This window comes from Gossypium hirsutum, chromosome A12 (assembly GCF_007990345.1).
Source record: "Gossypium hirsutum isolate 1008001.06 chromosome A12, Gossypium_hirsutum_v2.1, whole genome shotgun sequence".
NCBI lineage: Eukaryota > Viridiplantae > Streptophyta > Magnoliopsida > Malvales > Malvaceae > Gossypium > Gossypium hirsutum.
Window position 1 is genome coordinate 23,695,038 of NC_053435.1, and position 71,509 is coordinate 23,766,546.

Below are 71,509 nucleotides of genomic sequence, written 5' to 3' on the forward strand. Positions count from 1 at the left end.
AACTTAAGCCAACATATCATGCATATTCAAGCATTATTCCAAATAATTATTCAACCACAAACCAGTAATAAATATCCTTTAAATAGTCTTTAAAAGTCATTTTTACAAACCAACAAAAACATGAAGTCTAATCCTTCAATTATGGTCCCACATTGCTTTCTTTATTGTAGTCGAAAACACAACACATATTCAAAGGGAGCACATGTGAATAAGATTATGTTTTCTGAAATATTATGTTTTACTGATTTAAGCTAACTGACAGTATGTACCCTCGAACCAGGTTTCATGTAAGTATGGCCAACCCTGTTCGTAGTTCTGTGACCTTGCCAAAGTTTTTATTTAACTTATGTTTTGTGCATGCTATGTGGTTATTCTTTCCTATATGTTCGTTGAGTTTGCAAGAGCTCACACACTCCTTTCTAAACACTGCAGATAGTTAGTTTACACGATGAGCAGCAGCGAGATGAGTGATCTTGACAAAACATATATATTGAAAAGGTGATACAAGCGAACTCTAGATTAAAAGCAATATGGGTTTCTACTTGGGCTTAGAATTAACTTTTTATTGACTTCGCCAATTGTTCTAGGACATAGTTATTTTTATGATTTCTTATGTTTTCCTTGTGTTTTTGCAAATCGATAATACTTCATAAACACATCTGAATTTTAAGTATATGGATAGAGTCCAAGTCTGATTGATGTTTTCTTCATTTACAATTTCCTACTTAAGTAATTAATTTCTAAGCATAGTGTTCGCCATAAGCAATAGCATGAAATATTCAAAACTGAACAAACTCATATAGGGTTCGCCAAATCTACTGTGAAGTAACAGAGTTGACAAACTGTGCTAAGTTCGAACCCCTACATTGGTGAACTGCTATCTGCGAATCCTTAATAACCTTTTTGATAAAATCTAATCCGTGGAATAGAAGAGACCTAACGAACCGTATTCGTGGAAACTAAACACATAGAGGTAATTCGCGATACCTGCCTTGTAAAAAGAAACTTACCCCATGAAAGACTTAGAATGTGCGAGCTATGCAAGGGTGCGAACCCCAATTTCAGATAGATAAACAACTGTGATTCCGCGAGGTACATTATTTTGCAAAACTTAGGGTTCACATGTTCTTAATTCCTTTCTTCAAATATTTATGACTTCAAGAAAAAAGTAAGATAAGTCATTGCAAGTGAAGTAGGTTCGCATGTTATTGTCGTTGCATATCATGAAGCAAGCAAACTGATTTCGGGAGCTTGTGCTTCCTTAAACCTATACATGTTTTATTTGTTTTAACTAGTGGTGTGATAAAGGGTAGGCTGGGTGTTAATAGAGAGTCACTTATGTGGTTAATGTGGCGTTCCATAGCTCGGGTTCGGCGACTGGATCGGATATTGGGTGTTACATTCTATAATTTTTTAAATATTAAATCAGAATCTACTATGTGTCACCAACTGATTGGTCCAACATTTGATTTTAATTGTCAACATGGCCAAAGACAAAAATCGTTAATAGAGGAGCTTGGACTCAATTGGGTGCAAAATTATTACAATGACTTAATTATTTTTTTTTCATTTTTCTTTTTCAAAGATTTGTTTTTTTTAAGTATAAGCCTAAAATTGATAAATAGTATAATGATGTAGGATTGGAAATTTTAAAATGAAAGCAGTACAAAGTGTTACATTGGCAAACAATAAGAATATGCCCCCATTGGATACACCAGCCGACCGAACATGCTACTTGGTAGAGTCTTGTTCGTTTAGGCAGAACACACACAGACACACACATATATATATATATACGCACTTGTTTTATCTGCCTTCCTTGTCCCAAACTAACCTTTGTTTGGATTCACTCATTTGTTTTCTTATAAACACTAACATGTCTGTTCTAATTAATATAGTTCTATTGGTGATGTTATTTCTTATAATTAAATATGATGTGATTAGGCAATGTCGCTTTGCATTTGTTCGATAAACGCGGAGAAAAGTTGGTGGACGGATAGCAAGTCCAACCCAATGCCAAGCTCTCTGACAAATTTTAGATTAGAAAATTGAATTTACGTGTCCAACTCGACGGCACCCACAAATTTCTAATTATATGACACGACGAAAAGACAAGGTTGAAACAAGCTTATTGGCTTACTTTCTCATTATCTTGATTTCTTAAATCTGATACATGATAATGTGGCATCTAATTTGTTTGTTTTGTTCTATCCACGATTTTCAATTCCCGTAACAAATCAAGACCATACATTAGAAACATTACCAGCTACCTGACATGGCTTATAGATTATTTTAGTTACCTAATTTCGTACATGAAGAAAACAATTACTCAATAAAAAGGGGAAAAGAAAACAAAAGGTTTAATTCAAACAAATGTTTTAACAGGTAGTTCAAGAGTACCATTTGAACATTTATACCATTTTAACCAAGTTCATGTAATTTGTCTTTACCTGAAAGGGTCCATGGGCCTGGATTGGTTCCAAAATTCCAGTCCCACCGATGTATTTGAGGAAATCATGTTTGGCAGGTCGAGCACCAATTCAGGGTTTGAGGAACTGCATTGGTTTGGTATGTCAAAAACCATCTGCGCCTGGGTTTCTTGAGTTGCTGGCACCGTGAATGATGCATTCGTGTCGATTCTTGTTTGGGAAAACTGGACTGGTTGCGGAACTCCAGGCAAGCACATGGGATGCATGCTTAATCCATTTCTCATTGATAGTATCTGAGATTTCAAACACAAAGGTGAAATAAATCACAAGTGAACTTTTAGCCCATCTGTTATCAGCCTACGCAACAACTATCCTGCAGCAGATAGAACTTAAGTCCACAGTGTTCATGTAATCCGGACCTTAAATGCAGGCATATTCCTTTGTTTATTTTGAAGTAGCAGTACCGTTTTTATTTCAATGTCATCAGTGGATTAATTAGGAGGTAGGTCTTAAATGCCAATGAATATACTACATGCCTATACCTCTGTTACAAAGATACCGGCGTGACTGCCTGATATAAATATGCTTCTTTTTTTTTTTTAAGTTACACAATTTATTTAGAAGATCCTCGAGTCATCTTCGAATATGTGTTGAACAGATGTTGAATATGGGTTTACTTCAAGAAAGATATATATAACAGAGATAACACAACATAGCATATGGTTGTGGATGTCAAATTTCTCTACAATCAATCAATTCATGATCTTAACTTTCATATGACTCAAAGATTTGCTCAAGAAAGAGGGTTAGAAGGGTTCCCTTAGATGGCCTGGCAAAATGCCATTGCATACATTCGAAACAAGGCATTAATAGCATATGGACTTGATAATGTGTTTTGAAATGTTTTAGTTTCTTTCAATATCTTCAAAATTCTCATTACTTTGGATGGTGGGTTCACCCAGAAAAGGAAAAGAAAGTAAAGTTGTTAGCATACCCGAACTTGAAGCTGAAGGTGCTTCAAGTATTCAATAACTTCATCGAGCATCGAAGCTTTATCTGTCTGCCAATCCCTCATTTATTACCCAAATTAGTAATGCCACAAGGTAGAACACAAAGTAAGCAATAGAAGACAAGATAAAGTTTTCGAACATTATTATAGGAACGTCTCAAAATTCGTATAAATACATAATGTAAATATGGCTATACAAATACAAAGATGAATAAATGGAACGAAATGGGCAGATGAGAAGTAGAAAATGTATACCTTGTTGGCATTTGGAACAAGGTTTTGCAATGCTTTCATTTTCTCATTAATCCTACTCCTCCTCCTCTGCGTCATTCAAAAATCAAAACCCATAAATCAATAAAATCCATGAAGAAACCAACCCAATGAACCAAGAAATCCCATTATTATAGATTTAGTACAAAAACACCATAGATCAAACTAGTAACCTTTTCAGACAAATTATGAACCTCGGCTGCTCTGTTTCTTTTTGAGGAACTACGAGATGGTGCTGACTTTGGCGGTGCCTGATCAACCAATGCTTCAGGACCCTCTTGCCTAGGACAAATTTCAAACTATCGAGAACAAAATTTTAATCTTTGCTCAATTTGAATTCTAAAAATGGCCAGAAATATCCCGTTGAAATAGAAAACTTGATTTTGCAAATGAATCTTGTAATGGTCACTACTGTTTACTTCATGTAATCAAATTTAAGCACTGCATGTATGATGTATACTATCTTTCTTAAGATCTTAATTTTCTAAACCAAAATGACCCAAATTCTCTCCTTTTTCTTCAACATTTTCTTGGCAAAAGAATCATAATAATAATAATGATAATGAAACAGCAAAACCAGAAACTTACCTCACTTTCACAATCTTGATCATCAGTGGTACCATTCTCACCAGCTGCTCTGATCATATTACCCGACCCTCCGCTCTCTCTCTCACAATAATCAATCATCCCTTTCTTTACTGCTCCGCCACCAGGCGGTGCCTCTGACCGTGAGAACCGCCGTGGATTCTCAGTTAGACCCCCAAAATAGGCCATCCCAGAAGCCGAAGAAAAAGAAGAAGAATGAACTAGAATTTGATGAAGAAGATTGCATATATAAACAAGTTCGGGTATAAAATTCTAATCACATTAATTATCCTTCTTATAATGAAACATGTTAAGGTTAATGTTATCATCTCCCCTTTTTAGCTCTGGTTTTTCTCTAAGCAGTTTAAAATATTTCTTCTTTTCATGTGGTTCGGTTACTGTCTTCTTTTGCCCTTTTCCTTTTTTTTCTTTTGAAACAAACCGAGTTGCATTAATAGGTTTTTCTATTTCAATATTTGGAGTAATGATTAAAATTATTATATTGTATTTACATGGATATGTGTCAAGTTGTGATCTTTATTTTTTTGTTAATGATGAAATCATAATACTATCACTTCCATATCTTCACTATTGAGGTTGGTCTGATTTTTTTTCACAATTTCTTAACATATTTTGTACTTTGATTAAGTCAACCTATTGAATTCAATATTTATAGGTGTTAAAAAGTCATATTATCTTAATTTATTTGTCTTTCAAAATCAAAATTTATCAATAATAATTTAAACATTAGAGGGATTTTGTTGTGTATTTTAAATTTAAACTTATCAAAATTTAGTCTTATAACCGATGAGAAAGAATTATATTAAACTGTGATTCCACGTTATTTATATCTCTTTCTAATATAAGAATAAAAAATTAATTTTTTTTTAATTTTCAGCTTTTTCTTCCAAAAAAATTTAAATTCAACTAAAAATGCTAAAAATTAAGAGAGAAAAATATTATTTATCATTCTCCTATTAAAAATAAATAAAAATGATGTGAAATCACAAATTCATATAATCTTTTATCATAACAATCAACTATGCATTTCATTATGGTATAAGTTTTGCCATACACGATCTTAATACTTTTGTTTTTTTGTTTTTTTTATCCTTCCCATGGCTTCTCAATTAGTATTGTCAAAGGCGTCAAGCGCAACACATGTAATTAATAAATAATTAGTAAAATAAGATGGATTTTAATATAGTTTGTTTTTATAAATTCAAATCATTGTTTAGTAGTTTAAGTCAAATATTTTACTTAATTTATTCTAAATTTAAAAAAAAATAGGTATAAAATACCTTTAGTGTCGTGACATTGATTAGTAGTATCACGATATTAAAGCTACATTTATCTAGTGTTGTCACCTTATTAGCTATTCAATGTTGCAACATCAGGGGTAGTTATCTCGAGCATGCTTGAAACATCTAAAACCAATTCTAAACTATCATCAATCATTCCATAACACTTCTAAACATTATAAAACATAAAACTCTTTCAAAATAACATGTAACTCAATCAAAGCTCAACTAAATTCTTAGAACTAACAAAATATTCAAGATTCACAAAGTGTTTTCACTAATAATTTTAAACATTTAATCTATGTACATGTCATAATCTAATACCAAAAGATCAAAATTATATTCTCTTCCAAGCTAATAAATTTGATCCAATTTCAAAAACAAAGATAATAACTCATGCATAAAGAAAAGACACCCGTGGAAGGTACCTATCTATTGCTTTTAGTCATCGAACATATAGAAGTAAAATTTGTGTTAATTAATCTCAAAATAAATTCTTATACATTTAGACACCTTGTAAAAGGGAATGAATTGTATGAAATTGTGATTCCACGTCATCCATATCCTTTTCTTTCTATTAGGAGAATGACAAATCAAATTTTTCCTCTTAATTTTTAACATTTTCAGTTAAATTTAAATTGTTTTAAGAGAAAAAAAATTTAAAAATTAAAAAAAAAATCTCATTCGCCTTAGAAAAGAATATTGATGAAATAAAATTACAATCTTATACATTTTTTTCCCTTTTTAGGCAAATTTTATTTGTTATTTTGGGTGTCACCTGCAATCCGTCCCTTTATTACTGTCATAGTGGGACCAAACGTCACCTTACATGTCTCTACTTACGTGCCCTATTGTGATTCGCGAAATAGATCTCGTATCCAACCCACTTCAGTCTACCCTACATGCGGAACCACCGCAGTATCTGCGTCTTTATCATCAAACATCACACATTGAAGGATTACAGAAAACATCCAGACACGGCAAGCTAATATACGCTCATTATGCCTATGACTTTGGTTGGTGGATGGTGTGATGATGCAATGATATGTGAATTGATCGGACGGTGGGGGATTTCGTTTTTTCCAAAGGAATAAACCAGAAACATGTGTGGAAACCTTGGCATTTTCCAACTCAAATGAAATATAAAACTGGAGTTTATTGAAAACTAAAATTTAATCTTAAAAGATCTGTTGCTAAATAACATCAAACGAAAAAGTAAATAAAACAACAACTGAAATGATACTGAGCTGATAATCCTCCTATTCCTTAAGCATGCAGGCACGCAAACATCATTAACCATGGTGGATCCAACTCTCAAATAGCCAAAGCTGTCTTCTTGCAGACGGGGCACGAATTCTTCTGCAGGAGCCATTGCTTAATGCAATTGAAGTGAAAGTCATGACCACAGTCCAGCTTACCAAGCTCTTCTCCATTAACATAGTCCTCCTGTCAACAGTTCCCAAACATATATACAAATATAGTTAGATTCCATTTTTATCTTAGATTTAATTTGTATTAGTAGACGAATTTATTTGTTTTTGTATCATTTGTGGTGAATATGTATGAGTGGACAATTGCAACCGTAACATTATAACCTGACAGATACAGCATGGTTCAGCTTCAGCAGGCGGTTGGACTGTGATGGGCTGATATTTTCGTCTCCTCAGATTCGCCATAATAGTTTCCTCGCTTAGCCCAGTGCTAACATCCCCAATTTGCTCTTCCAGGTCCAGTAGTTCCTAAACCCAACAAATGATCTTCAGGATTTAACAAAATCTGAAATCAATGCCACTGAATTACAACCATTTAAATGTTACCTCATAAGACATATTATCAACATCAACCCGCATCTCATCATTATTGTCGTCCAAGTCACGCATGCTATTCAAATATGAACGACCGAGCAGCATTGCATCCTGCAGGCAAAAGCATAATATGGCGGCAATTTCCTTTATGTTGATAGATAAAGGATTGGTCTAAACTCCAACGTGTCTTAGGATACCTTAGCTTTACACCAAATAATAATAAAGTTTATATCATACCTCAAGTCGTAAGTTACCAGCCCTACGTAAAAGTCGCAAGTAATTGCGTAGCTGTTATGGCAAAGTCTTATTTAGTTCCCAAATTAATCCCAATTTTCAAAGCCAACTAAATGGAGGAAAATAGTCTGTTGAGCAAACCTGATATAGCAGCCTTCTTCTCCTTTGTGCGGCAAATTGGGATAATGGTATAGGCGAGAGTGAGACTCGAGAATGATGACCAGCTTGTCTCTCAGCAATGGCTCCCAACCTTTGAGGAAATTGAGCAGGCCTAGGATTACCGCCTCTCATTAAGGCGTCCATGTCTCGAACAGTAGGAGAAGGAGCACCATAATGATCATAATGTATTGGGCCATAATTCGCCATCCTCCAGGCCTCAGAGCGGTCGGCCAAGTGTTGCTGTCTCTGTCCATATTGTTCAGCCACATTTAGTTGAGGGTACCCCATGGACGAAAATGGTGTATGCATGCCTGAACCTGCTTGGGTTCTCGAAGAAGCACCAATGTTCCCAGGAAAGCCTGCATTCCCATTGAGCAAGTTCATGTTTGCTTGCAGTTGCATGTTTGCAGGGGGGACCATCACAGGTGAAGGAGAAAATGGCGACATGGTTGCCCCATTCCAATATTGGGAAGGCTGATGAGGAGCTTGCAACGGATTAGTGTTAGAGGCTCCTACAGTAGGCTGCTGCAACATGGTTTGATTTACCATAACTGGAAGTTGTGGTGAGCTAAAGTGACCATACGATGAAAATGCTGGTCGTTGATGACCAGTTGGTTGTTGTAGATTGGAATAGTTTGAGTTCCACTGCCACAAGTTCACTGGCCCAGGGTTTTGTTGATTCACAGTTGGTCTGAAACGAGTATTTCTTTGAAAGTGGTCGATTTGTCCAACCTGCACTGTCAGGGGAGCAGCCACAGGTGCAGCTGAATGAGTGCCAGTATGGACGGAATTGGCTCCATTTAGGGTGTTGACGATGACATTGTTTTCGGGTGGTGGTACTTCAGGCGTCCTTCTTTTGCATAAAAGCCTTCTTTGAGCATCAGTTGGAAGACCAACTCGGCTGATGTTCTCTTCTACAACATATCCCGCACTTCCTGAATGAATCATGACTGGGCTGGAGGAACCTCCACCAGAGGTTGGGATTTGATCATCACCCGAGGCATTTAATGTTCTAAGAAGGTCCAATGATAGGAACTGTACCAAATTCTCCTCACTGTCTTCAACATTCAGGTCTATGTTACGGTGGAGAGGACCAGAACCGGTCACTTGGCCTGGACCCGTTGGACCAACGGCGATATGACCATTATTGGGGTTCATCCCAATGTTCTGTGCGGAATGTCTAAAGGTGGGGTGTTGTCTAGTGCCAAGACAGCCATTGAAGCCAGAGTTCCCTGGGGTAGAATTTGAGCTACTGCCTTGACCTTGGTTTTGCATTATGCCCAACTAATATTTCCTTCAACCTTAACCAATCTGAAAACGCAACACCCAAAATTAACTTACAAACTAGTACATAAAATGATAATCCTATATAAATATGCTTGCTATAATTATTTAAAAAACAACACATGTATTAATAAAGTTGTATGTTTTTCACATTATTAAGAACAGGATTTGCTTATATTTTTCTTTTTTTTCCTCTTCAAACTTGCTCTAGTCTAAGAAACAAAGTTGCTAGAAATTGATAACAAAATCTTATAAACTGGTAAGGCTTATAAAGAAGGCATCCTAAACAGGTATGTATATAACAAAAGCTTATAAAGTTATCTCCATTTACAAGCATTCTATACTATCCTACTTCAATTTTTCATTTATTTTTAAACATTTGTATTCAACTGACACTTTAGCATATACATTGAACATGCTTGAGTTTAATAAAAGATATAACCGTGTTAAATGAAATTTTAATTGACCAAAAAATTAAAACATATAAGAAGATGATACCAATTAACATAAAGCAAATTAAAAAGGCTACAGAATAAATTAACTATGAAAAAAAATCAAATTAACCATATAGCAACATACTCAACCTTTCTCAACATAAAAAAAGAATAAATTGAAAGCCCCATCAAAGAAAATGAATGAAGTTCGATTCTGTGCGTATAGCATAAATATAATTAAAATATGAAGGATTTTTGTAGAATTATTACTGAACTAGGTAGAGATATAAGAGAAGTAAAGCAAAAAAATGGAAGAGTTAGACATGAATAGAAAAAATCAGCATAATTAAAAAAAAATTGAATAAGAAGAAAAAGAAGAAATCACCAAAGCATCCATTTTTTGTTTTGAAGAGTTGGACATTAAAATAAAATAAAAAATCATAATTGATTTAAAAAATATACTTTTTGCTAGTTAATAAAAAATATATTTCAAGTTGCACTAGAATGTAACTCCACAAAATTAAAAATGAATCCAAGTTTAATAACAGTATGAAAAGGCAGATTAAAGAAGCAAAATCTGGACTACATATATGTTGTGCGGAAGCGTGTAAAAGAGTAAAATTATTGTACTAAAAAATCACACTAAGTTCAATTCCCAGGAAAGAGAGGTGGATCGCAAGGATCGCTTAAGTACCAGGTCTTTCCTAGCCAAAATATCCCTCAATCGTAATTTAATAGCACAATAAATCACTACAATCACACACACAATTCATGCAGAATAATACAATAAAGAACACAAGAATTTAACGAGGTTCAGCAAATTTTGCCTACGTCCTCGGGCACTACCAAATATATTTCACTCCAAAATACAAGTGAGAATTTACAAAGAGAGAGAGAGAAAACAATGCCTTAAGTAGAGAATGGCAAGTTTGAGATACAGAACGAGAGATGGTTATGCCTATTTATAGTTGAGGTTCAGGGATCAACTTGCAAAGTCACTTTACAATTAGGGACCATATATTGCAAATATCTCAGATTTTATTATGCCAATATCTCGATACCCATATCTTTGACTTTCCAATATTTGATACCCATATCTTTGACTTTCCAATATTTGATACCCATATCTTTGACTTTCTATTATTTGATACCCATATCTTTGATTTTCCATAAATATGGATAATTCCCAATAATCTCCACCTTGAAGATTTGATTCGAGTAATCTTATCTTCACACAATTCTCTCTGCCTTTGTCAACAACACTTGATAGTGCCTTCTTCAACTGTTAAACATGCAGAATATTGATCAAGTTCAAACAATGTTCGAACTTGATTGTTGTTACCACCTTGGTCATCATATCTGCGGGATTATCTGCAGTCTTAATCTTCTGAAGGTGAATTTTCCCCTCATCAATAATTTCCCGCACAAAGTGGAAACGTACATCGATATGCTTTGTACGTGCATGATAGACTTGATTCTTTGCTAAATGAATAGCATTTTGACTATCACAATACACATTAATATGCTCCTGGACCAATCCCAAGGTTTTAACCATACCTTGTAACCAAATAGCTTCCTTTACAGCCTCTGTTACAGCCATGTATTCAGCTTCTGTGGTTGACAACGCAACTGTAGACTGCAGTGTAGACTTCCAACTTATTGGTCCTCCAGCAAGAGTAAACACATAACTAGTGGTTGATCTTCGTTTGTCCAAATCACCGACATAATCAGAATCAACGTACCCAACAACACCTTTACCAAGTGCAGTATCCTGCTTGAACAGTAATCCAATATCCATGGTCTTATGAATATACCGTAGAATCCATTTCACAGCTTGCCAATGTCCTTTTCCAGGATTATGCATATACCTGCTCATTATACTAACTGCCTGTGAAATGTCGGGTCTTGTACACACCATTGCATACATCAAGCTACCTACTGCATTAGAATACGGAACTTGTAACATGTATTCTTGTTCCGTATTTGTCGAAGGAGATAGTTGTGCAGAAAGCTTGAAATGAGAAGCCAACGGGGTACTTACAGCTTTAGTCTGCTCGTTCATGCCAAACTTCTGTAGTATCTTCTTTAAATATTGCTTCTGAGATAAACTAACTCTGCCATGAGCTCTATCCCTACATATTTCCATGCCAAGGATCTTCTTAGCTTCACCTAGATCTTTCATCTCAAACTCAAGGTTGAGTTGAGTCTTCAATCTCTCAATTTCAACTTTACTCTTAGATGCTATCAACATATCATCAACATATAAAGCAAGTATACGAAAAATCCTTCTTGTAGCTTCTGAAAATACACGCAATGATCAAATTTACTTCTTGTATACCTTTGCCCTTTCATGAACTGATCAAATCGCTTGTACCACTGCCTTGGAGATTGTTTCAATCCATAAAGCGACTTTGTCAGTTTGCAAACCCAATTTTCTTTATCAGCAACCTTGAATCCATCTGGCTGAGTCATATAGATTTCCTCTTCCAAATCACCGTGTAAAAATGCGGTCTTCACATCGAGCTGAACTAGTTCAAGATCATATTGCACAACCAAGGCTAGCAAAATCCGAATAGACGAATGCTTCACAACTGGAGAAAATACTTCATTGTAGTCTATTCCTTCTTTCTGAGCGTAACCCTTTGCTACCAATGTAGCCTTGTATCGAACTTCATTTTTATCAGGAAATCCTTCCTTCTTTGCATATACCCATTTGCATCCAATTGCCTTCTTTCCTTTAGGTAGTGTCACCAACTCCCAAGTCCTATTTTTATGAAGAGACTGCATTTCTCCATTCATAGCTTGCTTCCACTTTACACTATCAGAGTTACTTCTTGCTTCTGTGTAAGTAGAAGGAACATCATCATCTGCAATTGGAAGTGCATAGGCCACCATATCATCAAAGCGAGCAGGCATACGAATCTCTCTTCTTGGCCTTCTATATGCAATTGAATCATGTTGTTGTAGAAGTTCTTGGGTCGAAACTTCTTCATCATTTGTTCCTTCAATATTAGCTGGATCATCATTAACCTTTTCAAGCTCCACCTGCTGCAAAGTGCCACTGGTTGTGTTATCCTTTTGTGAATCATTGTTCTTCATCATGGTTGATTCATCAAAAGTCACATCTCTACTGAAAATTATTTTCCTTGTATCAGGACACCAGAGACGGTATCCGTTTACTCCACCAGTTATACCCATGAATAATGCTTTCTTTGCTCTTGGGTCTAACTTAGATTCTTTTACATGATAATATGCAGTGGAACCAAAAATATGTAAAGAATCATAATCAATAGTAGGTTTACCAGTCCACATCTCCATAGGAGTTTTTCCATTTATTGCAGCTGATGGCAAACGGTTAATTAGATGGCACGCATATGTAACTGCCTCAGCCCAAAATTCTTTGCCCAATCCAGCATTGGACAACATACATCGAACTTTCTCCAGTATAGTTCGATTCATTCGTTCTGCCACCCCATTTTGCTGTGGTGTATCCCGAACAGTGAAGTGTCGCACAATGCCCTCATCTTGGCATACTTGTAGAAATGGATCGTTTTTGTACTCAGTACCATTATCTGATCGAAGTCGTTTGACCTTTCGACTAGTCTGAGTCTCCACCATCTTCTTCCATTTCAGAAATGCATCCAAAACTTCACTTTTTCTTTTCATTAGATACACCCATACTTTTCTTGAATAATCATCAACAAAAGTAACAAAATAGTGCATACCTCCCAAAGAAGCTACTTTGGTAGGTCCCCACACATCACTGTGAACGTAGTCCAGAATTCCTTTCGTATTGTGAATTGCTGGACCAAATTTTACCCTCTTCTGCTTGCCTAGAACACAATGTTCATAGAATTCCATTTTGCAAGAATTTGCACCTTTCAATAAGCCTTGCTTCACCAATGTCTGCAAAGCTTTTTCACCAGCATGTCCCAATCGCATATGCCATAATCTGGTAGCCTCTGAATCTACATCTTTTGTAGAAACTGTTGATGTTGATCCAATAACTGTACTTCCATTTAAAAAATACAAGTTATTTCTTCTTGTACCTTTCATCACCGTCAGTTGCCCAGCTACTACTTTTAGTAATCCATCTCTCAAAGTGATTGTGAGCCCTTTAGATTCTAGGGCACCTAATGAGATGAGATTTTTCTTCAGGCTAGGTACGTAACGAACATCTGTCAAGACTTGGATTGAGCCGTCGTGATTCTTCAATTGGACTGTACCCACTCCCATTGTCTTACAAGCACTATCATTTCCCATAAGAACAATTCCACCTTCTAGCTCTTTAAGACTAGAAAACCAGTCCTTATTAGGACACATATGGTAAGTACATCCCGAATCCAAAATCCACTCATCTGTATGACATGCCATTGCCATGCCAACCAAGCTAAAGTCTGACTCCTCATCATGCTCCGCTACACATGCATCAGAAATAGCTTTACCCTTTTGTAACTTAGGATAATTCTTTTTCCAATGCCCTTTCTCACGACAAAAAGCACATTCATCTTTGGCAGGTCTCCCTTTGGACTTACTCATTCTACCAGATTTGTTGCTGCGCGAACGACTTCTTACTGTTAAGACTTCTGTAGTTGTATCTCTGTGATCTTTTTTATCTTTCTTTCGAGTCTCAGATCTATACAACGCACTACAGACTGCATCAAATGTGATTGTATCCTTCCCATGAAGCAATGTGGTGGTAAGATGATCATATTCATCAGGAAGAGAATTCAACAACAGTAATGCCTTGTCTTCATCTTCAAATTTCTCATCCAAATTTAGCAAGTCTGCTAAAATTTTATTGAATGAGTTCACATGGTCATTCATCGACATACCGGGTGCATACGTGAATCGATAAAGTTTCTTTTTCATATAAAGCCTATTTTCAAGACTTTTTGTTAGAAACTTTTCTTCCAGTGTATCCCACAACTTCTTCGCTGATGTCTCCCTCATGACAGAGTACTTCTGCTCTTTGGCCAAACATAGGCGAATTGTTCCACATGCCTGTCTATTGATCTTGGCCCACTCCTTGTCATCCATCTTGTCAGGTTTTTCTTCAAGGGCTATATCCAGCTCTTGCTGACATAAGACATCCAGGATCTCACATTGCCACATACCAAAATTATTGGTACCATCAAATTTCTCTACTTCAAATTTCGCATTGGTCACAGTAGTCTTTGACGATGACTTTTCCATTTTTTTCTCCTCAATCCCAACTACAGTACGTGAACAGTGCCATGAACGATCGTATTCTCCAAGTACGAATCTAGCTCTGATACCAATTATTGTGCGGAAGCGTGTAAAAGAGTAAAATTATTGTACTAAAAAATCACACTAAGTTCAATTCCCAGGAAAGAGAGGTGGATCACAAGGATCGCTTAAGTACCAGGTCTTTCCTAGCCAGAATATCCCTCAATCGTAATTTAATAGCACAATAAATCACTACAATCACACACACAATTCATGCAGAATAATACAATAAAGAACACAAGAATTTAACGAGGTTCAGCAAATTTTGCCTACGTCCTCGGGCATACCAAATATATTTCACTCCAAAATACAAGTGAGAATTTACAAAGAGAGAGAGAGAAAACAATGCCTTAAGTAGAGAATGGCAAGTTTGAGATACAGAATGAGAGATGGTTATGCCTATTTATAGTTGAGGTTCAGGGATCAACTTGCAAAGTCACTTTACAATTAGGGACCATATATTGCAAATATCTCAGATTTTATTATGCCAATATCTCGATACCCATATCTTTGACTTTCCAATATTTGATACCCATATATTTGACTTTCCACTATTTGATACCCATATCTTTGACTTTCTATTATTTGATACCCATATCTTTGATTTTCCATAAATATGGATAATTCCTAATAATATAAAACCAAGACTCTCAATGAGTCTATCAAACTGTAAACCCCCAAAAGAAAAATCATAGGATAGCATGGAAAAGGGAAGAAATTAACTCTCTTAATTGAACACAAAAAGAAAAGCAAAGAAAAGGGTGTATACCAAAAGTGATGAAAACAGGCAATGAAATTTAGAGCAAAACAGTCTGAATTTATAAGCACCCGAGATTGGTTTTTCCATCAAAACTTAATCTGTGAAATTTATTTCTTGGTGCAACATGACAAATGCCAAGCAATTGGTTTTTATTACACTGTGTTTTTATTATAAAAGTGAAGGTTTTTGGAGATATTTAAGCGAATCTGAATTAATTACTATGGAAAAAGGTGACAACTATGGCAGTAAGCAGGTTTTTTGGTTGCCCGTTGACCAATTGTATACTCTGCATTTTTTTTTCTGTTTTACCCGTCATCTATGTTTTATAGTACATGTTTGGGGTTTGTATTATCCTTCAAAAATATAGTTTGAAATGTTTGAACCTATTTTCTCTCCTAAAAAATATAATATATTTTATCATTATTCTCAACACTTGTTCGAAAATCTAATAATTTTTATACTCATATTGATATATATATTATTATGATATAATTATATTTAAAATATTTTATATTTATACATTTTTTTATATTTTATTTATTTACAATTTATTTTTTTATATAGTGTTTATAATATTATTAGTTTTCATAATTTTTTTAACAATCTAACCAAACAATTATAAAACTCTTAATGTTAACATCAAACACCATGTTTATCCATATAATGTATAGATTATGAAAATGTTAGAATTCAAATTTCATTATTCTTTTCCAAAATCATGTATATTTAAAAAAGTATGTAAATTTAATTATTGGTAATTATATATGTGTATAATGTTAAGTTAATTTAAATATCTTAATTATATTTTCTAATTCTTATGCAATTTGGAAAATTACAAAGATAATTACTCATGAAAACTTATTTCCTTTTTTAGATTTTTACTTTTTTAAAATTTTAATTAGATACAAACCTGTTTATAAAATTAATATTTTTTGTAATTACAATAAACTATAATTACTATTTTAATAATTACACCTTTGTATTTCAATATTCAACAACTAAGTTTTCGCTAATATATCTCAAGATACAATATGATTCAAGTATCTGAACTCTTCGTACATTAAGAATTTAATTCCTCTACTTTATAAATTTAAAAAATCCAAGTTCAATTGTTAATAATATTAAAAATTTTCATATTAAATTCAAGTTTATTACAATTACCCTTATTATTATTATTTCAAAACATCAACTTATAACATATTTTAACTTATATCTTAAATTCTACTACCACGTGACCAAAGGGATTGAGGCCAAGAAAGCATTCACATCTTCCAGCCGAGAAGTAACTGAAACTTAATCAAATTGTTCTCTTTCCATCCTTTTACATCTTCAAGATTGAAGTGCCATACATATCCTTCTAACATTTTCCTTTTTTCCATCTGTAATTCACCTCTCTAACACCTATTTTTAGTTTTTCATTAAATTAAACAAATTTGAGAAATAGAAAATCAATATGAACAAACCTGTGTGTATGTATATCTAAATCAGTTAATAGTCATATCTACATATACCCAAAATTAGTCAATTTCACACCTAGTCTCAGACGTTATGAAAATTGTACAAGGAGACAGCCTGGAATAATTATTGTAACATGATAAGGAAATATTTGTCAATAAAGGAAAGCATTTAATTCACTTGGATATGTAACGCATGCCAGGTTGACGGTTTTATCTTTTCAAAACCTCCTATTTTTTCTAATCTAAGATAAGTTTAAACTTTTATATGTTTCTTAGAGGAACAAATTGACTTACATTTGTTGATGTAGAGTTCGTGTGTGGAAGAGAGATAAAGTTTCTATATGATAATTGGAGGTGAACTAGGTTGGGGACTGAATTTGGTAGTGTAATAGTATAATCAAAATTTTAAAGATGAAAAGATGGTCAAGATAGGTTATACAAAATCTTTTGTGGTGGGGTTCTCATTGTCCAATTGTCTCTTGCAAGGATTCTATTGTTATAATAGTTGATGACTCTTATTATGTATTACAAGAAAAATGAGCACTAGTAACTAAATTTTGTAGTAACATAACGTGCTTCAGCGCACTCGAATCTACATTCTCTTGTATTGACAATAATGTCCATTCTAATTGAATTAAAGTTCAATCGACAGTAGCAATATTTTAAAAATATTGTTATGTAATTTAATTGTTTATTTATTTATCGCAACAACATTAAATATCGTTGAATAAGTTTGAACTATTTTGCAACACATTTAAATGTTGTGGAATTTAATTTTATGATTTACTACTAACAATAAAGTTTATTGTAACAATTTTTTACCTATGTAATTGGTTATGCATACTTATAATAATTTATTACATTTAGTTTTTTTTTAAAAAGACAAAATAAGGAGAGAACAAATAAAAACAAGACTTGTCATTGTATCAAGCTATGTGAAGGTCTATTCAAGCTATGTGAAGTTGTCATTGTATCAAGCTATGTAAAGGTAGATATCTTCAACATAAAAAAATTAGACTTAAGAAATTAACTTGAAATATATATATACCCATGGTCCAAAAAAGAGAACAAATGTTGATTCAGATATTTAAATTAGGCCAAAGTCAGATTGATTGGCTTAAGCATGGTGATCGTGATATTTAGTTTTTTCATGAAGGGCTAATTCTTGCATGAAAAAATTTAGATCACAAGAATTAAATAGGGTAATGGTAACATGGTCAATTCTGTTTGTGATATTATTAACGTTACGCTTTTTTACTTTGGAGAGCTCTTCAAATCAAATGATGTTTCAGATTGTATGACTCGAATTCTGTCATTTGTTGGAAAAAAAATATTGTGGCAAAATAAGAGGATCTGTAAGGACGAGAGGCTCATACAGCACAAGTTGAGTCCGTATAGAATTATACTTCTACTATTTGATTTTGATTAGAACAAAGTTTTTCAACCCTTAAATAGATGTAGTCGAAACTCCTCTTATACCATTCATTTTTCAACATTAGTGAACTTCTTCTCCTCTGCCCGTGATTTTTTTCCCCGAAAGGTTTCCACGTAAAATTTGTGTGTTCTTATTTTTCTTTTCTTATTGCTTTAGGATCGTTCTATCGCTGTTATCGACTTTTATTATAATAAATGGGAATGTTTCAAATCCTTTAATATTAGAGACCATTAGCCTTATGTGACGAGTGATATGAACGCTCGTTTGCTTGCCTCATTTACTGAAAAAGAGATTTTACGATTTTAGGACCCTTTTTTATAAACCGAGTCTGTAAATATTAAATGTAATATCCCAAAATTTTTTACAGTAAGATATTATCCTTGATATAGTAAAATAAGGAAATAAAGTGACAAAAAGGGAAAATTTTGAGTTATGTCAACATTGGGAAGCATATTATGATATATTAATTCAAGAAAGGACTAAATTGTAAAAGTGAAAAAAGTTTTGTTGCACAAGAGTAAATACTCAAAAATTGAGGGGCTAAAGTGTAAAATAGTACAAATATTTTAAGGGTGGAATGATCTAGAAACTAAGGAAAATGGATGAATTAGGACTAAATTGAATAGGAAAAGAATTATAAGGGAGTAAATCGTAATTTTACCAAATTATGTGATGATTCAATGATGGAATTTTAAAAGATCACAAAGGGCAAAATGGTCAATTGGAAGAGAGAGAAATCTAGAAAGTAATAATGATGTTGATGATATTTTATAATTATTAATTAGATAAATATTATTTTATTAATATTTTAATAAGATATTTTAATAAAATATTTTATTATTTTATTATTATTTATTAAGTATAAAAAGAAGGAAAGATGAAGAATTTTTATCATCTTTCTCATGCGAACCAACGTGAGAAGAAGAGAAAAAGAAATAAAGTTTTGCTTTCTTTACAATTTGGTCCTTTCATAAAAATTCATCATTTTCACCTGGAAATCAAAAGAATTTCCATATCCATCAAGAGAGAAAGATCACAAGGAGATTATGGGGAGCTAGAATATTAAGTTAGATTCAAGAAATAGAAGCTAGAGGAGAGAGAAAATCAAGTTAAAGATTGAAATCAATGGAACAAGGTAAGAACATCAAGATTTCAATATATTTTTAAGATTAATATTATTGAAAAAGTATGGAATTGATGTTAATGTAGAGTTTTCTTATATATAGTCTTATGTTCTTGATATGTAGTGAAGAGAAAATAAGAGTAAGTAATGAGAAATAGTATAGAGAAAGAAAATAAGGGTGTTATAAACATGGTAAATGAACATCTTGCACTAAAATAGTTTGGACAGCAGCAGTAGGCTAACTTTGAAAAATCACCATAAATTATGGAAATCGAATTAGAGGATGAAAAAATATTTAATTAAATCTTATTGAGTCTAGTTTCTTATAAAAGAAACAGTGTAAGCAATGGAATTGTGAATTGTGAGATATAATAAATTTAGTGAGACAAGGTCAGAATGATTTCGGGTTCCCCTATTCTGACTTTGGAAAATCATAAAAAATTGGAGAAAAATAATTAAGAGCTTAAATTTATATTTTAAAAATCCTTAATGAGTCTATTTTCAAGATAAATAAGCAAAAACATCATCTGAATCTCACATGATGAGATAATTAATTCTTAGTGAAGAAGGATCGAAACTGTCAGACAACAGAATAGGGGTAAATTTAAAGAATAAATTGTACTTACTGGTTAAACCAAAAATTCTGAAAATTTTATGGAAAGAATATATGTGAGTCTAGTTTCAGGAAAAATTAGCATATCTTAATTTGGAGTTCTTTATCTTAAGATAAAAATAATTTAGTGACTATGACACGAATAGATAGCTTTGAATATACATATAAGTCAATAGTGAAATTATAGATAATGTTACTTATAAGCATGATATATATACATCAAGGATGTGGAATGGAGAGGAGGAGGAGGAAAATATATATGAATATTCAGCTAGCATCTCTAATTTGCATGTTTTAGGCTCAAGGACTAAATTGAATAAAAGTAAAACTTTATGGGCAATTTTGTAAAAATTTCAGAAGTGACCAAATTGCATGAAATAGATTATCTTATTATTTAAATTATAAAATTGAATGAAATTATTAATTTAGATAAAGATCGGGTGAAAACATGTTTTAAGGATTAAATTCAAAAGTGTTGAAATTATGGAAAATTTTGTTATTTTATAGGATTCATAGGCTGTTATCAATATATATAAGAATAATTAGGCTCGAAACAAGGATTAAATTACAAGAACTTTATTTTTCTAAGCCTAAGGATGAAATCGTCATTAATCAAAAGTTCAGGGGTAAAATGGTAATTTTGCCTAGAGCATTAATTGAACATATCTGAATAAGAAATAAATAAAAATGATGATCAAATTTATTTATAAAGATTTGAGCAGCTCAAATATGAGACTTGAACGTGGAAAAGAAAAGTTTTCAGATTAGTAAAATTATAAACACGAATAAGCAACGAAGTAAGTTCGTGCAACTTGAATTGAATTATTGAATGTTTGAATTGTATATTTATGTGACATGAATGTGAATTGAATGTTTAATGTATGTTTTGGGCTTCGAGGGCCTAATAGAGGGACGTTATGATTATTTTCAGAATATGAATAATAAATGATTCGGAATTTGCTGAAAATGTTCAGTAAACTCCAGTAATGCCTCGTACCCTATTCCAGCAACGGATATGGGTAGGAGGTGTTACATTAAACAAGGATATTTATGGAGTTAGTGTATAAATGAATTGAAATTTGGATAAGTAATTTAATCGAAATTATAGTTAATTAAGGCCCAAATACTAAATTGTAAAAGTTTAATCATTATAGATTTTTAATTAGAATTTGGCTTGAGGACTTAGATGACAATAATCTCAAGGTCCAAAATAGTTAATAAAGCATTTGAAACATATGCTAGTGGATGGTATAATGTATGATTATTAATTTAAGAAAATTAAATATTAGTTAAATTAAAACAATAGTTAATTAAGTAAATTAAAATTAATTAACAAAATAATCCTAGTATAAAAGCTAAAATATAGTGGAAATGTGGTCATTTTCTTCACCACAACACTGATTCTCCATAGAAAAAGAAAAGAAGATAACCATTTTAAGGTTTGACAGTCGACGAAACAACTAGGTAACAAATTCAAGTCATTGTTATTTTTGTAGATTTGAGGTTATGGGAGCTTGATTTAGCTAGCCCGTTTACCAATTTGTAAAACTATTAAGGTTTGATAAAGTTCCCATTGTTGATTTTTGAAAGAATTAGGTGAGAAATTGATAGAAATTAAGTTTAGTTTAAGAAAATGACTAAATTGTAAAGCTTAATTATCGATTTCTTACATTAGGGATCAAATTGAATAAAATGAAAAATTGTCATGAAATTTCAGCAAGAATAGAAATTAGAAGGTCTTTAATGGATGTATGTAATAATCCAAAAGTCGGTGATGTCGAAAACGATGGTTTTGAAACCCCATTCTCTGATGATAGAGTTCGTAAATGTTATTAATTAATATTTACGAGTCAATTATAGTATCATATTGAATTTTGGTCTAACGAATTTGTTAATTGGATAATTAGTTAAAGTACAAGTGTTTTGACCCTAAAGTCAATGGTGTTGGAAAATGAGGTATCGTAATTAAGAGTGAACACTATTGAATAGTATAGTATAGTGAGTATAAGATTCTTGCAACTTGTGCAATAATGAAAAAATCAAGTGAAGAAAAACTTTGTGAAAGCTAAAAGGCAAGCTAGAAAATCTCGAATGAACAAAAAAGCAAAGTGAGTAAAAAGAAAGAGAGAACGAATAAATATAGAAAAAGAAAAAAGTACTCATTTTTGCACAAAAGACTCGTCAAGATGATTGTACTCATTAATATTATATTGTGACATAGAAAATAGAGAGAAAATGAATGTGAGGGGAGTGGATATAAGGTGGTGAGCTAAGGGATATAATTGGGGTAGTATTGGGGTAAATATAATGTGTCAAACTATTTTCATGCTTAACTCATTTTGTAGAGTCAATTCTTCAATTCCGAACCAACCTAAGCTAGAGAACGTTACATGCCGAAAAGTCCTATGTGACCTAAGTGATAAGACTCTTGGATGAAAATTAAGCTGAATGTTAATGGTTATGACTACTTGTATTCTTCGAACATAAATGTGTACTTGTGTATTTGTTGAGATAGAATAATATTCTTGACATTCTTGAATTTGTTTACTTTGTAACCTAGTGAACTAACATGTTTGATATTAAAATCGGGAGTCAATTATATGTCGTGCTAGTATTACATGTTTCATCACATTGTCTGTAACACCTCAAACCCGGCCTAGATGTTATGGTCGAATCTGATGTGTCATGTCGAAGTGCTTTTCGAAGACTTGATCTTTTCGATAAAAATCTATTATTGAATTTAAATCCTTTTATTGCTATTCAAAAATAGTTCTTGTCAAAGTGTTTACCAATTTATTTGACCTTTGTACATTTATCCAAACTAAATCGCGGAAGCATTTTGAAAACTTTGTTGTTGAAAGCTCGTGTTCTTTTAGAAAACCATGACAATTTGAAAACTCGTGTTCTCCTAGACTAGCAGTTTATCATAGAAATTCACAAGCCCAATTAAAACTCAAAACCACCAATAGCCTTATTACATAATCAGAACCCCAAAATGAAACTTAAATAAATAAAGTTAAAAGTAGATCATCAGCAAACATGTGGCCACCTCCGAGTTTCTCACAGCACCAAACCGTCTAAGGCTTTGGATTACCTGCGCAGTTAAAAAAAAGGGAGAGTTTACAAAAACACAGTGTGTAATCCCTTATCAGCAAGATAGAAAACAGCGCATGCAGTAGTAGTTTGGGCCAGAGCCCTATTCAGTAACAGTACAGTCTGGGCCTTAGCCCTATATAGAAACAGTGTGGGCCTAGGCCCAAATACAATATCAGTACAGTGCAAACATGCAACTATGCATTCCACCCAAATCCAGCCAGCACACCACCCGTACCAACCAACACACCATGTGAGGATATAAATCGACCTACCTAGCCAGCACACCAATATCGCAGCAAAGCTTCCAGTAATAATATCGCAGCATAGTTGCCAGAGCAGTAAATGTGGCAAAGCCACCAGTATTAGTAATTATGGCATAGCCACCAGTAACAGTGAATGTGACATAGTCACCAGTATAGTACTTCCTCCATATCAAAATCCCAACCCCATGCAGTATGTCATGTTATAAATATTACATGTATGTAAAGTCATACTCAGTAGAATCATATATGTAAATCATAAGCACATCAGTCATACATAACATAAGGGCATAATCGTCATATTAACATACAGGGGTATTACGGTCATTTTACCCTACAAGGGTAATACGACCATTTTACCCTACAGAGGTATTACGATCAGATAATGACCTCTCCGAAGGTCCACAGTCGCCTCGAGCGACACAAATAACCTAAATGATCATAACAGTGTAAATGGGTCCGAGGCCCATTACTCGGCCCAAGTGGGCCCATACGCTCGTGTGGCCCATTTAGCCTAATTCCAATCACAGTTATGCGAACACCATATCTCAATCCATTAATAGTCACTTACCACAGATTTTATCTATGTGGGCCCAGAGCCCATTGGGCCCATACGCCCCATTCTGGCCCAACGGAGCCGAAAACAACCTAAGTCATGTGTGTGACATGACAAGTCCAACTACTTCCTACTTAACAGTTAGATTTACACATGCGGGCCATTGGGCCCATTCGGCCCATTCGGCCCATCGAGGCCGCTCAAAAACATCCTATGCCATGTGCGCGACATGGCCAGTCCAACCTTCCCCCAATTGACGGTGAGATTCACTCATATGGGCTCAGAGCCTATTTGGCCCAACGTGGCCCATTACTGCCTAATCCCACGAGATCACTCGTGGTGGCCTCTTCCGTCGTACATCCACATTTCATAGGCTCAATTTACCAAACGAGCATTCACACACTCAAACCCAACCTTTCGACTTTTCAGCTTTTTGCCGTACCACAGTCAGATCAGGGTGTATACACACTTTATCGGCTTTTACGCCTATTACCGTTTACAAGGTATGGACACACCCATGTTTACGCAACCGCTCCAAGTTCCTCAAGCACTGAATCTTAATCGAATGAGGGCGACTTAATCCTCCAAAATTGCGGACTAGAAATGATCACACGCTCTTGCTGATTATCTGTATTATGAACACGGATCTTTAATAATCAAGATTAATCATCTATGTGGCCTAACCCACAAAAATTAATCTTACAGAGTCATAGGGAATATTCGGCTAATACCCCAAAAATAAAAGTAATATCTCACCTTAATTGAACGATGAAAGAAAGAGCTAATTACTTCCGAACGCTTGCACCCCTTTATCCCACTGAAATACCAAAAACCTAAATAACATCACGGAGATGGAGTAAATAACGCAATCAGAGAATATAGAGAGAATAAACTTTAGCTTTCAGAAAAAGACAGAAAGAACAGATTGAAAAGCATATATCTGAACAATAGAGAAACATAAACATACCCACCGATTGTCAGAAATTCTTGCAAAACTGAAATCTCAACACTAACAGCAGAGTATAGAACGATTGGTCAAAAATTAGGGAGGGGAGAAAAATCGTAAGTAATCGATCTAGAAAGAAGAAATGAGAGAGGAAAAGAAATAGAAAAAGGAGCAATCGGCTATATCTTAAGAAAAAAGAAAGAGAAACAGTAAAATGGAAAAGAGGAGATTGAGCTCGGCTAGAAAAGAAAAGAACAGGCAACAGACATTCGGCCTAGTCCTAGAAAATAAAGAAATGTTAGGAGTAGACAAATGATCCAGCAATAAGAAGGAAGTTGAGTATGGGGATTTCAGCACTAAGAACTTATATTAAACAAATCCCGAAAGACAGTGAAAGGTTACCTGTTAAACCGACACTAAGGAGAAAATAAGCCAAAAATGCCGAAAGATCAAAAACCCGAAAAGACAGAGGGAAATTTGACACCCCTTCACTCACTAATTTCCGAAAATGCATACCTAAAGATCCCCTTAGTCGAATGCACATACAAGTCTCTCAACCAGCTACAACTCCCCAACTTTCCAATCCCCTGAAAATCTCCACAAATCTCTCTCTTTATCCCTCCTTGATATCCTCCAAGACCCATTCAAACTCCTTCCGCCTCATGCTAGCAAAATAAACATCCCTTTTTGCTTGCAATGGGATTCGAACCCAAGCCCTCTCAGTTACCAAGTCACGCAACTTGCCACCAAGCCAAAAGACTTTTTGTGACACATTTTATCCTCAATTAATTAGAAGGTCTATAGGCCAAAGTCCAAATTCCTTTAAAAGAAATACCAAAATAAATTGCAAGAGCCAAGACTTGAACCCAGGCTCTCTTACAATCTTAATGACACCCCAACCATTAGACCACATGCTTTCTTATGTCATTTATTTAACACAATAATTCAAAAGTCCTTTATCCAAACATCCAGGGTTTTATTCACTTAAGACCAAAATTTTTGCTAAAGCCCAAGTTTGAACCCAAGATTTCTCCAACACTTCTCAGGGCCATTAACCACTAAAGCAGACATTTAACTGGTCATTTCATTGCACAATTAAATACTTATGTACAACCTCCTTACGGACCCATACTCAGGGCCCAATACTTTTAGGCCCAAATTCGGGGCGTTACAATTCTACCCCCTTAAAGAAATTTTGTCCTCAAAATTTTCAACTATTAGAATAGTCGCACAACCTAGCCTACCACATTACACTCTCGCTGCGCACTCTGATCCCAATAACGCTAACACACTTTACCTTGAACTTGGAACCTCTTACACATACCCAAAACACTTACCTATTGGAGCAGATAGACATCACACGCATACAATCTTTATGTTTAAATCATCACACTCAAATAAAACATACTTTACTTAAAAGCGATTTGACAATCCCGAGCCCGGTGTTCTTTAGACCCGCATCTGAGACATGCTCCTAACTTCCTCCAGCATTCGTCTGGATGACATCTTTTGCAGTGCTCGCAAGTCGGGAAGTTCAGACTCGTTTAACATACTTCACAGAACGAGGCTTCAGCCTCAGAAAAATGTGATCTCTCTTCTTCTTACAGTCCACGCACCTAGCCCGGAGCGTTTCACCAATCTCCTTAACTTCCTCTAATACTTTCTGATGTGATCGCGCCCTATGGTTCAGCTAATTCGAGCAAGGATTCTATGGTGCTACCACAAGGTCCTGTCACTCCAACTCGAGCCAAGAAGTTTAAGGAGCCTATCACAGCTTTTGTAGCTCAACTCCGAGAAAGCTGGTTCCAGCTCCTTGAACTCACCATGCAACTACCTACAAGTCCAGCTCAGCTCATCGAGCTCACCACTAGCTCAAGCAAGTTCCCATTCAACTCAAAACCAGCTCACTAGCTTGGAATCAGCTCATTTCCAGTTCCCCAGCTCGGGTCCAGCTCACTACCAGCTCATGAGTCCAAGCTCAGCTCGATTTTTAGTTCATGAGTTGAATTCTAGATCATAAAGACTACTCTGACTTCATTTGATTGCTATTAAATTTTTATTTAATAAGTTCATTAATTAGTTAATTATTAAACCACATATTAAATTTAGTTCACATTAGTTTTATTAAATATGTCTTAAAAGTGTTTATTGATGTTAATTAATTTTTCATAACCGAATTTAATGTTTACATTTGTGTTCACATTAGCTTGAATTAATTCTGTTCACATTTTCTTGTAGAAACTCAATGGACATATGGAGCATGAAGCAACATGTCTTTTTGGAGGTGCATGGACGGTTAAGAGCTTTGAATCTCCTAGGTGCATGTTCGGCTAAGTGCATGTATGGCCACATTCAATGTGTTCAAGGTTCATGAATGTTTCCATTCATGTATGGTGTGCTACTTATTCATTTTTCAAGTGACTATTCGGCTAAAATGAGGCTTCCCATTACTTCCTACATGTGGCCGAATATCTCCCTCCATGAACCTTAAAATTCCGTTCACATTACGTTCACATGGCATGGCCTTTCAATTCAAGGTGTTCACACCTATGGACTCTTCAAGAATCGGCATTCACACTTAATTTGGCTCATGAAGTCTCCTCAATTAATTCCCAACTTTTCACCAAACAACATGAATTGATTGCCTCAATTACTCAAGTTGGCCGAACCTAACTAATGTCCAAGGGAGTCTCTCATTCATGATTCATTTCCTTAAGCATGAAGAACTTTCAAGACATCTCCACCATAGTCAAATCTGGTCATGAACATCAAAGGACTTCTTTCTAGAATTTTCAAGATGCATTCATGAGACTTTTACTTAATTTTTAAGTATGTAAAGTGTCCATTCAGTTAGCTAGTCTTTAGGCTATAAATACTTGTTATTTTTCTTTGCAAAAAAAAACTTTTGGACTTTTGTTAATGTTATGCTGCCAAAATTGTGAGGCAAAACTTTTCTCAAATTTCGTTCAAAGATTCGATTGGCTTCCTAGCGTTCTAGTTGTGTCAACCGTTGTTCTTTGTCGAAACTGAACTTATCACTACTCGTAGTGTGGCGTTCAAACATACCGAGGTTCCTATCTTGTTAGATAGTGGGTCGAGGTTTTTCTTTACTAAACCCAAACCGAACTAAAAGAGCCTATAAACAACGGGTTGATACCAAATCGGTATTGGTTCTTGTTTGCACTTTTTGTTCAACCCCATTTCTCCATTTACCAAATTGTACCTAAACCGGCCATTCCATTCGTACCATTTCATAATACCATTTCGTTCTTACCCTTCATACCATTACATTCCTTTCTTCAATTCCCCATTATCTAATTGAACCAATTCATTCATCTATACCTATTCGGACCCTAAATCCGAACTTTCAATTCTTCTTACCTATTCCAATTCGAACCAAAACCAATATCCTTCTTTCTCTTATCCGACCTTTCAATTAAACCTAACGTAACTTCTTGTCGATGATCGGGCACACTAATACGACTCGACTCTTTCGAGGCGGATCGTATCGCTTCCCTTACTAATCGGGTTAGTGCCTTAGTACTAGCTCCAGGTTATCGCTACTCGTAGTTAATGGACTTACCCTGACCTCCATCTCAATTACTGGTGCAGCCGCTGCCTCCTTAGCCTCATTGTTAGGCATATGGCCTGATGCCAAAGACCCAGTTCTAACACTTCCTCGGCCTCTACCGCGGCCACATGTACCCCTTCCGTGAGTACCTCTAGTGTTCATTTTGATAACGAATTATCTGCTTAAAAGTCTTATGCATCAGTTTGTAATTTCAATAATTGATAACGAATGTGTTATGAACGAAAGTAATTAGGGTTTATTTTCGTAGAACAAGATTTTACTACAGTTTTCCATCTTCTACAGTCTCAGTTTTTCTATAGTCAAAGTTAACTCAGACTCTAGGGTTTCTAGTATAGTACCACTACCTATAGGATAACATTTCAGTCTATAATAGTAAACAATGTCAGAGAACTTACAAATTTGGCGCCAAAGACTCGGTGTGCCACATCTCCAAAGTCAACATTTTAAAGCAATCCAAATTCTTTACTACCATCTTTTTCAAAAAACCAAGGTTTAGAAAAACTTTTGAGAACTCAATTTTGAGAACAAATTTTCAAAAACCCATTCCACAGCCGAGTTTTGTAACCTGGCTCTGATACCACTAAATTTAACACTCCAAACCCGACCTAGACGTTATGGCCAAATCTAACATGTTACATCGAAGTACTTTTTGAAGACTTGATCTTTTCGGTAAAAATTCGTTACTGAATTTAAATCATTTTATTGCTATTCAAAAATAGTTCTTGTCAAAACGTTTACTAATTTATTTGACCTTGGTACATTTATCCAACTTAAATCGCGGAAGCATTTTGAAAATTTTGTAGTTGAAAGCTTGTGTTCTTTTAGAAAACTGTGACAATTTAAAAACTCGTGTTTTCCTAGACTAGCAGTTTATCATAGAAATTCATAAGCCTAATTAAAACTCAAAACCACCAATGGTCTTATTACATAATCAAAACCCAAAATAAAACTTAAATAAATAAAGTTAAAAGTAGATCATCAGTAAACGTGTGGCCACCTCCGAGTCTCTCACAGCACCAAACCGTCTAAGGCTTTGGATTACCTACGCAGTTAAAAGAAAGGGTGAGTTTACAAAAAAAACAGTGTGTAATCCTTTATCAGCCAGACAGAAAACAACGCATGTAGTAGTAGTCTAGGCCAGAGCCCTATTCAGTAACAGTACAGTCTGGGCCTTAGCCCTATACAAAAGCAGTGTGGGCCTAGGCCCAAATACAATATCAGTACAGTGCAAACATGCAACTTTACATCCCACCCAAATTCAGCCAGCACACCACCTGTACCAACCAACACACCATGTGAGGATATAAATCGACCCACTCAGCCAGCACACCAATATCGAAGCAAAGCTGCCAGTAATAATATTGCAGCATAGCTGCCAGAACAGTAAATGTGGCAAAGCCACCAGTATTAGAAATTGTGGCATAGCCACCAGTAAAAGTGAATGTAACATAGTCACCAGTACAGTACTTCCTCTATATCAAAATCCCAACCCTATGTAATATGTCATGTTATAAATATTACATGTATGCGAAGTCATACTCAGTAGAATCATATATGTAAATCATAAGCACATCAGTCATACATAACATAAGGGCATAATCGCCATATTACCCTGCAGGGGCATTACGGTCATTTTACCCTACAGGAGCATTACGGTTATTTTACCCTACAGGGTTATTATGGTTATTTTAGCCTACAGGGGTATTACGATCATTTTACCCTACAGGGGTATTACAGTCAGATAACGACCTCTCCGAAGGTCTACAGTTGCCTCGAGCGACATAAATAACCTAAATGATCATAACAGTATAAATCGGCCCAAGGCCCATTACTCTGCCCAAGTGGGCCCACACGCTCGTGTGGCCCATTTATCCCAATTCCAATTATGGCTATGCGAACATTATAGCCCAGTCCATTAATAGTCACTTACCGCAGATTTTATCTGTATGGGCCCACGAGCCCATTGGGCTTACACAGTCCATTCTGGCCCAACGTGGTCGAAAACAACCTAAGTCATGTGTACGACATGACAAGTCCAACTACTTCCTACTTAACAGTTAGATTTACACATGCGGGCCTACAGGCTCATTGGGCCCATTCGGCCCATCGAGACCCAAAAACATCCTATACCATGTGTGCGACATGGCCAGTCCAACCTTTCCCCACCTGACGGCGAGATTCACTCATATAGGCTCACGGGCCCATTGGGCCCAACGTGGCCCATTACTGCCTAAGCCCACGAGATCACTCGTGGTGGCCTATTCCGTCGTACACCCACGTTTCATGGGCTCAGTTTACCAAACGAGTGTTCGCATCTTAAACCTAACCTTTCAGCTTTTCAGCTTTTTGCCGTACCACAGTCAGATTAGGGTGTATACATACTTTACCAGCTTTTATGCCTATTACCGTTTACAGGGTATGGATATACCCCTGTTTACGCAACCACTCCAAGTTCTTCAAGCACCCAACCTTGATCGAATGAAGGCGACTTAATCCTCCAAAATTACTGACTAGAAATGATCACACGCTCTTGCCGATTATCTGTATTATGAACACAGATCTTTAATAATCAAGATTAATCATCTATGTGGCCTAACCCACAAAAATTAATCTAACAGAGACTAGGGAATATTCGGCTAATACCCCCAAATTAAAGTAACATCTCACCTTAATTGAACGATGAAAGAAAGAGTTGATTGCTTCTGAATGCTTGCACCCCTTTACCCCACTGAAATACCTAAAACCCAAATCACATCGTGGAGATGGAGTGAATAACGCAATCATAGAATATATGGAGAATAAACTTTAGCTTTCAGAAAAAGACAAAAAGAACAGATTGAAAAGCATATATCGGAACAATAGAGAAACATAAACATTCCCATAGATTGTTAAAAATTCTTGTAAAACTGAAATCTCAACACTAATAGCAGGGTACAGAACGATCGGTCAAAAATTAGGGAGGGGAGAAAAACCGTAAGTAATCGATCTAGAAAGAAGAAATGAGAGAAGAAAAGAAATAGAAAAGGGAGCAATCGGATATATCTTAAGAAAAGAGAAAGAGAAACAGTAAAAGGGAAAAGAAGAGATTGAGTTCTGCTAGAAAAGAAAGGAACAGGCAACGGAGATTCGGCCTGGTCTTGGAAAATAAAAAAATGTTAGGAGCAGACGAATAATCCGGCAAGAAGAAAGAATTTGAGTATGGGGATTTCGGCACTAAGAACTTACATTAAACAAATCCCGAAAGAGCACGAAAGGTTACCTGTTAAACCAAAACTAGGGAGAAAAGAAGCCCGAAACGCTGAAAGATCAAAAACCCGAAAAGACATAGGAAATTCGGCACCCTTTCACTCACTAATTGCCGAAAATGCATACCCAAAGACCCCTTTAGCCGAATGCACATACAAGTCTCCCAACCAGCTACAACTCCCTAACTTTCCAATCCCCTAAAAATCTCCACAAATCTCTCCCCTTATCTCTTCTTGATATCCTCGATAACAACCTCCAAGACCCATTCAAACTCTCACCCAACAGAGTTTAAAACCACCTCAAACTTCTGCCGCGTCATGCTAGCAAAATAATTATCCATTTTTGCTTGCAATAGGATTCGAACCCAAGCCCTCTCAATTACCAAGTCATTCCACTTGCCACCAAGCCACAAAACTTTTTGTGACACATTTTATCCTCAATTAATTATAAGGTTTATAGGCCAAAGTCTAGATTCCTTTAAAAGAAATATCAAAATAAATTGCAAGAGCCAAGACTTGAACCCAAGCTCCCTTACAACCTTGATGACGCCCCAACCACTAAACCATATACTTCCTTATGTCATTTATTTAACACAATAATTCAAAAGGCCTTTATCCAAATATCCAGGGTTTTATTCACTTAAGACCAAAATTTTTGCTTAAGCCCAGGTTTGAACCCAAGATTTCTCCAACACTTCTCAGGGCCATTAACCACCAAAGCAAACATTTAACTATTTCATTTTCTTACACAATTAAATACTTATGTACAACCTCCTTACGGACCTATACTCAGGGCCCAATACTTCTAGGCCCAAATTCGGGGCGTTACATTGTCTTATTTATATCAAGCACCATTTAGTCATTTTGTTTTCTTATTGTTTTATGTTTTTTTGTTTGTTGCTTGAGGACAAGCAATAAGTTAAATGTGGGGGAGTTTAATCTGCCACAATTCGTTGTGGCAAATTTGAGTCTTTGTGGCACTTTAACGAGCTTGTTTTCTAGTTGTTTTATGTTTATTTATTATATCTTCAGTTTTATTAACATAAATTCATTTTGTTTCAAAATAAGTGTGTTTACGCACGAAGCATCCAAGGCTGAAATTGAAATGATGTCATGACATAGGGATCCTTGACGTCACAATGTCACGATGAAAACTTGGATATGTCAATCGCATTTTTGTAGTCGTCGAAGGAATATTTGTCTCTTTAAAACCCTAATTAATTCAAGGACATTTTAGGGATTCAAAACTCTCAATTATAGCCTATATAAATCTAATTATAACCTCATAAAGAGAGGAGTCGACCTAAGGATTCAACCTAAGGAGCCATCAAAACAATATTTTATTTTTTTTTGTTTTCTTTCATTCTTCTTTAGTTTTATTTTAGTTTTCTTATGTTCACTTAGTTAGAATATTTTCTATTCCAATCTAAAGACAATTGCAAGAGGAGATTATTCCAAAATCGCGCTCCAATTATTTATTAATGAACATTCTTTTTTCCTTTATTCTTTTATTTCTTTATTTATCTTTCGTTAACTTGATCAACTAACGTCGTATGAATATTGGGATAAAATTTTATGCATATTTTATATCTTGCATGTTTCGGTTATGGAACTGATTTATTGATTAAGTAATTATTTACCTAAAATTGAGTGTTTATTCAATAGTACGTAGTATACTAGGAAGTGATGACCTTAGTAAAATATCTAAATAGGTGTGACCGAAAAGATATTTGTATGCCTAGGAAGAGACCGAAAAGGTAACTTAGGTGGTAATCCTTAGTGAAGATGAGATCGAAAGGGTATCCTTAGCAAAAGGGTGGTAACTAACTCAATTGAGGGTAATTAGCGACTTAATTGATAATTAGGGATATAATCGATTATAGATTGGAAACTCGTATTGTTGACACTAGGAATAGAAAATTCTATTAGGATATCTTAGGTTAATTAAATTCCATTAGGTTATTTTAGGTTAAATTAATTAATTAGTTTAATTAATATTTTAATTTTGCATCAACACTACTAATTCGTAACTCAATTAGATTAGTAATTATTTTATATAACTAATTTAATAATAAATTTCTCCAATCCACAATCCCTTGGATGTGATCCTTGGAATACTCTCCGGAGTGTTTTGTTGTAACATTTTACTATATTACAATTTTACCTGTATACTTGTAGACACCACTACTTTATTTGATATCTTTTTTATGTAGTAATTTCAATCCAAGCGTTCGCTTAGAAAACAAGCTCATTAAGTGTAGAAATAATCTTGAATGACTGCTACATTTGACATCAAGTCATATACCAAATGAAAAATAAGTACATAAAAAATAAATATTTTGTTTTAATTTAGTTTGTTAAAAGGTTAAAATTCAGTTAATTGAATCCATGTATCGAATTACCTAGGAAAGACGTAAGGCATTGTTTGGTAACCATTAGAGCTAAAAAGATGACCTATGCATAAATTCCCTAGTATCTTGTTCTGAGCCCAATTACATTTTCTTGATAAATAATGAATGAAACCATAAGCCTAACATATAATCTCTTGGTCCCTTTCTTTTTGGTCCTAGCACTAACATAGATGTCAAGCCATCAATATTAAGGGTTAGGTAGATGCATAAAAGAGATTTAAAAATTAAAAAAAATAATTGAGAGTGAACACTAAGGAATAGTATAGTATAATGAGTATAAGATTCTTAGTGAAGAAAAACTTTGAAAAGGCTAAAAGTCAAGTAAGAAAATCTCGAACTAACAAAAAAGCGAAGTGAGTAGAAAGAAAGAGAAAGAAAGAACAAATATAGAAAAATAAAAAAGTAATCATTTTTGCACAAAAACACGCCAATATGATTGTATTCGTTAATACTATATTGTAACTTAGAAAATAGAGAGAAAAGGAAGGTGAGGGAAGTGGATATAAGTGGTGAGCTAAGGGATATAATCGGGGTAGTATTGGGGACAATATAATGTGCCAAACTATTTCCATTCTTAGCCCATTTTGTAGAGTCAGTTCTTCAATTTTGAATCAACCTAAGTCGTAGAATGTTACAAGCCGAAAAATCCTATGTGACCTAAGTGATCCGACTCTTGGATGAAAATTAAATTGGATGTTAATGGTTCTAACCACTTATATTTTTCGAACATAAATTTGTACTTGTGTATTTGTTTAGATGGAATAATATGCTTGACATTCTTGAATTTGATTACTTTGTAACCTAGTGAACTAATGTGTTTGATATTAAAATCGGGAGTCAATTATATATCGTGTTAAAATCACATGTTTCATCATATTTTCTTATTTATAATGTTTCGAACTAATCTCGTGTATGAACCACACTCAAGCACCGTTTAAACGTTTTGTTTTCTTATTGTTTTATGTTTCCTTATTTTGTCGCTTGAGCACAAGAAACGAGTTAAGTATGGGGGATTTTGATCTGCTACAATTCGTTGGGACAAATTAGAACCGGCACTTAATGAGCTTATTTTCTAGCCATTTTATGTTTATTTATTACTTTTTCAGTTTTTTAACTTAGATTCATTTTGTTGCAAAATAAGTGTTTTTACAAACTTTCTAGTATTTTGACAACCCATTAGGCCAACTCGGGCTTCATTAGGCTATTTAAGTGTATAGAGTGCCATTTCAGGTCAAATAACACAAAAGACAATGCCAGTGCCACGATATCAGCATACAGTGTCACGACACCAAACATCGAAGCATCTAGGGCTGAAATTGAGACGACGTCGCAACGTGGGAATCCTTGATGTCATGACGAAAACTTGGATATGTGAAGTCGTGTTTTTGTAGTTTTCGAAGGCATATTTGTCCCATTAAAACCTTATTTAATTCAAGGACATTTTAGGCACTTAAAACCCTCAAGCCTATATAAATTTGGTTATAACCTCATTAGGTGAGGAGTCAACCTAGGGAGTCGCCCTAAGGAGCCATCAAAACAATAGTTCATATTTTTTCTGTTTTCTTTTATTCTTCTTTAGTTTTATTGAGTTTTCTTATGTCCTCTTAGTCAGAATCTTTTCTATTCCGATGTGAAGACGATTGTGATCGGAGATTGTTCCAAAATTGCGCTTCAATTATTTATCAATGAGCATTCTCTTTTCCTTTATTATTTTATCCTGTTATTTATCTTTCGTTAACTTGATCAACTAATGTCTATATGAATATTGGGATAAAATCTTGTGCATATTTATATCTTGCATGTTTCGACTATGGAATTGATTTATTGATTAAGTAATTATTCACCTAAAATTGAGTGTTTATTCAAGAGTATACTAGGAAGTGACAACCCTAGTTAAATATCTAGACAGGTGAGACCGAGTGGGTATCCTATCGAATATAACTTGTGCCAAGCGATGAGACCAAAAGGGTATCCGTATACCAAGAAAGAGACCGAAAGCATGGCTTAAGTGGTAATCTTTAATGAAGATGAGTCTGAAAAAAATATTCTAAGTGAAGGGTGGTATATAACTCAGTTGAGGGTAATTGGAGACTTAATTGATAATTAGGGATTTAATCTATCATAAGACATGAACTCACATCATCAACACTAGGAATAGGAAATTCTAGTAGGATATCTTAGGTTAATTAAATTTCATTAGGTTATTTTAGGTTCATTAATTTAATTAGTTTAATTAATATTTTAATTCTGCACCAACACTATTAATTCATAACTCAATTAGATTAGTAATTTTTTTTGTAATTAATTTACTAATAAATTTTTCCAATCTGCAATCCCTTGGGTACGATCTTTGGAATAGTCCCCGAAGTGTTTCGTTGTAATATTTTACTATATTACAATTTGACTTGTATACTTGCGGACACCACTACTTTTACGAACTTTTAAGATATTGTTAGCGACGATCAACTATTTAACAGAATTTAAATATATTGTTACTCTACCAAAAAATAGTGAGAGTTTATTCTCAATTATTAAATATATATTTCTGAAATAACAATTCTGTCGGTTTCTATTTTGAAGAGAGAGTTTTCCTTTTCATCCCAAAAGAAAATAAAATTATTTCGAGTTTCTGTGTTTGATTCGATTTGATCGAGCCCACACTTAGAGGCAATTCGTGGTACGAGAATAGCAAAGAAGATCATTTGGTTAAAAGTTGGGAACGACAAGGATCCATCTATTCGAAAACACAGGTACGATTTTGGTCTAGGGTTTATTGCTATAAATATCACAAACCGAGTTGATTTTCAAATTTTAAATTTTCTACTGTGCGAGAAAACCATTTTCAAACCGGATTTTTTTAAGAATCGGTATCAAAGCTATGGTTGTGCTATGTTTATAGTGTAAACCGAGACCGAAATTCTCTCTCTTCTTCATGTATGATTATATTTGATAAGATATGGCATCCTCGTAATTGTATGCATGTTTGGGGGAACGTATGCGAATGAATGTATGTTATTATTTTATTATTATTGATGACAAAGTAATTTTTCCAAAGTTCTAATTCCTAGAAATTTAATTGTAATTTATTAATTTATCGAGCATGTATATTTTAGATTGTGGAATATCATCTTCACACAGGGTTTTTATTTTATTATTTATTTATAACAAAATATGTGAGTAGGAAAGGAACATAGAAATTTTGTAACCTAATTTTCCTAACGAAATCTGAAAAATCAAGACCCATCCAAACCCCGAACCCGACCCAAGCAAACCAGGAAGTAGTTGACAATGGTCCGACGGTGGTCGGTGATGGTTCGACGGTGGTCCGACCAGGTTTGGGGTGCCACAGGATAGGCCTGTATATGCAACAAACAAAAATTAATAGAGAAAATTGGATACAAATATTTATGTAGAAAAACTCCTCCAATGAAGAGGATAAACAACCATGGACAAAGACGACTTCACTAAATGACCTAATAATCTAAAAGAGTATAGGATAGAGACAACCAAAAACAAACCCTAAACTCCGAAAACAAAGCTCTTTAGCTAAAACACGAAAATTCCTTAAAGCTCTCTCAAAACTCTCTCTTAATCTTCTCTTTATATTTAATATGATCAAGATATGAAGAATATCAATTCTATAGTTACTAAGGCCCCTTTTATAAGCTGAAATTTGTGGGTTAATATGACTAAAATACCCTTAGAGTAATCAAAGTTTGACTGGGAAAAGATAGCAGATCTTAACTAAGAGAAGAAACCAGGTTTTGGGGGAAACACGTCTCCACGTCGCAACATCTCATTCACGTTGTCGTGACATCATTTATCGTCGTAACATTGGGAAGCTTCTCATCAAGATTTCTCTATTTGAATTTGATGTTACATTACTAAAGTCCTTGTGTCGCGATATGGGCTACGATAAGGACCTAAAAGTGTCTGAAAATGCTAGGCATACTCCACAATTACTAAAAATAAAATACAAATTTTGAAATATATAATAAAAGTAAATTATAATATTAAATTAAAAAAATTTGATAGTGCAACATACATCAATTATAGTAATAGTTCATGATAAATACAAATGATATTTATGCTAAACTAATAAACATATTTAATAATAATGATTAAAGAATGTTGAAATTTAATAATGATTAAAGAATGTTGAAATTTAACTTTCTTTTCAAAACAAACCGACAAAATGTTTTTTCACTTGCGTCAAACAAAAAACGGATAGATAAACAGTTTTAAGAACACTTACTTCACATAGTATAAACAACTTCCAAAAATTAAAAAAAAATAAAAATAAAACATGATATTATATTGCCTCATATTCTTCAACCACTCTCAAGTGTCATTTTTGTTTGAATATTATTTGATATTGTCTCTTTGAAAAGTTATTGTTTTAATGTTCCATTCTTTTTTATATAATTCTAATATATTAATGCTAACAATCTTCAATTTTTACTGGTAATTTTCGTTAGAAGTTACTTGGTTGAATATGTCTAACCACTTGATGTTATTTAGAAATCTAAACTCAAATTTTAATTGGTATATAACTCTAATATTAATTAAGTGATAATTAACATGTTTAGAGTTTTATTTAAGTAATAACTCTATTTTACATCAATAAAATTAACATAATTTTTTAAGTCAACAGCTTTTTTAACTAATAATTTTAAATTAAATTATAATTATAATTAACACAATTTTTTTTCGCATAATTTGTGTTTAGAGTTCTGTTCAATTGTGTTTACATAATTTATTTTTAAATGCATAATTATCTCCATTTTTATTAAAATTTAAATATTTTTTAAATGTATAACATCACAACTTCTATTTTACATTAATTTTTAACTAATAATTTTAAATTATAATTATAATTATTTTTAAATATCAATTTAGTAATATGATAAAAAAAATAAAAGATATTCTCATTGGATCAAAAGTTTACTTTAAACTGATTCTTTTATATATATATATATATATTAGATGACTAAAAGATGATAAAAATTATCTAATATTTTTCTACAAAATGAGAACTAAATTAACTTTTTCTTTTCAAATTTTCACGATTTTTAATAAAATAAAATACCTAAACATAACAACAACCTAACCAATCTCTATTCTAGTTTTTTTTTCTTATTTTTTATTTATTTTTATGTGATAATAATAAATATATAAATTATAATTAAAACTAAAAAAAACCTTAAGCAATAGCGAAAGCAAATAAAAAAGAAGCAGCAAAACCCTACTTTGTAATAACCTGGACTTCAACTTGAGCTCTAAAAGCAACTTAGCCATTTGGATTTAGGCCAAAATGAAACTAACCCTGAGATTCGGATGGAAATTTGAGGTTTCGACTAAACTATGGGCTTACAATTTGGGCCATTTGGTTTTAGACCAAAATTGGACTATCATCCCTAGGCTTGAACCTGGGCTCTTTCAAAATGTGCCTGGAATATAAATGGGCTTTTAATTGGGCCATAATAAATTATAATTAAAAATTAGTTTTTTTAGGGATATCTAAATATTCATCAGCACCTCACGTAGGATTTTCCTCAAAACGATGTCAAATTAAACCAATAATTTTAAAATTTGAGTTCAAAATTAATCGAAACCTGAATAAAATAAATTCCATTTAAACTGAGCAACTTCAACTATTAATCCAATTCTTCTAAAAATCAACACTCAATCCCAAATTCAAATTAATCCAAAATTAGATAAAAAATTTAATTTTACCCTTAATTTAAATTTCAAGATTTTATATTAATGCCTAAAATTTTGAATGAAATTTGATTTAATCCTAATTTCAAAACCATTTTTTTTACATTTAATTCAAAAAATAAATTAAAAATTAATTTAGATTCAAAACAAATTAAAATGGTTGATTTAGCACAAAAAATCTACATAAACCCTTCTCATAAATTTAAAGTTGAATAAATTAAATATCTAACATTTTACAATAATGAAAAAAGAGTATAAGTTTATGATTCTCTAAGCAACATTTGAATTTTTTTTTAACATATTAGAAGTAAATATTTCATTTTATCACAAAAATCTTGAAACACAATATAGAAAATCCAAGAAAATTTGGACATAACAATTAAGAGAACACCCTAGATAGAAAAACAAGTATCATTTATTGAAATAGCACAATCTCACGTATAAAAAATATAAGATTGTGAAGTGTTTATACTATTATGAATAGAGGGGGTTACTCCACCTTGAAATCATCCAAAAATTTGTCATCTTCTTCATAAGTCACTTGTATCTTTTGTAGTGAGATATATTTGGTAGTGTCCGAGAACGTAAGTGTAATTTGCTGAACCTCGTTAAATTTTCGGTGTTCTTTATTGTTTTTTATTTATCTTTCAATATTTTGTAGTGAGATCGTTTGTAACCCTTCCAATCTTTTTGGGGAATTTAACCTAATGTGTTTTTCTAGTGCAATAGTTTACTCTTTTTTACCTATTTGCACAACAAGTGGTATCAAAACCAAAATTTATTAGAAGTATGCTCTATGGTTGCAGTTTAAACTAATCTTCCATATTAGAAAAGATTTCCTTGGGGCATATTGAAAGATTATAGTTGAAATGATAGACAATCCAAGAGTATCCACATTTACAACATTGTCCATGTGGGCGAGATCAGCAATGGAAGATACGAGATTGATAGTGGAGATCTTTGATGGTATGGGTCATTTCAGTATGTGGCAAAGTGAGGTTCTAAATGCTCTCTTTCAGCAAGGTCTAGACATTGCTATTGATGAAAAGAAATCAAATGATATGGAGGAGAAATATTGGAAGACTATCAATCGGTTGGGATGTGTTACAATTCGGTCATGCCTTTCTCGAGACCAAAGGTATACTTTCTCAAATGTGACTTCTGCAAATAAGTTATGGTTGGCACTAAAAGCATTTTTTTTGTAACACCCTATACTCGGTCCGGGTACTGAATGTCACAACCCACCCGAATATCTCAACAAAATTTCTAATAATATTTAATTACGTATCTAGAAAACTTTCAAATTTTAAAATTTAACTTCTAATAAAGCTCCTATCTTATGATCAATAAATTCTTACAACCTTGATACTCAAAAATCCTAACAAATATTTACAAATTTAAAAATGTAGACTCTGATACCGACATGTTTAACTTATTCCCTGAGGCATGACTTCTAAAGTTGCCCATTTATATACATGAAACAATGTCCATCCTTTGAGACTGGCGGTGTTTGGCTTGGCCCTTCTATAAAATTTTTTGAGATATCACGTACCTTGCGTGGAAGCAGAAAATGTTTTAAGTTCAATGAACACAGTGATTTTCTATATTTCATGAAGATTTTCAAGAAATTAGGAAACATAAAATCTTAAGCACAGATGACAAACTCTTTGAAATTCGTAAGAAGGTTTATAATTTTTCTAGCGTAGCCATTGGTATTGATTCCTCAAGATGAGCTGACAGGACATTGCCACCCGCCAATACTATCTTTAAACAAGGCTTTTCTTATGGACCTTAACCCTGTCTGACGTGATCACAAGCTTCCCTTCAGCTCGGAAGAGTATGCCTCATGACAAATTTCCCGTAGGTGCCAACACGGGTCGAGCAACCCTCTTGACGTTTTGATCAAGACTCGCTATAGCCATAGACCCCTATCTTGATCCCTTTAGTTCACCTTGATTTCCAAATATATTTTTTACCTAACTTCAATAGATATTAGCTCTTTGACATGACTTATGCCTAATTCCCCTTTTTAAGATTGGGCCTCTTTCTGTATCCCTTATCTACAAACTCATTGAGTTATTTGGCTAAATGAATCAACACCCTCACTTACTTGGTGGACTCACTACACCAATCGTATAGGTTAGGTACTACTTGTTGACTCACCTGCTATACTCAATATTACATTCCTCGCTCAACTGCCAGCGAACTAAGATGACGGATACCCCTTTCCTGGATTAAGGTACCATTCCTATTCCTTCTATTTTGATAAGATCACATATATATATACAAAAATCTCTCTTCGTCACAAATTGGCAGAATCCCTTATTAGCAATCTTACCCGCATTCTCGGATACTTTTACTAGCTATTCTCCTATTCATAGCTTGGGGGATTCTCTTACCATATCGATTATTCACGTTTCCAGACGCGTCGTACTTGTCCAACCATACTACTCTCTGCACAAGTCTTACCATGATCTCTTATTTTTCCTTGCTCAATTAGCTTCCTGGTTCATTAACCTGGCGAACTTTATTTGACGCCATAGCCTAACTATGGTATTACACAATGTATCCAAATGTTTAACGCCCTTGTCGAAACCATTTTTTGAAAGGTCGACTTTTTATTTTGAAAACAAAAATGGGAGTCGCGACCAATCCTTTTTTTGTAAGGTGTGATCGGATCACCTCGTAATTTGATCACTTTAATAAAAGGTTTGATTTACTAAAACAATGAATTTTGGTTTACAAAATTTAGAAAATGGGTTCGGGAGTCGGTTACGCATGAGGAAGGATTAGCACCTTCATGATGCCCAAAATTGGTACCTAGTTGATTACTTTATGTCTTAGTGTTGAAAGTTGAAAACTCGAAAAGAATTTAAAGTATGATCCCTTTTTATTAATGTATATTTTGCTTAAAAATTGCTTGAACAAATCAAAAAGTATGTTAAAGACCCTGTCATCTTGAGGCAACAAAATGTTGTATCCCATAAGTTAGGATTCGACACTTCGAATTCTTGAGAATGAGTTTTCCTTTATTTGAAATCTCACATGTTTTCAAAGGATATTCGGTTATTTAGACCCAACGAGAAACATCGAAACCCTGTAAGTTAGGGCACGACTTTCTCGAGTTTCTAAATACAAAACATTGTCTTATTTTGAAAACTTTCCCTTTTTGAATAATGTCAAACATAATATTTGTGATAAATACATGAATATATATTAAAGATAAATGACTAAATTAAAATATGAATGAAATTAATGGTGTAATTTGTAATAAATGCATGAGTGGACAATAATAATGATAATAGATAAAATAATAATAATAACAATAATAATAATAATAATAATAAATGTATATGCAAAAAAACATAATTGATCTAATTTTTGAAAGTATAAAAGGGAAATAAATAAATGGATGATAGATAAAAATAGTAATAATAATAAAGGCATAAATAAAATGAATAATCAATGAAAGAAAATAAAAAATTAAAAATAAAGGAATAATAAATAAATGAATACCAAGATAAAATAAAAGGTAAATAAATAAATTAATGATATATGAATAAATAAGTAAACAAATAAATGAGTAAAATGAAAAGAATAATGAATAAATAATCAAGTAAATAAGTAAATAAATAAATAAAAGGATTAAAGTAAAAAGGGCTTAATTATAACTTAAATGAAATCACAAGGAAAAATTGAAATAAATAAATAACAAAAGGGGTTAAAATGTAAAAAATAAAATAATTAAAACAGAGTCAAAGACTAAAATGAAACGCGCAAAAAGGAATGGGATTAACTGGGAAAATATCCCAAACCCCATTGAACGCGCCATTTCCTTTGGCAAATCAAAGAACCAAATCAAAAATAAAATAAAATTGCATAGCCAAATTTAAAAGAAAAAAAGAAAAGAAATTAGGAACAAAATATAATGCGCACAAAAGTACGAGGACTAAATGAGAAATTATTCCCAGTCCTGCAAACGTACCGTTTCATGGTGGACTGAAATGAAACGAAGCCAAAATTACAAGGTAAAATTAAAAAGAAAAAAAGAATCAGGATTTAATTGAAAATAGGCGAAAAAGCGAAAGGATCAACTGCGTAAATATCCCTTTGAGGGAAAAACACGAGGATGCTTGCCTGAAAATGGGTCAGGTTTTGGGTCACACCCCAAAACTACGTTGTTTTGAGGCATTCCAGATTAGCCCAAAACGGTGTCGTTTAGCACCCTTATATATATAAAAATTTCTCCAAAAAAATCATTTTAAACAGCTTTTAAAAAAAACACTTTGCTTCTTTTTTTTTTCTCTAAAAGGGGGGTTGAGTCTGGCGATGGGAGCCACCATCGGCCACCGATCGCCGGCGATGGCATCATCGTCCATGGTGGTCGGAAAAATAAAGAAAAACCATTTTCTTTGCTTTTTGAGTCTCCGAGCCCACAAGATGTCGATTTTCATTGGAAACGACGAACCTAGGCTGCCTACGGCGGCAACATGCGAAAAATCGGTAACATTTCCACCTATTATCCAACTTTATGCCTATTTCTTTGAGAAACAAAATAAAAAAACAAAAACGAAAAGAGAAAAAGAATAAAAAGACAGCCTTTAATAATTTTTATTCTTCCTTTTTTATTTCTTTTTAAAAAAAATAAAAATAGATAGAAAATATGAAGCAAATCACCTTTTGAAATTTGTTTTTTTGTTTTTTTATTACTCTGATGTGTGTGTATACAATCTATTTTTTGTGGCCTTATATATTCGATTTACAAGCTGCTGTTTAGTCGCTGTTCTATCACTATTTGTCTTTGCTTTTGCTATTGTTTCTCTGTTGTGTTTCTGTCTTCTTTTCTGTCACTTTTGTAGGCTTTGGCGAGGTCAAGGGAGAGGAAACTTTGCCATTTCAGTGCAAGGCGGCCAAGGGTGCCAGGCCTTAGGATGAGGCGCAGGCGGAGCTACCGAGGGAGAAGTGCGATGCACATGGGGCTAAGGTTTCCTGTTCTACTGAAAATGTTTAAGTGTTGTGGGCTATTGGGCTTGTGATTTTTTTGGGTTAGGGTTTTTTTTTGCATTTTGGGCTTGTAAAATTTGGGTTTGGATTGTTTAATGTTATTTTTATTTTTATTTTTAGTTTTTTATTTTTTGGTTTTGGGCCCAGTCAAAAATGGCCCATTACAGTCCTAATGGACTCTATTAGTTGTCATAGTTAAGCTATGGTAGGATTTGAAGAAATAAGGCTAAAAGATCAAAAGAGGAGGAAGAAGAGTGGATGAGAGAAGAAAGCCTTGGTCGAAGATAGTGGCTAATGTCGAAAAAACAAGACTCGTCGATATTACAAAATATGAGAGACAAGTACAATAACCACAAGAGCTTTTACATATACATTTGGTTATGTTGAGTACATAAGATAATGAGAATGGTATGGATGAGGGTAGTGGTGGAGCCAAAGGGGAGTTGAAAAGGGCTCCGGCTCCCCTAAAATGAAAAATTTTCTATTTAGACCCTATATAATTTATAAAATTTTAAATTAGTAATGGTAAAATTATACTTTAGCCTCCAAAAATAATAAAAAATTGATTTAATAATTTAAAAATTATAAAGATATAGACTATTAAATGATAAAATTGTATTTTTACTATTGTAAAAAGATATAATTTAATTTCATCACCCCAAAAAATGGATGAGGGTAATTTATTTGGTAGTAGTAATTGCTACGGGGCATGTCCAAAATACTTAATAATTATGTAGGAGAGATGGCCGAGTGGTTCAAGGCGTAGCATTGGAACTGCTATGTAGACTCTTGTTTACCGAGGGTTCGAATCCCTCTCTTTCCGCATCTTCACCTAATTCGCCAATGTAACTGACTACAATGTATCAAATAAGAACATATACTAAAGAATTAGACCCTTCTTTAGTATAGATTCTCTATTCCCAATTCCTTTTTAATATGGAATACGTAAAATAGCATACAGGGGATGAAAATCTCCTTACGTATCTATCATACATGAATAGGAGAAAAATCTCCGAATCAAACCCATTCCCCTGTCTTCCTTTACTTAACCTTAACTCAGGTGAAAAGGGGGCAGAACCCTTGTTTTGTTATTTAATAAAAGGACTTGCCCATCTTTTTAAATCAAATAAAATAGATGTATATGATAAGATAATCCACTTTCTTTATTATCTTACTTTATTCTTACTTTTCTTATTATTCTATTGTTCTTGTCTTCTAATTTGCATTTTTGAATTTAATAAAGAAAGAGTTTATTACAAATTGTCGAAAGATTCGATTCGTTAGAATCCGATCCAAGAACAGGGATTATTAGTAAAAATAGAATTTTCGGGAGATATAGAAAGATGCAAAACTCTATATTTCTATTCTATTTTTTCTCTATTTAAATTCTATATACATACGCAATAGAGGAGGATAAAATTCGTTTTATTTGTCTCTCCAAATTCGAATTTCATTTCACAGAAGGAAAAATTCGCTTTTTATCTTGTTGCTAGAGGTTTACTCATTAGTAATATCGGATAATGATAATAATAATTATCCACATAATTTGTTTTTCGACAATTCCTTTTTTTTGTCACAAAGTCAAAGCCCATAAGGTCCTTTGGCGGCTACCAAAAACCATATTTATAGGCATTCGATGTTAAGTTTGTGTGTGGAAAAGAGATTTGAGGTTCACATGATGATGGTGTAGGTGTTGGATGAATCATTTTTATATTTATAATTAATTATATTAAGGAAATTTATTTAATACATCATTGGAGTCACATACGGATTAAGGTTTTGATAAATATATTATAGAAAATAGAGTGTAATAAAAATTAAAAAAATTAATTATATAATATATATATATATGATATTTATTATACTTTCAACTCGTTTGTGAAATCTTAAAAAATTCTATTGATGGTGTATCAAATAGTTATTCTTATATTAATTTTATAAAAATATTTTAATTTCTAATTTCTATTTTTTAATATATATAAATAAATGAAGAAAATAAATAAGATTTTTATTATAATTTAAATTGATATTCTAATAAAAAGTTATAAAAATATTGAAATGATTTATATTTATATTTGAATAATACTTTTTTCTTTATATTTTTCTTTTTAAAACAATAAACTGAAACACACTTTTTTTTTCTTCTTATACTTTCTTTTTTATTTGTTTAAAAATAAATATAAAAAACAGGTCATGCGGTAAAATGGATAGCGTATTTAACAAACCTTTTAAACTATAATATTATTATAATAAATTTTATATTTATATAATATTTATTATTAATTCATTCATATTAATTCATTATTTATTATATATATAGAATTTTAAATATGAAAAAAAGCCTAAAATAACTCCTAAAGTTAAGTTAATTTATTTTTCCATAAAGAAAATCCTAAAATAAAATTAGAAAAGGAAAAAGAAGCCAATTAGACAAGAAACGGATGAGGCGGCCCAGGCCATGTGGGAATTACAAAGACATACGACATCCGAAGAGCACGCAGGTTAAATGACAGCAAATATGAGAACACAGCCAAGCAAAGGCGCCATCACCAAAGAAATGATATTTTGTTGGTTTAAATATGCTCCCAGTCTCTATACTTTTCAAACTTTGGAAATTAGTCCCTTTTTATTTCGAGAAATTTGGTCCTCTACTTGTCTGATTTAAAATCAAAGGTTAATTGATAATTTAACAGTATCAATTAGACCTTGATTTTTAAATAAAAATTAAAGGGGTTAAATTTTTAAAGTTAAATATGGAGAGATTAAATTTCAGAAGTTCAAAAAAGTATTAAGGATAGAATAGAATTAGACCTATTTTTTTTGTCAATCTCTAAAAAGTCCCTACAGTTGAATCCAAAGCCATGGATTCCGAATCAAAGAACTAAAATATCATTACCCTCACGATAGATTCATGAAATTATGACATAACAATGACCACATGTTTTTGGGTTATGTTGATCGTATGTATTATAGTGCCATGTAACTTTCAACCCCCCTTTGTCAGCTTCATTTTAAGCTAGTACGAAACCTCAAAAGGAAAATTCCCCAAAAAACAAAAACTGTGTTGTGAAAAGAGAATGGAGGAGGAGGCAGAAATTGATCGGTTGCCAATAGACTTGTTGGCTCATATACTGGTGATGATCACTTCTTTCACCGATTTAGCCCAGTAAGTTTTTGCCTTTCTTTATTATGTTTTGGTGGTAATAGAAAGTTATGGATTGGATGGTTTAACTTGATTATGTTATTGTTGAATATGGTAGGGCAAGTGGGGTTTGTAGGAAATGGAAACAAGGGGTGAAACAGGCTCTGGCTAGAAGACACACCCTGAGTTTTGCTGGTTGTAAAATGGACGATGACTCCACTTCTCGTCTTGTTCGTCATGCTTATAGCCTCGAAGAACTCGACATGTAATCATTTCTTCCCTGCAACTTTTTTTACAGACAGGCTCCCCCTGTTTCTGAGTCTGCTTTTAATTACAGTTCAAGGAGTCGTTGGGGTTGCCAAATAACTGACAATGGACTATACCAAATCTCATTAGCAAAGTGTGTTAGCAACTTGACATCAGTTTCCCTTTGGGGTATGACAGGGATCACTGATAAAGGTGTTGTTCAATTGGTAAGCCAAAACCCCTTTTTTTTTTTTTCCTTTACTCAATCTCCTTAACTTGAATATGATGAAGTTGATTTTCTTAACAGATAACCAGAGCCAATTCCTTGAAACACCTGAATATTGGTGGTACATTTATCACCGATGAATCCTTATCCGCAATTGCCCATAGCTGTCCACATTTAAAGGTGACTTACCTGTTAGATTGACCTTCGCTTTTTCCAGAAAATTTGATTGAGATACTGAGTTTTTTCTTCCCTCATTATCTAATCTCAGAGCATCGTGCTATGGAGTTGCCGTCATGTTACAGAAAGTGGGCTGTTTGTTCTTGTCAATAAATGTCGTAAACTAGAGTCGATCAATGTGTGGGGAACTAGAGTTCCCTTAGACTGTTTCATTGGTTTGCTTACTATCCGACCAGCTCTTCAAATAAAACCACAAGGTTTGCCATTAAACATCGGAGCAGTCGCCACCATGTTACCTGTTGTTTAAGGTGTTCATCCTTCTGGGGATTTCGATTATTGTCATATGAATTTGTTGATTCAATAAATTGAACAGAAGAATCTCTCAAGAAATCTCTTGATTGTGTAATCAAATTCTATGACTCTAACACGCATTCCTCGATAAGCCAGGACTCAAAATTTTACATGGCAACATATTATAAGCCCTCCTAAAGGTGTAGATGACTCGATTCTATCCTGAAAACTATCTATTCTAGAAAAATAATGAAATCATCCAAGGAAATGAAAACAAGGCAATCATTAAGTGATTAGGATGATAGACTGTTGAAGTGGATGTTGAGAACTGAACAGGTCCGGAAAAGCTTCCGACAGAATTCGTCATTGGACTCGGTGTAGGCATTGAAATGTTCTTACAAGATCCAAAGGGTGCCCCAGCCTACATGAGAACAAAACAGAGATTTCAACAAATTTCAGCTTTAAATGAAACAAACAACAACCATGCATGGGGAAGAAGGGTTGTGGCCAATGCGGACAAACCTGGCAGGCTGCAATGGTATTACATCCACATAATCTCTGACCACTCATGCTATCTAGATCATAAAAAACACCACCTCCATCGCTCCTCTGCATGATTTTGATATGGACACTTTAATTGCAATAGGAGTTTTTAGTTTTATTTATTTATTTATTATATCAGGTTTTACTAAGAGTTTTAGTTTTACTATATTATGTTTTTGTTTCCTTCATAAACTCTAAGTTAGGAATTCTATTTTATGTCAATTAGGACTCTTTCATTTGTTATTAACAGTCTATAAAATGCTACCAATATGAAATAAAGAGGTAAGCAATTATTCTATCAAAAGAAACGTTATTTTGAGAGGGGGTTCAGTCAAGGACGAATCTGCCTTTTTGAGTAACCATAGGTCGAAGCAAGAATTCTTTCTCGTCTAAACCTGTGACTAGATCCTACGCCAAGGCGCATAACAACTTGATATCGGAGCCAGCTGTCATGGGTGATGAAAAAACTTTGACAGCCTAGCTGGAGGCATTCATGGAACAAATGGCTACAAGGCAACAAGCATTAGAGGAGCAGGTGGCGCTGTTATCTCTTTCGGTCCAAAAGACAACGAAAGGGGATTCAGAAAAAAATAATGAAGAACAAGGCAGCAACGGAGGCAAGAAAAGAAATTCAGATTCGCAACACGGTGGGGCCATGGTGCCATGATACTCTAAGATGGAATTTCCCACTTATGACGGGGTTGGAGATCCTTTAGGATGGTTAAAAAGATGCAAAATTTTTTTTGGCAATCAACGGACCAACAAAGAAGACAAAGTCGGCTTAGCTTCATTCCATCTTTTAGGAGAGGCACAATTATGGTTTGATCAAATCGAAGAAGAGGAGGCAAATCTGGATTGGGAACGCTTCAGAGAGTGTTGTCATATCAGGTTTGGGCCACCTATGAGTAATAACCCCTTGGGGAACTTGCAAACTTGAGACAAACTGGGACGGTAAAAGAATATCAACGCCAATTTCAATCACTACTTGTTAGGACTACTGATCTTAAACCTCGACAACAAGTAAACCTTTTTACTGCTGGATTGGTAGAGGAACTTAGAATTGATATTGAGATGCAACAACCGGGAAACCTTGGAGTTGCAATGAATATGGCTCGAGCTTTGGAATGTAAACAAAAAGTCTCTTCCAAGATGTTATCTCAAACCAATCTAAACTGGTCAACTTCCCAAAACACTGACAGCAATTCAATCATTCCAACAACTCAGAACATTGCAAAGGGAGGGGGACAAACAATAGAACCAACAGGGAACAACGGCAAAATAGGTTCTTCTGCACCATTTATTAAGAGATTGACACGGATAGAAATGGCAGAAAGAAGGGCTAAAGGGCTGTGTTATAATTGTGACGAGTTTTATTCCATGGGACACAAATGTAAAAGGTTATTTTGGATAAAAGTACTAGATGTTGAAGGCAAGCAAGATGATGATGAGATAGATGATTTTGGATAAATTCTGAAGTTTATTTTGAATTTGAGCTTGAGGACAAGCTCAATTCCGAGAAGGGGAGTAATAATATGGACACTTTAATTGCAATAGGAGTTTTTAGTTTTATTTATTTATTTATTATATCAGGTTTTACTAACAGTTTTAGTTTTACTATATTAGGTTTTTGTTTCCTTCATAAACTCTAAGTTAAGAATTCTATTTTATGTCAATTAGGACTCTTTCATTTGTTATTAACAGTCTATAAAAGGCTGCCAATATGAAATAAAGAGGTAAGCAATTATTCAATCAAAAGAAACGTTATTTTGAGAGGGGGTTCAGTCAAGGACGAATTTGCCTTTTTGAGTAACCATAGGTCGAAGCAAGAATTCTTTCTCGTCTAGACCTGTGACCAGATCCTACGCCAAGGCGCACAGTAGATTTATGTGGTGTTATGGTTAGTGCTCTGCATATTTTAGAAAAAAATAAATTTACAGATATAAGTTACAACTTAATACCAAGTAAAAGTTGACTGCCAAAAAGTTGGGCATCATACTCCCAGCTGCTTTGTAGCAAGTGCGGATCCTGTCAGCAAGCCGTGCCGAATGCTCTTTGCAAGCTTCATCTTCAACTGGGTAAGTTGGAAAGTAATTCATAAGGAAAAGAGAGGCAGTTTTCGAGTTAAACGGCTGTGATTCTTTTCTGTTGGGGCATGAGCCTGGCTGTACACCTGGATCTCCAGCTGCCATGAAGGCGTTACTACATAGCTAGTATACAACATGAACGCGTGAACAAAGGTTTCATATCCATCTAATCCTTACCTTCATTTTCCAATAGGTACTTCCATTGATAAGCAATCCCTTCCTCCTCTTCCTTTGAAGCAACAGAAGTAAAGACCAAAAGCCTGTGATTTGCTTTCACCATTTCAGTTACCGTAGGCCAATCTTCACCCTTTTTTGGCATCTTGGACACTGGAAACCAATACTTGTCCAAACCAGCATTTTTAAAAAGCTTAGTCAGTCCTTTGGGTGTATGCACGTAGTCCTCAATTATAATGGTTACAATCTCTGATGGATTTTTGCTCAAGAATGCTTCCACTTCCCTTAAGGTGTTAATTGCAGGTTGCTGAATAATATCCAACGAACACATTGCAAATTAGATCAGAAAACTTGAAAATAGATATCATGGAAAGAGAAAGAGAACAAAAAACACAAGTTAAAGATATGTTACAAAGGCAGTGAAGTTAAAACATTGCCCGCGGAATGAATGGCAGAGCCAAATATCGCCATTGAAATCATACATGTCCAACATCAGTCCCCTAACTCCATTCTGAACAATGAAAAAAAGCAAACCAGAACAGAATTTAACAAAACTGCTCTCATACTTTAGATGGTTAAAGAGGAATCAAGTCAAGGAAATAAATAACATGTTCAACTTTTACATTTGCTCAGCTACTTAGCACCAAAGAGAAAAAAGAACAAGAAAATTCTAAACTATAAGTCAATTAGTAGGGAAAATCACAATCCCATTGCCTTATAGTTTCCTATAGATTCTTCAAAACTAAGAAGGTGATGCAAAACGATAGAAATACATACCTTCAATTGATTAGTAACAGTGTCTTCTTGATTGTAAAATGTGAATCTTTGAACTCCTGGTAAAGCTGGAGCACCCACTATGCTAAAGGAATTGTGAGTCACCAACCATGAATACTTGTTGAAAGGTAATCCACCAATCTGCCACCCACAATTCACACCCAAAACATGATTTTCCATCATTCATTTGCTGAAATCACCAAAGGAAAAGGGGAGGGGGAAAAATAACAAAATTACTAAAACCAATCCACCTAATATAACACACACAAAGAATGGAAGCAAAAAGCTTCCTTGCCAAAAAGGAAACAAATTTACACCATGTTAGCTGATAACAGAAAATACCCATCTCATTAAGATGCAAATAGAAGCTTACAACAGAAGTGGGTATGGTGGCTTGGCCTCTTATACAAAAAGGTTGAGTCTTGCCCAAAGCAGGGCAGTTCCCACAAAAAAGACCTGGACCACAATCTGTAGAGTGGGAACATGAATCCACTACCTGCAAAATTGTCAAACATTTTCAGTTCAAGCTGTAGCCATCATTAAAGGAAGGGTAAGAGAAGGTGAAAGGAAAAAGAAAAAGGAACCTGGCAACTTCCATTAGAGCAAGAAGACCAAATGTTGATGAAGGAAGAGAAGAGTAATAGGAGAAACAAATACCCAGTTGCAGTGGCTCTGGATAAGTCACGGTGGTCCATGAAACACGTCATTGTTTGGATTTCGCTTCTGCTTATGCAAAGTCCGACAAAGATAACATATGTGTGTGTATGTATATGAATACAGAGAAGATTAAGAAACTATGAAACAGAACAGATTCTAATGAAAAGCTTAAGAGAAGGTTTTCTGGATACTTTAACGCGGGCCTTATTATTAACCTTTATTTTTACTTTCGGTCAAATTCTTCTATTAGTCCCTGTACTATGAGAAAGTTGTGAATTTTTAAATTTTCAATCTTAACCCAAATGGTAACTACTAAATTTGTTAGGTCGAATTTTGGTATTAGTAACATACTTATGCGTAAATTATGGATTTAGTCAGTGTTTTTTAATTTCAATCATTTTAAATTTCTGTACTTTTTTTAATTTTGAAATAGTAGCCATTAAATTCATCAACTAAAATGGCGTGACTTTTTTGTGAGTATTATGTGAAATTAATAGGTTGACATTATATTATACATGATAATATGTCTGTCACAAAAACCTTTGGAAAAAAAAGGAATTTAATTTAATAAAATTAATATCTATTATTTAGTTAAAGACTAAAATTTTAATTTAACAATTTTTTAATATGATCAATACATACTTTATGTTTATTTTACGGTTTATAAACATCATCCTTTAATAATTATATCTTTTTAAGGTTGGAACATAAATTTTCTCATCTATTATACCTAAGATTCATGGGTAAATTTTAATTTTAGAAGGATGTAGAAACTTGCGCCCTAAAATGGCAGAGGTAGTTGAAGATATAGATGGAGTTATTTGGAGTTTGGGTATTGTGAAAAGGCAATAGGCAGCTGAAAATGGGTTCATAGTGGGCTTCAATTTTTATAGCAGAACTAATATGTGGCCACTGTTTATTTGTTGAAGGAACCAAGTGATCTTCATTTCTTTAGCGATTGACAACCCTATCGCTAAGGCCTCATATTCTGAACTGTTATTAGAGCGTGACAATTTTAAATGTCAACTTCAATGGTAGCCTTGCTTTTTTAGTTGGTTGGAAAATGGTTTGTCATTTAATGTGGTTTTAATGTATATATCAAAAAATAAAATAAAATAAACTTGTAAATGTAAATCTTAAAATTTTGATTAATGAGGTTTATATAGAAATATCAACGGGACGGGTTTTATGGAGTTTTATTTCACTTCGCACTCAATTGAGCGGAGATAAGAATAAAAATTAGATTCGTCATGAGTGATCGGGCAGGCGTGGGTATCCCCACCTACTTCGCCTCATCCCGCATAATATAATAAGCATATTTAAAATGTAAACATTTATAAAAATTTAATTTAATAATTATCTTAATAGTATTTTATTAATTTAACAATATTTAATTTTTGCATTTTTGTTGCATTTTAAAACATTTATGATGTATATGAGACATTATATTTTGATATTATGTAAGGACTTTATTTTTTGAATTTTTTAAACTCGTGTTAAAGTTTTATTTTATTTGCCAATTAAAGGGTCGCGACGACTTATTATTATTTTTTAATGGTGATAGTTGGAATAATGTCGCATATGTGGTGGGAGTCGAAGGACAAGTATTTTATACTTTTTTTTCATCAAAAAATTGATTTATATTTATTTAATTGATACTACTAAATATATTAGATGAAGTGGGTTGCAAGACAGGTATAATGGGGATTAGATGGGTCTGGGGACCTATATGAGTGATGGAACGGGGATGGTTTTGGGTTTTGTACCCACAACGGGTCGCGAGGTAGGGCTGGAAATGAAAATTCTTGGCTAGGATGGGTGCGGAGGGAGCACCCCTTCACATGCCCCACCCAATTGACATCCCTAGGTTCCTATAATCATTTATTTAAGTTTTACCTAAAAGTCCACAATAAACTTCCCTTAAATATGATAAATAATGTTTTAATAACTACTTTAATATTACTTTTAAAAAGTATGGTAAAAAAATGTATTTTTAAAATTTTGGTTTAAAATTTAAGTATTTAATATTATGGTACAAAAATATTTTTTGAGAAATAAAATATAATTTCAAACATTATGTAACAAGAAATGCATTTTAATTAAATTTAATCAATTTAAAATTTTAATGAATATAATTTATTTGGGGTTTCTTTGGATGGAATGTGTGTTTACTTGCACTTAGTGTAAAAATAAATATTTTTAAAATTTAAGTATTTAATATTGTCGTAAAAAATAATTTTTGTGAAAAAAAATATAATTTCAAACATTATGTAAAAAACATGCATTTTAATTAAATTTAATAAATTTAAAATTTTAATGAATATAATTTATTTAGAGTTCCTTATGGACGGTGCGTTTACTTGTAGTTAGTGTAAAAACTATAATAGCAATGAGATTATATACTATAACATAAGAAGAAAAAAAACTAAACATATCGCACTAAAGTTAAATGCTCATCTAAAGGGGCTTTAGTGTTTCATATATATATATATATTCTTATCACATTGAAATAAAATCTCATGTGATGGTCAGATGGTCAAGGATATTCACTTGCCAAAATGTAATCTGGGTTCGACTCGTGTTAGCTGTTTGCTTCACTCTATTACTGTAATTCAAAAAAAAAAAAGTTGATTGCCGAAATTATGGAAGTTAAGCAAGATTGTTCGGTGAAGTTGAAGGATAATCAGAACTCTTTGTTGGACCCAAAGGCCTCAACCATTGCAGCCCAAGCAGCAGGGCCACCACTCCATCATTGGAGTTTAAATTCACTCAGCCCAATAATATGCTATGCTTCGTCGCCGCTGAACTCCACCACTCCGTTAGTCCGTGTCGCCACAATTTCAAGCTCAGTTTCGACCCCTATCACCGGCATCATCATCATCTTCCCCCTTTTGTCGGAACCACAAAAATCCTACTAATTCATCCAACATCAACATCAACCTCGTGAACCAATGGTAAAAACTAGACAACAAAAATCCAAACCAAAACCCAAGAAACAACAACAACAACATCCCCAAGTAAGTTTTACTTTTTCCTTTCCCTGTTTCTTTACGTCATATTCGATCTCCTTTTCTTTTTTCAGTTTTGGCTATGCTGTAGTCTTCTATATATGAACTTCTAAAATTTTTTATGATCAGGATAATGATTTCGATGGATAAATTGTGAGATATTTGATGAGCAATGCTCTTAAATTTTGCTTTTCGATGAATATTAATGTCTAATAATAGAAGGGGCCTCACAAAACAATCTCTTTTGCTGAATCAACATATTACACAACTTTTTTGTGCTTTAAAATAGGTTTGGGTTTTGCAATTTGTGAATGCCACTGATAGAAAAGCATCCAAATAACTGGATGATCGCTCAATTTAATGCTTTCAATGGTTGAGCATTTCTTCATCCTGCTAAATTACCCAACAAAAATCTGTTTGGTGGATAGGTAAAGAAGCAGGGAAAGCAGGCAGCTATTTCGCTCGACGCTTTGGGCCTAAAGATCATCAAAGTGACTGCAGATGGTAATTGTTTTTTCAGGTTTGTATCTTTTTAGTGCCATTTTTTGTCCCCTTGTGCTTTTTCTAAATGTTTTCACAATGTATTTTGTAGCATTCATATCATCTGCATTCGTTATATCTGATTTCAGAACTTCATTGTCATGCTTGAGGTGCGTATTATCTTTGATTTTGGTGAAGTTGCTCACTCTTTTCAGTTAGCAGGGCTCTTGCTGATCAGTTGGAAGGTAATGAGGAAGAACATGGAAAATATCGCAGCATGGTGGTGCAATATATAGTGGTAAATGATAATTATAAAGGCATTGTTATTGTTATTGTTATTGTTATTGTTTTTTTTATAGTTCTGTAAGAATCTCCGAATCTGTTTTCAGATGTTTACATTGGACGATAGAAATAATATTGTAAGTACTGTTTAATTGCATTAGTTCATGTAGGAGTGTACTATAGATGTGTTATTATCAATGACTAGAATGGGTAGTTAGAAAACTGAAGGATAAGGATATGAACTTAGAATTTTCATTACATTTGGCTACTACTTATTAATTACATTTTCATTGTTGAATAAGACATTTATTTTAGCACTTAACTCTAGTGAGCAGATGCAAATCCCCCATATCTGAAACAATCTAAATGTAGAAACAAATGATGAGCAGTGCTTATTTGGTTCTGTGTAGCATGATATGCCTTATTTTGACTGATTTTTTTTCTTCCAAAGAACTGTATGTTACGGTGAATTAGAAGATTGCTAATTTCTCTTTACTTAGATGATATTTAACATATTTTTTGCCTGCTTGGATAGTTGGATGATTTATGATATGTTCCTCGTTTTGGCTCATTCCCCTCCACGCCTCTCCCTTCTTTTTTCTTACTGAAGATTCAACTTGTAGGAAATTCTCACTTTTACCTGATAACAGATGAACCGTGAAATGTTTGAACCCTTTATCGAGGATGATGTCCCATTTGATGAATACTGTCAATCCATGGAAAAGGATGGCACATGGGCTGGACATATGGAACTGCAGGCAGCTTCTCTTGTTACTCGCAGAAATATATGCATACATCGGGTAAGATCTTATCTTTTGCTCTCTTCTATGGTTAACCTTCAGCATCATGGAAGTCATTCCTCACGCTTTGCATGGTATATAGAACATGTCACCTCGCTGGTACATAAAGAATTTTGAAGATAGAGCAGTTCGTATGGTCCATTTGTAAGTGTTGTAGTATTCCTTTGTTGTTAGCACTCTTCATTTTGTTTTCACACTCCTTGATTATAGTCTATAGTTTCAATTCTGCTTTATATGAAGTACAATTTTTTCCAGATCATATCATGACGAAGAACACTACAACAGTGTAAGATTGAAAGAAGACCCCTGTAATGGGCCAGCAATGCCAATTATAATTAAGGTTTGAGTCTATTTTTCACCGTGATGATCCTTGTATTTTATTCTGGATTTTAGTTTGGATGTCTTAATTGGTAACGATAGTCTACTAACTTCTAGATTCTCAAAAGGCAGATGCTGATATCTCAGCGTCATCTAATCAAGCAAAAGCTGCAGTTAGTAAGACGAAGGGGGCAGCTGGTAAGGACTGTATCAATACAGGATCAATCAAATTAGTAATGGCTGGAAGCGGCTGTGAAAGTGCGGAAAAAGTTGAACAGGTGATGCATTTAGCATGATTTTTTTTTATCTGGTGTATTTTATCCCTGCATGGCTGTGACTTTTCTAAGTGGCCTTGAGTCCCATGTTTTGCATCTTGGAATACTTTCTCCTCCTTTATGTTTACATCGCCTAGTTGTACTTCTTCAGGTTTTGTTACAAGTAGATGGTGACGTTGATGCTGCTATAGAGTTTCTGATAGCAGAACAAGGGGCTGAAGAATGTACAGCTGCAAATGATTCACTTACTTGTCATGCAAATGGTTCTTATGGTAATGGCCGGTCAGTATGTAGGCAAATTCTAGATATTTCGTTAGGGTTCCCCCTACATTTCTTTTCAATTTTCTTCTTTATGATGAAAAAGTCCACTTTGTTTCTATAACATCTTATGTAGGTTTTTTGAGTTAGTTGATGACATTAGAAAGATCATTACAAGATGAAATATAAAAAACCTGTTCATATGATATATGTTCCTAATTTTTGAAAATGCAGTGCTGCGATTTTATCCGTTTTGTCCATTCAAGTCCATCCTAGCATTAGTGGATTTATGAATCCGTCTTGTGTAGATTTTCAGAGAAGATTTGGGTAGGAAATGAAACTGCACTAAAACTGGTTGAAGATTCATGTTGAAGTCCTCATTTGCTTTTTGTTTCTTAATGATTAGAAATAGTATGATACATGCATTCTTTGTGTTATCTCTTGTTAACTCTGATTCATTTTATTTGATGCCTGCTTGACATTTGCTGAAGTTTCACTTTCCATGATGTTTAAAGATATTATGTTTTGACATATATGGTGTACCTATCTATCTTAAATATGGTATCCAGGTAATGATGAAAATGGAAACAGTGAACAACACAAGGAAGAAAATGTAGGGAAGACCTGCGAACAGGATCCATATAGTGATGGCACTAAAACCCTTGGTGGTAACACTCCTCGGCTGGATGAAAAGGTTTAATGCTGTGATGAAAATACACAATCATTTCCTTGATGTTAAAATAATGTGGTTTAAAAGTAAGATTTCACTCTTTTTCCCTCTTAAACTTTCCAAACTGCAGAAGATTCCAAGAAACAAGTTATGCCCCTGTGGATCAAAGAAAAAATACAAGGCTTGTTGTGGATCTGTCTCAGGGAGGTCCTCGACTAAGATCATGGTGTATGCCACCTAAATTCTTTTGCTTTTGGATCTATTTATGCTATTTAAGCTAAATGCAATAGTTCAACTAAAACCGGTATGTATGAAGTAGACATTCATTTGTAGCACATGGATATGGAGCTCGAGTGGTTCTCTCTCTGTAGTTTAGATGCTTTTCTTGACTGTCTAGTTTCTCAATGTTTGATATGTTGCAAAATAAGGCTCATTCACCCCCCCCCCAAATATTACCTTTTTTGTGTGTAGTAACCAGCCAATGGAGGCCAGAAAGGGTAGAAAGGAGCGGAAACAGAACAATAAGGGAGTATCTGCTAAATCCGCGGCATTCTCTGGATCTGACGGAGGGCCACCTGACATGGGAGCACTTTGCATATGATCTTAGTATCATGTGAGTGCGCTTGTGCCACAGTTATTATTCTCAATGATTTCCTGTGTCATGTAATGCATGATTGCATGTATTTCTTCATGCTAGTCTTGGAATGAAAATTTATTCTGGTTTGACTTGAGACTTTACCAGCCACAAAACAGCACTTAAGGCTGAAAAAGTTGTAAGCCATTTTAGATTAAGTACGTCCTGATAATTAGTTTGGTCTTGCCTTTGTAGATCTTGTATGGGCCATACATCGGATCTTATTCTAACCTGCTTCCAATATGCTTACAACTGTTTGACAACGACTTATGCTGGCAGCCTCTGGAAAATGAATCTGAGTGCTCGGTCAGATGCTCGTTCTTTATTCTCATGATTTCTTATCCATCCAAATGTTAGCAAGACAAATAGTTTGTACTTATCAACTCCCAAGTTTATTTTTGAGATTCCTGTAAATAGTTTTCTTTAGCAAAATTTGAGATTATACAAATAGAGAATGATGGTGATGATGAAGAAAAGATAAGGAATTAGAAATGGGTATAGATTCTTGTTCAAAGATGCAACTATATCTAGATGTTGTTTAACATTCAATCCAACTGTTGTGTGTATGTGGTTTTGGCAATTCCGAGACAGAATTCCAATAGCAAAGAGCAACACCTATACACACGCAGACACGTACATAGAGACAGGCACATGTTTGTAGGGTTCATATCTGTCTTGCGCATGCATATGGAAGACTTACAAACAAGGGTTTGAATGTTTTATTCCCATATTTCTGGCAACTTGGGTCTTTCATGGCTACTGATTCATCATGGAGCTTGCTTAAAAGACTAAAAGTGAAATTGGGTTTTGATAAATAAATTCTATAACTGTAAAGTTGGTAAAGACTTAAACATTGGGTTGATCATAAAGATACCTAAATGGAGGAAAAGGGTTTGAAAAATTCTATAGTAAGCAAATGATGCTTTAAGTAATAGCCATTTAAAATGAAACCCACATCACCAAATAAAAAATCGTTTCAAACCAACCAAAATGCTTATCCTAGGGTTTGTAAAGTTTCTATTTTGATTGGGTAGCTCTGGTCGTAGGCACTGCCACTATTTATTTGTCACCCTTTTTTAGTGAAAACTGAAAGCCACCCGTTTGGAAATAGGAAAGGTAAAGTCTTTTCCCTTGCTTAAATCGGATACTCCCATCAACCATCCTTTGTCCCCCAAACTGGAAATCTTCATACATAATATAATTACAGGAATATGACACGAATTAGTTAAGCAATAGCATGAAGAACAAGCTTTCAGAATAAAAACCCACCCATCAATACATCCAAATTGAAAACGAATGGCCAAAGATGATTACTCGGTCACCCTCAAACCTCACCACACAAATTTATGATTTTATCATCTCAACTTTAAATGAAATTATAACCAAGTTACATAATTGGAATAACATTCATATTATTTATAACATCTCCTTTTTACAGCTTCTTTTGACAGGTTCAGTGACAATAATGCCACGTGCATACAAGCCTGTAACATTCAATAAGTTTTTTTTTTTTGAGGGAACATTGAATAAGTTAGTACTGAGAGAACCCCACCATTGATATTTCCTTTGATTTTTGTTTTATTCATAAATGCCAATATTTTTGTACAAAAAGAAGTTGTACATGTATAAATATTACCAAGAGATGGCTGGGTCATGTTGTCGGCAGATTTTACATGATTAAATTAATAACTGTGAATTGTTGTTTATTTGATTTTGCAGAGGTTGGGTTTTTTTTCACTGAAAAAGATGAAAGTAACAGCCATGTTTAACGTTTGTTTGGTGGACCACTAGATTCCATATTCCACGACTTGACAGAAACTAAACATGGAATTCATGAAAATAATGGGTTAACCCCCTTTCCCCTTTATTTTAACTTATAATTAATGTTATCCCACTATTGAAAATATAATTTATATTAGGATTCATCAATTCAGACTTAAAATTAGTATTATACATTCATTTGTATTTGATATATTCTCAAATTCATTCTTTTTAATATATTTTTTTAATTTTAATTAAAACATTTAAAAACAAGTAATCTAAATTATAAAAAATATGTTGAATGTATTGGGAAAGCCATTACTAACCTTTGTTTTTATTTCCTAATATGTAAAAAAATATATAAAATAATACATAAAACAGAAAAAGAGAGAGAAAATACAATAAATTGTCAAAAGAATTCAGAAAAATCTCAAAATTTTTTAATAAATCAGAAAAACATATGGAAATTCATATAAAATTTCCTGAAATTAAAAACATATATTTTTCTGTTTAAAAAAATACAGAAAGTTAAAAAAGAGAGAAAATAAAAAAAAATTGTAAAAAAAATGAGAAAAATCTCAGAAAAATTAAAAATCAGAAAAAAGTATGGGAAGATTGGCGGTGAATGGAAATATAAAATTTCAAAAGAAAAAAAGAAAAGTGTGATTTTAAAGATCTGTGGTGAATGGAAATATAAAATTAAAAAAAATGTGATTTTTGTTTTTTTTATATAGAAAACTTTAAATTCGATTATTAGATTCAAAATCTTTAAAAGATATATTATACGTGAATGAAAATAAGAAGTTTTCTTTTTTGGGTAAACAATTAAAATAGTCACTTTTGTTTATCTCATGTTACATTTTAGTCACTTATGTTTGAAATGTTACGTTTTAGTCACTTACGTTAACGTGTTGTAACATTCTAGTTATTGAGTTGTTACTTGCCGTTAACAGTGTAACGGTAAACCAATATGGCACGTTAAATCATTATTTCAAATAAAAATTTTAGGTTAAATTATACAATTGGTTCCCATATTTTTTCGTTTTGAGCAATTTAATTTTTTTCTTTATTTTTCTTTATTTTTCTTTCTCTTCTGCTTCTTCCTCTGTTTTCCTCCCTTCTCCATCTCTTTTAATGTGGTTTTTCAATGTTTTTCACTTGTTAAAACTAAAAGGGAAGAAGAAAAGGAAAATAAAAAAATAAAAATAAAAATAAAAAATTAAATTATTCAAAAAAAAATAAAAGTATAGGGATTAGTTTTAACAAATGAAAAACATAGAAAAATTAAGTTAAAAGAGATGGAAGAAGAAAAGGAAAATAAAAAAATAAAAAAAATAAAAAATTAAATTATTCAAAAAAAATAAAAATATAGGGATTAGTTTTAACAAATGAAAAACATAGAAAAATAAAAGGGAGGAAAACAAAGGAAGAAGCAGAAGACAATGGAAGATAAAGAAAAAAAAGAAAGAAAATTAAAAGAACATAAATTAAAAAAAATTAAATTACTCAAAACAAAGAAATATTCGGACCAATTATATAATTTAACCTAAAATTTTTGTTTGAATTGATTATTTAGCGTGCCACGTCAGCTTACCTTTACATAATTAACGGCTCAATGACTAAAATGTTACAACACGTTAACGTAAATGACTAAAACATAACATTTCAAACATAAATGACTAATATGAAATACGAGGTAAACAAAAGTTTATATGGAAAATAAAAAAAAAAGTTTCAATATTTCAAAGCTTTCCATATTTTTTTCCTGATTTTATAAAAAAAAATTTTGAGATTTTTCTTATTTTTTTTGGCAATATTTTAATTTTTAAAATTTTATTTATTTTTAAAAAATAAAATATATAACTTCCCATATATTCTTCTGATTTGTTTTGAGATTTTCTCTCTTTATTTGTATTTGGTATATTTTGAAAAAAGGAATTTTTAAAATTTCAGATAAATCTTATTGTTTTTAAAGAGAATATTTTGAAGAAGCGCAAAGCGGTGGAGGAAGGTAATGATGAATTGAAGGAAAAAAAAAAGAAAAAAGAGGAATTAGTGATTGGAATTGGTAGAAAGTAAAAGGAGCAGATGGGATTAAAATGTTTATTCATTGTTTTGCCTATATATAAAAAGAAAAGAAGTTGTTGTTGGTAGCCAAAATTTGTTAAAAAGAGAAGGGACCACTAAACCTACTTAGCCCTACTTAGCCCTGCCTTTTATTTCATCTTCATCATAAATGGTCCAACTGCTTAACGTATGTCCAAGGAAAAGAATATATTTATTATTTTAAATTCCTTAAATCATAACCATCCAAATTATTTCATATACCACAACTGACCCAAACAGTCATTTACTGACCCCAAAGTTATTTGGTTGTGAAAGGAACAGGACAATAATGTCGTTATGCATATCTCTGTGGTCTGAGAAAGGACATAACAGTAATAATATTAAACCTACACCAGGCTAACGAGACAGTAACCACTAAACTTTTCTTTCTCACAGAACCAGTGTTCCTTTGTCTTATTGGTTGCACAGGTCATTCATTGTTTTGCAACATGTTGTAATAAAAAGCTGCCAACCCATTACTTTTTCTAGGTCAAATTTTACTTTTAATCCCTATATTATGATCAAATTAATTGAACACATCTTCATCCTCTTCTTCTTATTAATATGAATAGTGAATCAAAATTCTTTTAACACCCCAAAAAAATTATCATTAGGCTGCATTTGGTTGGTTGAGTCTTACATTTCAATTAGATTCTCAACATATCCAACATTCCTTAATCTTATATTTTCAAATAGTGCCTAGATATTATAATATAAGGTGACTCATTCCTTGAATTATCTTACATTATAAACATAAACTAAATTTTGAACTGATTTATCTTTTAATTTTTTTCTTATTTTAATCAATTTATACTTTTTATTCTTAAATAAAATTTAGAACTAATTAAAAACAAACATACTTTTTTTTAACAATATCATACTTTAAAATTATAATTATTATATTTTCTCTAATAACTTGTTTATTAACATATTATTTATGATTATATTTATAATTATGGTTATTGAACCAATCACTTTTCATGAATTATTATAATTTTTTTTATAAATTTATTTTAAGTTTTTTTACCCCAATAATCTAAAAATAATAATTAAATACCAAAATGGGTCACCCTACAAATTAATTACTAAACGAGTGGTGCCTGAGAAGGCCGCGGCAACACTCATTTTTTGCCCACCATCATCAAGCCATCACTAGGCCATAATAGTGATTAAAATATTAATATTTTATTGTCCTTCCACCTTATACAGCAGCACCGATATCATACTTATACCGGGTAAAATACGAGTTTTGAAAAAATTATTTTTTTGTGATTGGAGGACAGCTATTAAACAGCACCACTAGGGTGGAGAGCTATCAGGCAACACCGAATGAAGGAAACCTGTCAAGCGCCACCGCTACTGCGAACGTGGCTGGATAGTCACGAGGTAATTTTTTCTGACCGTCTACACTCTTTTTCTGCTTTATCCCTTATCAAGCCCGAATTTCAAGCTTTCACAAGTTAATTTTATACCCATTTTTACCCTTTATAAAAAGCATGTTGGTCACTTCAGCCATGTCTAGGGATGAGCGTTTGATCAAATCGAATGAAAAAAATTTTGAGTTAATCGAGTTGACGAATCATATTTTATCATCCTAATTTGATTTGAAATTTTGTCGAGTCGAGTGAGATGGAATTCGAATCGAATATATTTGTTCGAGTTAAATTTTAAAAAATAATTTTGGGTCCTTATAACCACTGTCACCCATCGTAATAAAATTTGTCCACCGTAATCAAATTTTTTATTAACTTTTATCACCTCATAATTTATTTATTAATATTTTATATACATGTTAGCTTCTTTGCTTGTTTAGTTGTTTTAATTATCTTCATATTTTTGTCACTATGTATTTTAGAATTAAAAAATATATTAAATGTAAAAATATGATTTTTTTAATAAAAGTTATTTTAAAGATAAAATGTGAAATTGGTACTAATATAAAATTTTAACAGGAATATTTTATGGTATCCTTAATAATTCAATTGTAATATAAATATTCAATATGACTGAACAATTCAATAATATAAATAATATAAAATATGAAATTTAATTTAATGATATAAATAGTAGATATAAATAAAATTATTACTATTTATGTTTAGGGATTTTTTTGATTAATTTTAATTTTTTATTTGGGAGTAAAGAGTGAGAAGTTAAAGTTTAGGGAGGAAATAAAAAATTTTGGAGAGTAAAAGTTTGAGGGAAAATAAATAAGGGGAGTAAAATTTTGGAGGGAAAATGTTAAAAAAAATAAGGGGGGATGGGTTTGGGGTAGATGGGGGGTGGGATGGGAAGGAAATAAAAGTTTTAGGGAGAAAGTGGGAGGGAGTCAAAATTTAGGGGAAAATAAAAAGTTTTAAGGGTTTTTTGGGAGTAAAATTTTGAGGAAAAATAAATGAGAGAGTAAAATTTTGGTGGGAAATGGATTTTGGGTAGATGGGGGGTTAGGATAAGAAGGGAGTAAAAATTTTGGAGAGAAAGTGGGAAGGAGTAAAAGTTTTGAGGAAAAATAAAAAAGGTTTGGGAGTTTGAGGTTAAAATGTAAAATATTATAATTTGATATTCGAATTATTCAAATTATTCAAATTCAAAAACTCAACTCGATTCGAACTCGAAATTCGAAAAAAATTCGAGTTGACTCGAATAACTCGATTAACTCAAATAACTCGAGTTGTTTAACTCGAAAATCGATTTTTTTTAAATTTTTTTGAATCGAATTGAATTTTCCTCATCCTAACTATGATACTGATTTTGTGTAAAAAAAAAAAAGGAAATAGGAGTTTAGGGAAATGAGAAGAGAAGAAGGTTTTATGGTATTGGAAGGAGAGGAGGCAACAACATATTAGGGTTTAAGGTACATTTTTAATTTTTAAATTATTATTTATTTGTTTGACTTATAATTCTTATTATTTGTCCTATTTTGAGGTTTTGGAAAGGAAGGAGGCAGCAGCAAATTAAGGTTTAAAGGAATATTTTTAATGTTTTTCTGTAATTATTGTTTATTTGTTTGTTTTGCAATCCTTATTATTCGTCCTATTTTGTGGTGTTGTGTTATATTTTAGTTGGATGTAGCTATTGAGTTGAGGTTAAATTTTAGAGTAGTTGGTATGTTCATATACGTTTAATTTATACATTATGGTATTAATACTTTTTGCTGGTGCCTGTAATTGATATTTTTCGTGATTGCATTTAGAAAACATATTTTATGCCATCGTTTGTTTTTTTTATTTTATTTCTCACTTGTATTGGTCTTATGGTTTAGTCAGTTTGTTCAAATTTTGTGTCTGAAGACAAAACGACATTAGTATTTTCGTTAAAGAAATCATGTATAATTGACACTGGATGACTACCATAGTTCAATATTTTGTATTTCTTCAACATTATTTTTTTTTCAATTACAATTTTTTAATTATTATTTATTTGTTTGAATGCATTAAAAGAGAAGAAGTCGTGTGTGACCCACATATGCCGCAAATATATGCTAAATTAATTGTCTTCAAGTAGAGAAATTATCATAATACTTTTAATTTTTTATAAGAAAATTAAATGATTGGTGCGATTTTTATAAGAAAAAAGCATGTTATTCACTTATCTTCAAGTAGAGAAATTATCTAAATACTTTTAATTTTTTTTTATGTACACTTGATTAAAATTCACTATCTATATAGAACGAATTTATACATGTTACGTTAAATTGATTGAATACTAATTAATTGAACTTAATTAACTTTACAAATTTTTACAGTCTATATATGTTGAATATTTGTTATGCATATTTACATGTGGATGCATATATTTCTTTTTTTTAATAAATTTTTTTTGGGATAAAAAATGAATTAAAAAAACAACAGCAATTTAATGAGTAAAAATGTTTTTTTTTTAAATTTGGAAAATCATGGTAACCAACAATAATATTTGTTTTACATCTTCTATGCGAAAGTGTTCAATTTTCATAAGGTCTTCTCAACTGTTATTCAAAAGGTCCAATAATGTATGTATATTGGACTTTTTGAGAAAATTATAGATCCTGGAAGGCAATTCTGATTGGTCAATAAAAATATATTCTGATGCTATTTCTTTTTTCTTTTTTGCTAGTTTAACTAATCTATCATGAAACGGAAAAAAAAAAGCTAAAGTAACATCATGTTGATTGTTTTCTAAATGTAAGTTTTCTTCTTCCGCATGTAGAAAAGGAATAAATAAATCAATCAAATTGCGAGAGGCTTCATAAGTGCTTCTTTCGGAGTTAAACTTCCATTTGTCCATATTTCTAGAAAAAGTATCTCTTGTTTTTCATTATCATTCCCATAGCATTAGAGTTTAATATTAAATGGTTTCTAAAAAATAAATGACCGACTTACATTAGACTTAGTGTTTTCAAAATTACATTGTTATTAATTTATTTATATGGTTAAAAAATATTATTAATGCTTCCAAAAAACAACAAACAATACAAAATGTATTTTCGTAATTTGTATATATTGTTTATTTGTTTAGTCAATAAATTTTTTTTTGAAACTGCAGATATTCAAATGGGTTCTTTGATTAAAGAAAATGATCACACATCAAAATGATCAATCTGCTGGTAAAAGAATTGGTATTTGTTATTCATAGGTCCCTTTATAAAGTTGTATGTTATTTTTTTATTCAATTTGGAAATTTTAACTAATGAAATAATTTAGATTAGCGACATTGATCCGCATGTTCGATTTGAGGCCCGGCTTGATATCCGCTTTGTTTGAATGGTGATGCCCAGAAACCTACACATTTCATTTGTCGTGTGGAGAGTGCATAATCACTTTGGAAGATGTCGCACCATAACTTGGGCTCCCAATCGACGATAGTGCGGTCACAAGTACAAGTAAAGTATCTAAATTGGTCGCGCTATGCTATCACTTACTTGGACACTCACCCGATGATGGTGAAAATAGATTTACGAGTTTGAAATTTTCTTGATTGAAGGGAAATTTTGAAACTTTACTGAGTAGTGTTATTGAGTGGGAGAAGATGTGCACTACTTAAGCATATATACTGCATTGGATATTTGATAGAGGGGTACTTATGCCGGATGCAAATAGTAATGTCCACTTGATGTACTTACCCCTGTTGTCTAATTTGGAAGCTGCCCATTCGGACAGTTGGGGCCCAACAGTATTAGCAACATTGTATCGTGAACTTTTTTGAGCAAGAAAGCACGAAACACAAGACATAGGCTGATGCCTAATATTGCTACAGTCCTGGGCACTGTACATTAGGGGGTGAGTATTCAATCTAGTCGAGTTGAATCGAGTAAAAATTTTTCAAGTTAGTCTAGTTGACAAATCCTATTTTAGCAATCGAACTCAATTTGAATTTTTTTCGAATCGAATCGAGTCAAAAAATTTCGAGTCAAATTGAGTCAAGTTAACGAATCCTATTATTTATACTTAATGTTACGTTTAGATGGACCGATTATTTAACTAGTAAACGATGTACAAGATTATTTAACTACATGAACAATATAATGATTTTGCCTTTTAACTTAATGGGTAAACATTTATCAAAACGGCATAGTTACCTTTTAACTTAATTATTTTGAATTTTAACTTTTAAAAAGGTCAACATTTATCAAAACGACGTAGTTTTATCTTTTCTTATTCGGATTTTTGGATAACTCAAATTGTATAATTCATATTCGAGTTAAACCGAAAAACTTAATTTTTTATTCGAGTTGATCCGAAAAACTTGATTAACTCAAATAATTCAAACTATTTAATTCAAAATTTGAAATTTTTTATCGAGTTTGTCAAATCAAATCGGATTTTGCTTACCCCTATTGTACATGATGCCATATTTGGCATATGTTAGTCACCAAACACATGTCTTCCCACTTCTAAACAGGTATTAAATTTAAATTTTACATCAAGAATTTTGATTTTTATGAAAATGTGTTCTAACTAGCTTAAGTTTATTTTAGATGATATACTTGTCCAAGTACCAGGAGGTCTTATACCCTTGTGATTTATCGAGAGATTATTGATGCACACTTCGAGGAATGGGTAATTTTTCCTAATATTCATGTAATTTAATTACTTTATTTATGTTATTTGACTCATGTTACTATAATTATGTTATTAATTGTGCAATTTATGTGGATGCAATATTTCGCCCTAAACATTTCGGTTGTTATTTTCCCATTGCCTTACATCTACTAACATGTGTAGTGCATTAACGCACCAATATTGAATTTTCAACAATCAAGTGGTACAATAGGGATTGAGTTATACAATAGTTCAGGTGCAAATAAGATGTTTCGAATGTTCCACGGAATTTTGACAATGTCCAAAAAATTAACAAAAGAGGAAAAGAATCAAAGAATTGGACTTCGGAGCATCAACGATATCTTACATTATGGAACACCTGGATGGTGCGAAGACTTCGGATAGATTTTGATTTTGATTTGTGACCTTCGGTCCAGTACCAGAGTTGGTACATCGAGAATAGGAAACCATATTTATTTGGTGGCCAATTGATGGTAGTCCCTCCACATATGCATCGACAAGGGCACCAACAACATCGACGAGGTCATCCACCTTCTGCACCTCAACTCGAGCCCAAGCCTGAGCTTGAACCCGAGTGGCTTTATACACAATTTCTCAATAGTTCTTATCATCCAAATTCATGGGGTAGATAATTATCTTTTGAAGTCGTCAGGCTACGCATATCACTCAGATATTCTCGATTCTAGTTTTGATAATCAGCAATCGAAATCATTAATGATGTTTGATATCTTTAGCCCATTACCACCCTAGTACTCCTTCCCTCCCAAGAAAACCTTTGAGACACACAATTTTTTAAGTTTGCTAAATACACTCCAAGGTTCACCGATGGATGCTGTGAATGAAGGTTCGAGTGAGGAGAATAATGACCATTGCGAACACTTCTAACACCAACGTTGAACATCACAACAGTTTATCCCATGGACAACTCCATCAAACCATCAATTTTAGCATATGTAACATCATTATTGCATGTATTTTATAATTGTAATTCAAATTTTAAAGTTTCTATAATATATAATTTAGACAGTTTCTTAGTATTTTAATATAATATTCACTGAAGTGCAATCTTTTTATTTTATATTTGAACATGTTTAAGCAATATCAAAATTCAATCATAATAAAATAAATTTTAATAAAACTAAAAGTATATATGAATTCTATATAAAATGAAATATTACTTTAATTGATAACAACATTACACATACATTTGAACATAGAGTACATATATTCATATTCCACTTGATCGTGACGATTGTCTAAGATGGTAAGTTCGATGCGGGCATTTCCTCGATAAAAAGATTGCACTTCAGTGAATATTATATTAAATACTAAGAAACTGTCTAAACTATATATTATAGAAACTTGAAAATTTGAATTACAATTATAAAATACATGCAATAATAATGTTACACGTGCTAAAATTAATGGTTTGATGGAGTTGTCTGTAGGATAAACTGTTATGATGTTTGACGTTGGTATTGAGGGTGTTCGCGATGGTCATTATTCCCCTCACTCGAACCTTCATTCACAGCATCTATCGTCGAACCTTGGGGTGTATTTAACAAACTTAAAAAATTGTATGT

General features: G+C 33.0%; 6 protein-coding genes and 1 non-coding gene across 9 annotated transcripts; 4 read left to right on the forward strand and 3 right to left on the reverse strand.

The window, feature by feature from the left end:
- Positions 1-2,344: 2,344 nt before the first annotated feature.
- Positions 2,345-4,764, reverse strand: LOC107925129 (transcription factor SPATULA). The gene is made up of 5 exons (XM_016855704.2): positions 4,297-4,764; positions 3,882-4,007; positions 3,694-3,759; positions 3,424-3,489; positions 2,345-2,722 (listed from the first exon to the last, which is right to left on the reverse strand). Exons 1-5 carry the CDS (start codon positions 4,480-4,482, stop codon positions 2,447-2,449), a joined length of 720 nt encoding a protein of 239 aa, XP_016711193.1. The 5' UTR covers positions 4,483-4,764; the 3' UTR covers positions 2,345-2,446.
- A 2,091-nt stretch (positions 4,765-6,855) lies between these two features.
- LOC107919921 (probable E3 ubiquitin-protein ligase HIP1) lies at positions 6,856-9,067 on the reverse strand. The gene is made up of 5 exons (XM_041084131.1): positions 7,775-9,067; positions 7,637-7,687; positions 7,412-7,570; positions 7,190-7,333; positions 6,856-7,040 (listed from the first exon to the last, which is right to left on the reverse strand). The coding sequence occupies exons 1-5, from the start codon at positions 9,065-9,067 to the stop codon at positions 6,909-6,911; spliced, it is 1,779 nt and encodes a 592-aa protein (XP_040940065.1). The 3' UTR covers positions 6,856-6,908.
- A 35,177-nt stretch (positions 9,068-44,244) lies between these two features.
- On the forward strand, positions 44,245-45,392 carry LOC107938809 (uncharacterized). The gene is made up of 2 exons (XM_016872055.2): positions 44,245-44,478; positions 44,835-45,392. Exons 1-2 carry the CDS (start codon positions 44,305-44,307, stop codon positions 45,009-45,011), a joined length of 351 nt encoding a protein of 116 aa, XP_016727544.1. The 5' UTR covers positions 44,245-44,304; the 3' UTR covers positions 45,012-45,392.
- Positions 45,393-45,715: 323 nt separating this feature from the next.
- Positions 45,716-45,802, forward strand: TRNAS-GGA (transfer RNA serine (anticodon GGA)). The gene has a single exon. It is a non-coding gene; the product is annotated as a tRNA-Ser (tRNA).
- Positions 45,803-47,827: 2,025 nt separating this feature from the next.
- LOC121211497 (F-box protein At5g67140) lies at positions 47,828-49,160 on the forward strand. The gene is made up of 5 exons (XM_041084282.1): positions 47,828-48,145; positions 48,240-48,386; positions 48,459-48,594; positions 48,675-48,773; positions 48,862-49,160. The coding sequence occupies exons 1-5, from the start codon at positions 48,057-48,059 to the stop codon at positions 49,075-49,077; spliced, it is 687 nt and encodes a 228-aa protein (XP_040940216.1). The 5' UTR covers positions 47,828-48,056; the 3' UTR covers positions 49,078-49,160.
- On the reverse strand, positions 49,151-53,483 carry LOC107925097 (PI-PLC X domain-containing protein At5g67130). 2 transcript variants are annotated; one of them, XM_016855667.2, is made up of 8 exons: positions 53,221-53,483; positions 53,010-53,132; positions 52,640-52,777; positions 52,275-52,373; positions 51,866-52,169; positions 51,563-51,786; positions 49,584-49,670; positions 49,151-49,482 (listed from the first exon to the last, which is right to left on the reverse strand). In XM_016855667.2, the coding sequence occupies exons 1-8, from the start codon at positions 53,341-53,343 to the stop codon at positions 49,300-49,302; spliced, it is 1,281 nt and encodes a 426-aa protein (XP_016711156.1). In that variant the 5' UTR covers positions 53,344-53,483; the 3' UTR covers positions 49,151-49,299. The 2 variants fall into 2 exon arrangements, with proteins under 2 accessions (XP_016711156.1, XP_016711164.1); XM_016855675.2 differs by lacking the exons at positions 49,151-49,482; positions 49,584-49,670 and adding an exon at positions 51,326-51,463.
- Positions 53,484-56,073: 2,590 nt separating this feature from the next.
- Positions 56,074-60,567, forward strand: LOC107925080 (OVARIAN TUMOR DOMAIN-containing deubiquitinating enzyme 7). 2 transcript variants are annotated; one of them, XM_016855648.2, is made up of 12 exons: positions 56,074-56,310; positions 56,730-56,821; positions 57,004-57,079; positions 57,714-57,863; positions 57,946-58,007; positions 58,119-58,203; positions 58,310-58,459; positions 58,608-58,728; positions 59,284-59,408; positions 59,515-59,612; positions 59,856-59,997; positions 60,214-60,567. In XM_016855648.2, the coding sequence occupies exons 1-11, from the start codon at positions 56,245-56,247 to the stop codon at positions 59,983-59,985; spliced, it is 1,155 nt and encodes a 384-aa protein (XP_016711137.1). In that variant the 5' UTR covers positions 56,074-56,244; the 3' UTR covers positions 59,986-59,997; positions 60,214-60,567. The 2 variants fall into 2 exon arrangements, with proteins under 2 accessions (XP_016711137.1, XP_016711145.1); XM_016855656.2 differs by having other exon boundaries at positions 56,293-56,310; positions 56,997-57,079.
- Positions 60,568-71,509: the final 10,942 nt, after the last annotated feature.

What these genes read in the sequence shown, in the direction of transcription:
- LOC107925129 (XM_016855704.2), bottom strand. Translation starts at nt 4,482, where the DNA reads ATGGCCTATTTTGGGGGTCTAACTGAGAATCCACGGCGGTTCTCACGG. An exon ending in ATCAAGATTGTGAAAGTGAG is followed by an intron (nt 4,008 to 4,296) that starts GTAAGTTTCTGG and finishes TGTTCTCGATAG; the next exon opens with TTTGAAATTTGTCCTAGGCA. An exon ending in ACCTTCAGCTTCAAGTTCGG is followed by an intron (nt 2,723 to 3,423) that starts GTATGCTAACAA and finishes TTGAAATCTCAG; the next exon opens with ATACTATCAATGAGAAATGG.
- LOC107919921 (XM_041084131.1), bottom strand. Translation starts at nt 9,067, where the DNA reads ATGCAAAACCAAGGTCAAGGCAGTAGCTCAAATTCTACCCCAGGGAAC. An exon ending in GAAGAAGGCTGCTATATCAG is followed by an intron (nt 7,688 to 7,774) that starts GTTTGCTCAACA and finishes TTGCCATAACAG; the next exon opens with CTACGCAATTACTTGCGACT. An exon ending in AACCATGCTGTATCTGTCAG is followed by an intron (nt 7,041 to 7,189) that starts GTTATAATGTTA and finishes AACTGTTGACAG; the next exon opens with GAGGACTATGTTAATGGAGA.
- LOC107938809 (XM_016872055.2), top strand. Translation starts at nt 44,305, where the DNA reads ATGGGAGCCACCATCGGCCACCGATCGCCGGCGATGGCATCATCGTCC. An exon ending in CGGCAACATGCGAAAAATCG is followed by an intron (nt 44,479 to 44,834) that starts GTAACATTTCCA and finishes TCACTTTTGTAG; the next exon opens with GCTTTGGCGAGGTCAAGGGA.
- LOC121211497 (XM_041084282.1), top strand. Translation starts at nt 48,057, where the DNA reads ATGGAGGAGGAGGCAGAAATTGATCGGTTGCCAATAGACTTGTTGGCT. An exon ending in TCTTTCACCGATTTAGCCCA is followed by an intron (nt 48,146 to 48,239) that starts GTAAGTTTTTGC and finishes TGAATATGGTAG; the next exon opens with GGCAAGTGGGGTTTGTAGGA. An exon ending in AGCCTCGAAGAACTCGACAT is followed by an intron (nt 48,387 to 48,458) that starts GTAATCATTTCT and finishes TTTTAATTACAG; the next exon opens with TTCAAGGAGTCGTTGGGGTT.
- LOC107925097 (XM_016855667.2), bottom strand. Translation starts at nt 53,343, where the DNA reads ATGACGTGTTTCATGGACCACCGTGACTTATCCAGAGCCACTGCAACT. An exon ending in CCACCATACCCACTTCTGTT is followed by an intron (nt 52,778 to 53,009) that starts GTAAGCTTCTAT and finishes TGTGGGTGGCAG; the next exon opens with ATTGGTGGATTACCTTTCAA. An exon ending in GTTTTAACTTCACTGCCTTT is followed by an intron (nt 52,170 to 52,274) that starts GTAACATATCTT and finishes GATATTATTCAG; the next exon opens with CAACCTGCAATTAACACCTT.
- LOC107925080 (XM_016855648.2), top strand. Translation starts at nt 56,245, where the DNA reads ATGGTAAAAACTAGACAACAAAAATCCAAACCAAAACCCAAGAAACAA. An exon ending in AACAACAACAACATCCCCAA is followed by an intron (nt 56,311 to 56,729) that starts GTAAGTTTTACT and finishes TTTGGTGGATAG; the next exon opens with GTAAAGAAGCAGGGAAAGCA. An exon ending in GCAGTTCGTATGGTCCATTT is followed by an intron (nt 58,008 to 58,118) that starts GTAAGTGTTGTA and finishes AATTTTTTCCAG; the next exon opens with ATCATATCATGACGAAGAAC.